General features: G+C 38.4%; 14 protein-coding genes across 14 annotated transcripts; 4 read left to right on the forward strand and 10 right to left on the reverse strand.

Moving 5' to 3' along the window:
* Positions 1-6721: 6721 nt before the first annotated feature.
* LOC135781065 (histone H2B-like) lies at positions 6722-7096 on the reverse strand. Its single transcript, XM_065291379.1, has one exon. The coding sequence runs from the start codon at positions 7094-7096 to the stop codon at positions 6722-6724; it is 375 nt and encodes a 124-aa protein (XP_065147451.1).
* Positions 7097-7977: 881 nt separating this feature from the next.
* On the reverse strand, positions 7978-8289 carry LOC135780802 (histone H4). Its single transcript, XM_065291083.1, has one exon. The coding sequence runs from the start codon at positions 8287-8289 to the stop codon at positions 7978-7980; it is 312 nt and encodes a 103-aa protein (XP_065147155.1).
* A 710-nt stretch (positions 8290-8999) lies between these two features.
* LOC135781042 (histone H3) lies at positions 9000-9442 on the reverse strand. Its single transcript, XM_065291356.2, has one exon. The coding sequence runs from the start codon at positions 9440-9442 to the stop codon at positions 9032-9034; it is 411 nt and encodes a 136-aa protein (XP_065147428.1). The 3' UTR covers positions 9000-9031.
* An 874-nt stretch (positions 9443-10316) lies between these two features.
* LOC135781017 (uncharacterized) lies at positions 10317-40357 on the reverse strand. The gene is made up of 4 exons (XM_065291328.2): positions 40162-40357; positions 35218-35425; positions 13423-13429; positions 10317-10766 (listed from the first exon to the last, which is right to left on the reverse strand). The coding sequence occupies exons 1-4, from the start codon at positions 40334-40336 to the stop codon at positions 10368-10370; spliced, it is 789 nt and encodes a 262-aa protein (XP_065147400.1). The 5' UTR covers positions 40337-40357; the 3' UTR covers positions 10317-10367.
* LOC135781027 (histone H1-like) lies at positions 11492-12136 on the reverse strand. The gene has a single exon (XM_065291338.2). The coding sequence runs from the start codon at positions 12107-12109 to the stop codon at positions 11492-11494; it is 618 nt and encodes a 205-aa protein (XP_065147410.1). The 5' UTR covers positions 12110-12136.
* LOC135781050 (histone H2A-like) lies at positions 19643-20186 on the forward strand. The gene has a single exon (XM_073813323.1). The coding sequence runs from the start codon at positions 19795-19797 to the stop codon at positions 20179-20181; it is 387 nt and encodes a 128-aa protein (XP_073669424.1). The 5' UTR covers positions 19643-19794; the 3' UTR covers positions 20182-20186.
* LOC135781039 (histone H3) lies at positions 21255-22187 on the forward strand. Its single transcript, XM_065291352.2, has one exon. It carries the CDS (start codon positions 21358-21360, stop codon positions 21847-21849), a length of 492 nt encoding a protein of 163 aa, XP_065147424.2. The 5' UTR covers positions 21255-21357; the 3' UTR covers positions 21850-22187.
* LOC141281469 (histone H4) lies at positions 22586-22943 on the forward strand. The gene has a single exon (XM_073813230.1). It carries the CDS (start codon positions 22586-22588, stop codon positions 22895-22897), a length of 312 nt encoding a protein of 103 aa, XP_073669331.1. The 3' UTR covers positions 22898-22943.
* On the forward strand, positions 23653-24336 carry LOC135781063 (histone H2B-like). Its single transcript, XM_065291378.2, has one exon. The coding sequence runs from the start codon at positions 23901-23903 to the stop codon at positions 24273-24275; it is 375 nt and encodes a 124-aa protein (XP_065147450.1). The 5' UTR covers positions 23653-23900; the 3' UTR covers positions 24276-24336.
* Positions 31010-32071, reverse strand: LOC135787972 (histone H2B-like). The gene has a single exon (XM_065297886.2). The coding sequence runs from the start codon at positions 32069-32071 to the stop codon at positions 31697-31699; it is 375 nt and encodes a 124-aa protein (XP_065153958.2). The 3' UTR covers positions 31010-31696.
* LOC135781077 (histone H4) lies at positions 33020-33377 on the reverse strand. Its single transcript, XM_065291392.2, has one exon. It carries the CDS (start codon positions 33375-33377, stop codon positions 33066-33068), a length of 312 nt encoding a protein of 103 aa, XP_065147464.1. The 3' UTR covers positions 33020-33065.
* Positions 34043-34578, reverse strand: LOC135788104 (histone H3). Its single transcript, XM_073813334.1, has one exon. It carries the CDS (start codon positions 34457-34459, stop codon positions 34049-34051), a length of 411 nt encoding a protein of 136 aa, XP_073669435.1. The 5' UTR covers positions 34460-34578; the 3' UTR covers positions 34043-34048.
* Positions 40358-41036: 679 nt separating the features above from the next.
* Positions 41037-41660, reverse strand: LOC135781025 (histone H1.4-like). Its single transcript, XM_065291336.1, has one exon. It carries the CDS (start codon positions 41658-41660, stop codon positions 41037-41039), a length of 624 nt encoding a protein of 207 aa, XP_065147408.1.
* A 4861-nt stretch (positions 41661-46521) lies between these two features.
* On the reverse strand, positions 46522-58134 carry LOC135787939 (uncharacterized). Its single transcript, XM_065297855.2, has 5 exons — positions 56835-58134; positions 55874-56050; positions 48263-48484; positions 47749-47962; positions 46522-47516 (listed from the first exon to the last, which is right to left on the reverse strand). The coding sequence occupies exons 1-5, from the start codon at positions 57315-57317 to the stop codon at positions 47338-47340; spliced, it is 1275 nt and encodes a 424-aa protein (XP_065153927.1). The 5' UTR covers positions 57318-58134; the 3' UTR covers positions 46522-47337.
* Between the last annotated feature and the right edge of the window lie 6538 nt (positions 58135-64672).

Consider the following 64672-nt stretch of genomic DNA (forward strand, 5'->3'; position numbering starts at 1 on the left):
AAAATCCATTCAGTTGATCTCCGGGTCTGGCGGTAACACTTTTAGCTTAGCTTAGCGTAATCCATTGTATCTGATTAGACGATTCATCTGGCTCAAAAATAATAAAGAGTTTTGTTATTTTTCCTATATAAAATTGCACTCTTCTGTAGTTACATCGTGTACTAAGGCAGACAGAAAATTTAAATTCTGCCTAGATTTTCTAGGCAGATATGGCTAGGAACTATACTCTCATTCTGGTGTAACAATCAAGGACTTTGCTGATGATATTACGCAGCGCCCGAAAATAGTCCATTGCTATTGAAAGTCCAAGGGGACTATTTTCAGGTGCTGCTGCCTATTATCATCAATAAATTATGCGTAAAAATCAATGTATTGTGCTAAGCTATGTTAAAAGTGGTACCACCAGACCCACAGATCAGCTGAATGGATTCCAAAACGGTAAAAATTAAATATTTAACTCTAGGGGAGCTGGAAAATGAGCATATTTTCAAAAAAAGTGAAGTGTCCCTTTAGTGTAAAATATGCAATCTAATGTTACATGTTTGAGAGAAAAAATAATAGGAACCAACTGTAGAAGAGTACACACCTTAAAACTAACACGTTTTGATTTTGAGAGCCGGTTTATACCTTGGCACATCTTGCAGAAATTTAACATTTAAAACACGCACAGGCTGACCAAAGTTATGTACAAGAATTCATAAAAAGAAAGAGATAAGAATGATAATATTTATATTAATAAAATTAAAAGATAAAAGAAAGTTAAATATACAATTTTTAGAATCCGCCGCTAGAGAGCACATGATCAAAACAATAACACTGACGTAGATTAATGACGCTCTGAAGAAGTGTGGAATGATGGGATTTGTTATCTTTAACTCAATTCCTGATGGTAATCATTAAAGGCGCTCTAAGCGAATAATGTGCGACGTCACTTCCTGTTGATGTTTGAACTGTTTTCAAACAGACAGAGCGTAGCTAACTCCTCCCCCTCCCCCTCCCTTCCGTGCTTTCATGAACGCGCCCAACCCCCACCCCCAAATCCTTCTTGTCGTTTATTGGCTGGAATACTTTGTTTTGTTTTTTGATGCTAGGTTTGGCCATTTGTTGATATTGCCGTTTGTGAAGCCTGGGCTGTCTACAGAGATCGCGTTTTTTTACAGTTTGATCAGCGGACAGGCAGCAAGCAGATAGTGAGGAGATGTTTCCGGTATGTAACAAAAAATGTTTTATGGTCTAAAACGCTTCAATTCGCTTAGAGCACCTTTAAGACGATAACGAGAAATCATGTTAAGTTATATAACTGTTGCGTTTGATGAGATTGTTTTATTTCATTATGTAAGCTTTCATGTAATGTTTACAACTAAATTGTTAGTAATAGATGTTACAGTATTAGTCCAATTCAATTGTGTGTTAACACGGCACAAGTGTTCAGTTCAACAAACTTACCATAAACGAGCGAGTGGCCCGACAGACGCTATATACACTAAACCATACTGCCACTATTGTCATGTGCTTTCTACATCAGTAACAAAGGGTAACGTCATTGACAGGCGACTACACTGCCCCGTGTCACTGTTTAGAAAGGCAATATTCTCATAATTTACAAATAGTTAAAACATTAGAGATAATCAGCTGAACAAAATATATAACACTGGCCTAGTGGTTTTTTGATATTTTACTGCAAACATCTTACAAATTGTACCTTTAAACAATAAAAGCAGTCTATAGACTTCACACAATATTAAAATCCAGAGAAAAAGTAGGATTTTAACAAGGTTTTAAAAGCAGTTGAGGATATGGAGCGATGGAGGATATGGAGCAATTCTAATGTGACAGCAAGCTGTTTATTAGCAGTGATCTGAGAATCAGAGGAAGATTTTGATCTCTAGATCTATAGCCTACGAGTACAGAAGTTCAGTTAGATATTTAAGGATTTATAGACCAAAAGCAGAATTTTGAAGTTGATACGGAAATGAACAGGAAGCCAAGAATGAACATAAGCTGGGGGTGTGTAAGAGAGAAGCTCGCGCCTACCACAGTATTGATCTGTTTATCCATTTTTAGGTTACTATCAAGAAACCAGAGCGACCACAGAGACTGTGACTCTGTACTGTACATAGACCTGAAGCCAGATAAAACATTTTCATGAATACAATTATCAAGATAGGTCTGAAGTTGGTTAAAACAACTGTCTCTATCAACATAGACATAAAAGGTCAAGAGCACACCGGTCCCAAGTATGGATTTTAGGATACATTTACATTTACATTTAGTCATTTAGCAGACGCTTTTGTCCAGTGAGGTAAACAATAGAAGCAATTATGGCAACACAACGAGGGACAAACGAGCATGCAGCCTGTGGACTGTGATGTGTAGCCAATCATAAAGCGAGGTGACGAGGAAACGAGGATGTACCGGTGTCATGTAAACAAAATCACGGGTCACAACAACTCACATCCATATCATGATGTAGCAAGTATAGTCCATGCTCCCGTTGTCTTGTCTCCGATTCTTTGACCATCGCCTTTTCTTTTGAGAACGTTTTTTGACGGTTAAAAACAAACTGCAAACTATTGCCACTGCATCCTCTTCGTCCGCCATGATTGTTTACTCTGAAATCACGTTTGATCTCGAGAGATTTTGCGAGATTTCCCGTCTGACCTGGGACTGCTCGGGAGTCAAATCGGTTCGTGTGTGATGTGTTGATTTTGCCATGTGGTGGCGCACCACTAACTGTACAACCAAAACTGTTAGACCCGCGATGTTTTATCGCCGTGTGTGGGGTCTCTCAGGGTTGGAAAATCGGCTGAATTTTTTTAATTCGTACCGTCTGAACCAGCCTTAAGCGCAAAGTAACGCATAAAAGTCTCCGCTCGACTAAAGCAGTTGGCAGAGAAACTGTGAAAATAGAAGCTCATGTTACATTTACAGGTTCTGAAGACCTGAGAAGAGATACAACTGTACAGCTTAAGACAGATATGCCTTTGGCTTTTTGATCGACTACTATGTACTATAGGCGGTGACGTCACTGCCTGCGAGAAAACTGATAATTCTCCAAGTCCCATGTAAACGCAGTTGTCTGCATAGCCGGTTTATTGATTTGCATGTAAACGCATGAAAACAGTTTTCTGTAATAAGCAGATTTTTGATAGTTATCCGCTTATTCTGTGCATGTAAATGTACTCAGTGTCAGCAGAGTGTTTTGTGCAACCCAAAGTTTTTGTGCAAAGTTTATGGAGTCACACAGATGTGTATCCACAAGACAGTTGCTGATATGCAGAAGTGTCTGGCGATCATAAATCAGGAGAAATGAGCAGTTTGAGGGGCTGTCCACACGGAGACGCAAATTTTTTACATTTTTTATCGTATTGGCGTTTTGTCCACACGGATCCGGCGTTTTGGGAGACTGGAACCGCTATTTTTTGAAACCGGGTCCTAAAGTGGATAAATCTGAAATCGACACCCTTGCGGTTTCGTGTGTACAGCCAATCTGTATATTTTGTGAAGCGAAAACGTCATCACATCACGTGTCGGCAGCATCACACGTAACAGCAACAACAATAATGGCGGACTACATGATTGTGTTCGTGCTACAGAAACTACTAAGCCTACTAGCTTTATTACAGCAAAATCTATTGTTTCTATGCAATTGTGGTGAGCAACAAGCGATAATGGACAACACCATACGCCACATCCTCTTAGATCCACCACGGAACCAGGAGAAAGACTCCGCTTTTGCTCTTGAAGTTGTTGCGTTTGCCATCACTTCTTCTTCTTGGTTCGTATACAGCGCGCAAGGTTATGCGCAATGCTCAAAGTCTTCTTCTCCGTGTATAGTGTATATCTGTGGCAGAATTACAGCGCCCCATAATGGTCTGGCATATATACTACACCGCTTTCAGTCGGTTTCAGTGATTTCGTGTGTGCGCAGATATTTCTTGAGACGACGCCGTGTTTACGGATTATTTTTTTAGAACGAGGAAAAAAAATATCAGATAGGGAATGCACCGGCTTCGTGTGGACAAAGCCTAAGACAAATAGAAACATAAAAAGTGCGAAAAGCACGCAGAGCGACAGACGGCACACCACATAAACCAACATCATCTTTAAATTAAATGACAGAAGACTACACTGTTGTTGGTTTTTTTTTATATATAACAATTTTGAGGTCATACATGTGCATGGACCTTTTTTTACCACACAGATTTTCCAGGATTTCGGCTGTGCTCATGAATCTTTATCTGAAGCCATTGTTGTTGTTAATTTTGATGTGTGCTTCTCTATATTTTTTGTAGATGAATGACGTAGTAAGAGTAAGTTTCTAATGTGTTATTACATATTTATTGTAAATATCTTATAATCCTGAAATAATCTTGACAAATTGTTCGAAAAAAATGTTGTTTTCGTAATTCCAGGCCATCTGATGATTTAAATTGTATAATGACAGTCATTTTGTTAAGTGTCACTCACCCCATAGGAATACATATTAATTTTAATATATTCATAATGGTAATCTTCTTCAAATGAATCTATGAATCTTCAAGAACCTTGACAACATAAATATCATTAGTATATTATTAATAATAAAGTAGTGACAGTATTTTATTGATTTATTTAAGATTATGCAGCTAACCATTGACACCTAGTGGCCTTTGTTTGTGAAACCACATAAAGTGTGACAGTATATATATATATATATGATAAACTGATTCTGGGGATATTTTAGCAGTCTACCTTTGATTATCTCCTCCACTTAGTATAACGCTGGAGTAATTTTTTGAGAATTACTACACCACCACTAGGTGAGTTGTTGTGGGTCAGAATGGACGTCCCATCCCACTCTCTTGCCCAATCAGCATAAGTCACTTTGCGTTTCTTGTATCACTTTTCCTTTGCTTTACCAACTCAAATATTTCATGTTTTTTTTGTGTTTACTTTTCCCCATTATAATATTTATGGTTGCAATGTTGACCTCACACACAGAAAGAGAAAAAGAAAATAAATAACAAAAAGAAACCACATATAAACATCACATCAGAAATCAGTCCGTTAGTCTTCTTCATTTCCAACATTAGCATTGTCATTAGCATTACCAATTTCCTGACTATCTTCTTCAACCGGTATACTTCTTTGTTGTTAATCAACCCTTCCGACAAAAACATCATAGTTTTGTCCATGAACTGTTTAATATTAGAAAAAAATTTTCAACTTGCACCCCTCTCTTGACGTCCCGGCCTGCTCTCCTTCATCAGTATTGCCCCCATCTGCCACATTGTTTTTTCTTGGACAGGCACACATTAAATGACCCACTTCTTCACAATTGAAACATTTTATTTTTCCGTTGTAGCATAAATTACATAATCAAATTCGATCACTTTCAAGTGCAACGATAACTCCAGTTCTTCCTCTTCTTTCAGAATCATATAAAAAAATCGTCTAAATGAAATGACGTGTAAGAATTACAGACGGACTCTAAACAGATTCCACTCCAACTTAAAACAAGCTCATCATAAAAGCCTCGATTATTATAGAAGTAATCTCAGTTCAAGCAATACAACCTTAAGTGATATTTTATTAATTATAGTATTGGAGCAAAAGTGAGACTTCATGTCAAGGGGGGTCTATGATAATTAAAGACCTCTGTTTACACATCATTTTAATCATTGGGTGAGCACTGGAGCCTAATCAGATCCATTCGACCATTTGATTAAGTACTCCTTTGGTGACTGTAAGGCATTGAGCCATTTACATCTTTATTCATATGTTATAGGGGTACAGCATTAGCATTTGGAAATGAGCACAAAGAGTGAGAGTGGCCATTTACATTATTATTCTTGATTTACATCTCAAAGGGTACAGCATTAGCATTAAGGGTGGGAGAACATTTCTGAAGCGAACCCACTTCTGCAGTTAGGTCGTTTGATTTTTTTGCATATTTTACATTAAATGTGTAAAAGTTCTGAAATCATTCATCATTGTTTTATTATTTTACCATAAAAACCTGCCTTCATTACAAACGAAGAAGTCCAAGATTCTGTGTGTATTGCTTTAATAAATTCTTCACCATGCAAATAAGATAAATGAATATATGTTTTTGTTTCACAGCATCACAAATAAATGCCAACAATGTCTTTAACAATGCAAATATCCTCTAACAAATAAAAGGCTCTGGTAAAGCTCATGCCAGAAAGATATCTCACTATTACTCATACAAATAGTTTACACTTAGTATAACATTTTGAGGTTGTAAACAATGTTGCAGTTTTAAGGTTAAAGCAACCAGTTTTAATTAAGTGTTTGTATGATGAAGCCTATATCTGAATACCAACAGCATCTTTCCATTGGGTTTTACTGTATTACATAAGTGACCTGGTAAAACTTTCATTATATGGCAAAGAATAATTACTATAGTATTGTGTAGTATTAACTATGGTAAATTAATTAACTAGTAGACAGCAGCAGGAGTGTTTCATGCTTAAAATGTGCATGTTTGTTGTGGACCGGACAAAATTGAAACTTTGTCATTGCTCGGTTTTCAAAGTGCATTAACATTGCAAAATCATTGCACAACTCAAACTAAAGTCTATATATCAAAACTTCAGCCTTTTCATTTAAAAGATATCTGAACACCACTAGATGCTTTATAAACATGGAAACTCTTCAAATGAAAAAGTGGGTGGCTCTTAAAAGAGCCTTTGGGGTGTTGAAAGCTTCAACAGATTTATTTGGAGCTGGTGTACTTAGTGACAGCCTTTGTCCCCTCAGACACGGCGTGTTTGGCGAGTTCACCGGGCAGCAGCAGACGCACGGCGGTCTGGATCTCTCTCGATGTGATGGTGGAGCGCTTGTTGTAGTGAGCGAGACGAGAGGACTCACCGGCGATACGCTCGAAAATATCATTGACGAAAGAGTTCATGATGCCCATGGCCTTAGAGGAAATCCCGGTGTCAGGATGAACCTGCTTCAGGACCTTGTAGACGTAGATAGCATAGCTCTCCTTCCTGGACCTCTTGCGCTTCTTGCCGCCCTTTACAGCGGTTTTAGTAACGGCCTTCTTGGATCCCTTCTTAGGAGCGGGCTTTGCTGGCTCAGGCATGTTTACTATGTCAAATTAACACAATGAGTGAAGATTTGAGTGTGTGAAGAAGCATATATACACTGGCCATGCAAATTTTTTAGAGACTGTAGCCGTATCTTCTGATTGCGGTATGTGATTGGACAAAGAACACGAATGGATGTCATTGGAGTAGCTGTAAACCAAGTAAGCCAATCAGTGTCTTCGAAGCTTAAGTCCCGCCTACCGCCTCATGTTTGAATCGCCATATGCGTTTGAGGGTTGTTTTACTTTCCCGCTCAATTTTGTACACAATGCTATTGCTTATTATACTATAAAGTTTTTGGTTACAATTCACTTGAAGGCGTGTTCATAAGACTGACATGACACCTGCTATGAGCATGAAGGAGATTTTATGCACAATTCTATTCCAAGATTTATTTACTCGAAGAAAACAAAATTAATCCACCACTTTTAGTCGAAAAACATGTAATGAAGTTTGTATGCTAATCTTGTCCTGTCCTTCATTTTACATTTGTGTAATAAACTGATAGCATGTAAAGCTTATGTGACAAAGTTAGACTATGATATTTAGCGTCTGTAAGCAAGATCTATAATGTATGTATGTATCATTACTACGAAGAAAACTTTAGAACTGGATTGTTATTTCAGTTGTAAAATTCTGTAAGCGGTTTTACGTGTCATAATGCTTGGCTTACACATCATTTCTAATGTCCAAAATTAACTAAAAAGTATCACGACCAAAACGGTCCAAATAGATACACAATACCAAGAAAGATCGTGATGAGAAAGCTTAATCTTAAAGAACAAACTGATTTATACTAAAACGGACACGTTAACTCTTTATTTGAGAAAATGGGTGGCTCTTAAAAGAGCCGTTTGGGTTTGCGTGATTTAATCATTTAACCTCCGAAACCGTACAGAGTGCGACCCTGACGCTTCAGAGCATAGACGACATCCATGGCGGTGACGGTCTTTCTCTTGGCGTGTTCAGTGTAGGTGACGGCGTCACGAATAACGTTCTCCAAAAACACCTTCAACACACCGCGGGTCTCCTCATAGATCAGACCGGAGATTCGCTTGACTCCACCACGGCGAGCGAGACGACGGATGGCGGGTTTGGTGATTCCCTGGATGTTATCACGCAGAACCTTGCGATGACGCTTAGCGCCTCCCTTACCGAGTCCTTTACCACCTTTGCCTCTTCCAGACATGACTTCAGTTTCTCGTATTAAAACTGCACAACGGAGTGCTGTGATACAAGACTTTACAGTTGCTTACAGGACCTGATGGAAACACTTAAATGAAGGCGGAGCCAGCAACGTACTTCTAGTTCGACCCACCTTCTCAATCATTTATTGCCACAAAGACATCACATTTGATTTTTTTACGTTTACCAAATTATGATTTTCGCACCTACACAACACAACATGCAGCCACGCTTGTTTACAGTAAATGTGTTGTTTTACAGATGCAGCAATGTTAACCCAAATGTAAAGAACTTAATTTTTTGGTGGTTTATCCGATATTTAATAGTCACTTACGTATGGTAGTGTTTACAGATGCAATTGTCTAGAAACTAATATTTAACCATTTTATACTCAAGCGAAAACCGTGAATCCTTAACTTTTACATTTTTAGTTCGTAAACCCGGAGCACGAGAACAATTTCTTATTTTCTTGCTGTGCTTAGACGTCACTAACCCTCAAGTTAGTGGTTATATAGTCAGTAGATTGTAGTGCTTACATTACTAAAAATGAATTAGATTAAACCAAGGGAACTCAACTTTGAATTCACAAACTAATACTTCCGTTCAGTTACTTTTAACAACAGTTTTAAAGTTAATAAACTTCTCTTAAAAATATCCATAAGAGTTTAAGTTCTGAAATTCTCTCGTTCGGTGGAATTGTGGTGGCTCTTAAAAGAGCCTTTGTGTTGATGCGGATGACGTTGAATTTAAGCGCGTTCACCACGAATGCGGCGGGCCAGCTGGATGTCTTTGGGCATGATTGTGACCCTCTTGGCGTGGATAGCGCACAGGTTGGTGTCCTCAAACAGACCGACCAAATAAGCTTCGCTGGACTCCTGCAGGGCCATGACGGCGGAGCTCTGGAAGCGCAGATCAGTCTTGAAGTCCTGGGCGATTTCTCTCACCAGACGCTGGAAAGGCAGCTTACGGATCAGCAGCTCAGTAGACTTCTGATAGCGGCGGATTTCTCGCAGCGCTACGGTACCGGGCCTGTAACGATGAGGCTTCTTCACACCGCCGGTAGCTGGGGCGCTCTTGCGGGCAGCTTTAGTAGCGAGCTGCTTCCTGGGTGCTTTGCCTCCAGTGGATTTACGAGCGGTCTGCTTTGTTCTTGCCATGACTGAAGTCAAATCTCTTCTTCGTAGAAAAGTGAATACAGAACCACGCTCAGAAAGCTGCTTTTAAAGACTAGAAGATCACGAGCTCAGAGGGCGGAGACAGTAAACTGGCGTGTGATTGGCCAATTTGTGACGTCTACTGGCCATTGGCTCTTTTTAAACGAGCAGAAGCGGTTTGTTCCCGCTCGATATCCTTTATTTAGTTTAACGCCACATTTAAGTTTAAAGTCATGTGTAATTACTAATTTGGAGTGTTCTGATAAAAAAAATGTGTTACATAAAAAGTAAAAGACATCACCAGTATGAAAGCGACCCTGACACACAAATAATATAATCGCGATGTGATCTCGGACATTCTTTAACAGCATATAATGTTCAGTGTGTATTTTTGAGCCTTCAGTGATTTTAGTCCAGGGCTTTTCGAACTATGGTGCCAAGAATCACCAAATATGGTTAAGGTTTATGTGAGGAACCCGCTTTTATGTAAAAAGAAACACAAGGAGTCTAATCTATAAAAACACTGTTTGAATTTAAATAGCACTTAACGCTGGACGTATGGTTTATATCTGCATGAAGAGACATTTTCAATTCAATTCTATTGCAGAAATTCGGTTTCACGGCAGCTTTACAGAGAATATAACATTACATCACGAAGATAAAGAGCAAAGTAGAAAACACTAGAAATTAACAATTTTTGAAAGTAGGCTTGTACTAAAAAAACAGGACAACCCCTGACCAGTTTGAAAAAATACAGCTTAAACCAATTTCACCATAATATTGATATTTCTTAAACCATTTTTGTGTTGCATATTGAATGAAACACTTATAAATGATTTATACAAAAAACCTCAAAAAAGTTCGCTCTCTTAAAGGTCAAGTGGGTGGCTCTTAAAAGAGCCTTTTTTTATTTGTGGAGAAACCGCATTTACTTTGCCTTGGCGGGCTTTTCGGTCTTCTTTGGCAGCAAAACAGCCTGAATGTTGGGCAACACACCGCCCTGAGCGATGGTCACGCGACCCAAGAGTTTGTTCAACTCCTCGTCGTTACGCACCGCCAGCTGTAAATGGCGGGGAATGATGCGAGTCTTCTTGTTGTCACGAGCGGCGTTTCCAGCCAACTCCAGGATCTCAGCAGTAAGATACTCGAGCACAGCGGCGAGATAAACTGGAGCTCCAGCACCGACGCGCTCTCCATAGTTACCCTTGCGAAGAAGTCTGTGAACGCGGCCTACAGGAAACTGAAGTCCGGCCCTGGATGAACGAGTCTTAGCCTTTGCTCTGGCCTTTCCACCGGTTTTGCCTCTGCCGCTCATTTTCGATTTATTCTTGTAACCACAAAAATATGTGATTCAATGATGTTGTTTCCAGTATTTAAGAGCTGCTTTATTTGCCTATTGGTTGAAGTCTGTGAAAAGTTCAAACCAATCACTGAACTTCCCTCCAAACGCTAAAGCCCGCCCCTTCTATCTTTCTGCCTGCCTTTGTTTTACAATTTTCGCTTATATTCACGTTTATAGATTTGGCAGATTCTTTCATCCAACTTACAGTTCATTATAATGTATACATTTATATGTGTTTATCTGTATGTGTTACATGAGGACAGATGTTTAAACTGGCAGAAACTGAAATAAAGAAACTGAACAAACATAAACAAGCCAAGGTGGAACGTAGTAAAGAATTTTTACTTTTCTAGTGAACAAAATACAAGCATCTGTACTGTATCAGTGTTATTATGCTGCAATAACTTTTACTTACAGCTTTACTCTATTGCACGTCATAAATACGAAACTTCTTTAACTTTAATACTCAAGTTAATTAAAAATCTAATGCTTTCTAATGGCAAAGACGCTGCAAAATCTATGTGGCACTACAGTAAAAAATATCAGAGACTTCTTAGTAGAAGCACTATTTTATTTAGTATTGATTGTTTTAATAAATCAAATTCAGAAAATTAACTGCAAAAAACATTACACATATTGAAACATTGCTCTTTAAAGGGCTGGTGGGTGGCTCTTAAAAGAGCCTTTGAGTGTAAAAAAAAGTATTGACTTTATTTCTTTTTGGGCGCTGCCTTTTTAGGCTTAGCTGCTTTGGGCTTTGCCGTCTTGGGTTTAGCAGCCTTCGCTTTCTTGGGGCTCTTCGCTGCTTTCTTAGGAGCCGCTGGCTTCTTTGCTTTCTTGGGGCTCTTTGTTGCCTTTTTAGCGGTGGTGGCGGCTGGTTTCTTCACTTTCTTGGGTGATTTCTTAGCGGCAGTCTTCTTTGTCGCTGCAGTCTTGGGCTTCTTGGCAGCGACGGGTTTCTTGGCTGCGGGCTTCTTTGCTTTAGGAGCGGCTTTCTTCGCTGGTTTTGCCTTGGTCTCTGCCTGCTTTTTGTTCAGTTTGAAAGACCCGGAAGCGCCGGTGCCTTTGGTCTGGACCAGAGTGCCTTTAGTCACCAGATTCTTGATGGCGATCTTGACGCGGGCGTTTTTCTTCTCCACGTCGTAGCCACCGGCGGCGAGCGCTTTCTTCAGGGCGGCGAGAGAGACACCGCTCCTCTCCTTGGAAGCCGAGACAGCTTTGACGATGAGGTCACCCACGCTTGGTCCGGTTTTCTTTGCTTTTGCAGCGGATTTCTTTTTAGGCGCTTTGGCCGGCGCTGCGGCAACAGCTGGGACGGTTTCTGCCATTTCTTTACGCGTATGTAGGATCACACAGTAAACAAAATATCAGTAATGAGGAGTAGTAGAGCTCGCGGCGTTTTTACACAGCACATGAGAACCATATAGACTCAACCGGTACAGCTCAGTGTCTATGCGCCTCCACGAGCCGCTGGCGTGTGTTTTCTCCTCTAACATTTACAATAAAACTGGAGTATTTAAACACATTGGCGCGATGAGAACAATGTAATTACAGAGCAGAGGCTCACAGCTATATATTGAAACTTAAACACGTGTGAACAAAGGGTTATTTTGGCATCATCATATAAAATTCAAGATAATCATCAGCCGCTGGATGAAGCTGCTTATGGTTTTCATGAGTTTTTCTCGTTTAATGTTTATTGACAGGTCGAGCGCGTCTTTTGTGTTTTAAACAGACACTTTGTTAAATCGCTTGAATTAAATGAACATCACTGAAGGACTTGTGAAATGTTATATAAAGTAGTTGTTTTGATCATCTTGAAGCACACGCGCCATCCAGAGGCTACCTGTTACTTTGTCTATGATAAGTTGATATAATTTTCTTTGTGTATGTGTTTGTCAATCAAATTGTCCCATGATCTCTCCATTCAGCAAATGAGTGTCTCCCATGTAGGTTTGTCATTGCCCCAATATGCTGCAGGATTTCATGCATCAGAATCAATGAAAAGCTAAAAGTGATTCAGTGGCATAGTGTGTAGGCCATGGGATCAAATCTCTGGCTGCTGGGACATAGGGGAGTGTCTCAGTGTTTGTGGGAGACCTAAATATATACAGCAGGGTCTTATTGCACATCATAAGTGTTGTTGCATAATACAAAGTAATGTACTGCATAAACATTTAACCCAATATTACAAGTTTTTACAGTGGAATTCAAGTGTTAAACTGTATATAGATGTGTTATACAGTAAGGTACGGCGGGAATATTCACACAATGTGCAGAATGTTAGGGTGGAGGAGAAATAATCTAACCATTTGGGGGCGGTTGGTCAGGAAGATCCATTGGCAGAAAGATGAGGAGAGACCTTAGTATAGCCGATTGGCTAGTAGTCTGTCAGGGATGACTGCATTGAATGCAGAGCTGTGGTCAGTACAGAGCATCCTCACATGAACCTCATTCACACAGCAAATACCCATAAAAGTGTCTAAAGCTAAGATCATTTAGCAGCATAAAAATAGCACGTCACACGCTCCTTTATAGTCTTATCATAAACAAAAATGCACGCAAGTGGTTTCTGGAGAGAGAAATAACGGATAATAAGCAAACTTCAGATGCTGCAGAAAAAACCTACCAAGTGCAGGACTTTAACCCTTGTATTGTGTTCGATTTTCGTGACGATTTTGATGGAGCGGGTCACATTGACCCGCATTGGATTCAATGCAATTCCTTACATATCAAATTATGAAAAACAAGAAGGAATTTGGTATGAACAGGACCATTATAGCATCAGTATTTCTCACACATTACAAACACTTAAAATTAAAAAGTATGATTTAAAAAAATGCATTTAACCACAATTTTTAACAAAAACTGTTGCAACATTTTAATTTTTTAATTTTTCAACATGTTTTTTTTACATACCTATGTTTAAAACATCCTACATAAACAATTTAATATTGCTGTGAAATTAAATTAAGCTTTTATTTTTCTAAATATGCTCATCTTTTTTTCTTGAGGCTCATTGTACAAATTCAAGAAATCCCTGTTTATATGATGTGCACACATCAAGCATGTGCTTTCTGACTTCTTGCATTTTACACAAATGGTGCTTATTTTGTGGGGCACAGCTGGCATCACCTGTGTTCACCTCTGGATTTTTTGTGGGTCTGAATTCATCTGCTTTACATAGTATTTCATATACATTTAAACAGAAATGATAGTTCACATTTACTTTTCTGTGTCTGAGGAAGTTTTTGTAGTACTGAAAATAGTAAGAAACAGCTCACTTTTCCCTTTCCAGAGTAGTAAAACACCAACATAAACGCAATAAATGTTTTTAATTTGTGTCTATACAGTTGCCTTGGAACAAACAAATATGGGTCAAATTGACCCGCAAACATCAAAATTGTAAAAAAAATGCATTATTTAAAAAAAAACACTTCTAAACACATCAGTGTATCCTAACTTTGCATGCATGTTCATGACCCTAAATGAGAAAAAAGTGACAAAATGTCTGGAAGAAACCGGTAACTTAAGTAGTATTTCATATACATTGTGAATAGAAATGATAGCTCACTTTTACCAACTGTGTCTGTAAAAGTCTTTTTCAGTACTATAAAAGTGAGAAGAAGCATTTTTACCCCCATTTCAGGATAGTAAAACACCAATATAGCAACAAACACTAAAAATATATATTTCATTTAGGTCTATACAGTTGCTTTTGAACAAAACAAAACCTCAAAATCGTTACAAAATTATTTTGGTACTTCAAAACATATCAGCATGTCCAAACTTTGCATGCATGTTCATGGCGGTAAATGAGAAAAAGTCACAAAATTTCAAGAAAAAAAATCACAGGTTAACTGGTTTATCCGACAGCTTAAAAATCAAAAAGGGTCAAATTGACCCAGAACATAAGGGTTAAATACGTGAGGTGTCTTTACAGGATCTTTACGGTGTGAACGCACAAACAGATTCTGAAAAATCATTGACAGTGTGAATGAACCCAAAATCAATCAATCCCGGACAAATCCTGGATGCATTTTCCATGTTGGGTGTGGGTGTGGTGTGACGGTCTCTGACGATTTTACCTCGAATCAAACAAAGAGCAGTTGAGTTCTTCTGCTAGAGAGGCATTGGCATCAAAGGTCTTGTGAGTGTTGCTTTTGTAGTTTATGAGGTGCTGAATTCCCTTGCCAGAGTCGTTGTGGGTCATTGTTTATTAAGTGGTCCTCCATCTCTCTTTTGTACTCTGCTTTTGCATCTCTGATGGTCTGCACAGATTTGTAAAGGTCTTTGTCTCTGGCAGCATTGGGAGCCTTTAAAGGCTCGTACAGACTACATGACTTTTAAGTGTGGGCCCCAACTATTCCCCAGCTGTTCACACTACATGACTGTAGAAGTTGTGTTGAAGTTCTTGAGCTGTTCACACCACATGACACAATGTGATTGACCCACAACAGGAGGTCACACAGTACACAGGTTAAGCACAACGATTTTATTTTGTTTCCAAACCATGGTTAAGGTAATAAGAGAAATTAAAGTCGCCATGAAACGGAAGTAGCGATTGCCTTATTTTCCCCGTGGTGACGTATATCCGAATGAAACGGCTTTTGAGATGAAATAAGGCAGGGCTGGATTTGAATTTGTCCATCGAGATCTGATTGGATCGTTTGAAGTTGGGTCGTGTCGCTAATTGCTAATCACTGCGATCTTCTCCCGGACCCCGCCCACCTGCCATACTTTTGACCGGAAGTGAAGAGAGATCGTTTTGAGGAGGGGAGGAGATTTGCATTTTTGATTAAAGATTATGAGCACACACAAATTTTTAAAAAATAATGAAGCTCACAGATAAGTCATTTGTTAATAATACCACAATATTAAAAAAAATATATATAGTTTTTCATTTCAATTTCATTGCGACTTTAAACTAACCGTCAAATCCCATTTGATAACAACTCTCTCTTAGATTTTTGTAGTCCATGTCGCGTTTGTCATAAAGTTCCTTGTTTTTATAACAATATATATTTATATTTTTATAAGCAATGTATTTATATAAAACAATAAGACATCAGCTCCTCATCTTGCCTCGATGCATCTTCTTGGTCTGTGTTTACCTCTTTAACATGATTTGCTCTGCAAGACCATTTTGTGCTTAAGCGCCACCAAGTCATGTTTTATTGTAGCTTCAGCAGCTTCAGGCACGTGAACAAAAGTGCCAATTTTATTGGTCGGCCAGCTTTTAATGCGCGCGTCAAACAAACAAACAAACAAACAAACAAAACCGTGTAATATTGACCTCATGGATATCGTGGCATGGCCCTCAGTGTGAAAGATTTTTTCTGATGAAAAGTAAATTTATCTTTACAGTGTTTACAGCAATATTTCCTGCTAAAAATGATGGGAGCAAAAGTGTGCAGGCCCCAGCACGCAAGTCTTCACGATCATCCAGCACCAGCCGTGATAACGTCCAATCTAAACAAACGAAAACAGTCCGAGACGAACCTCTGGAGACGTACCTCTTATCAAAAGATGCCAAGGGAAAAATGAGAAAAAGAAGCGCAAAAGAGAGAAAGAGGAGCACAGAAGGAACGCTCTGCCAGTTTTTGGTCAGACCTACAGATGTTTATTTTATACTATTTTATTTCTGTATTTTTAGTGTTTATACATTCAAGAAATATAGTTGAACATGTACATTTCATACATATGTTTATTTGCACTACCGTTCACTTAAACTGTCAGTGTGACTTATTGGCTTTACAGTTTCTGACTACCATCTAATATCATGAATATGTCATTTTATCTGTATTTTTATCTGTTTTCCTTAAAGACGGTGGTCCGAGGGTCCTTATCTGCTTTACTTTTGAAATGGATGATCCCCATGGAGGGAGAACCTTCTGTTTAATTCTCAACAATATGAAAAGTGTTGCCACTCCCATTTATTGCACTTTTCCCCCCGAAATGACACAATTTCCCTGTAACTATGCAGGCAAACATTGCCTACTTAAAAAAAAAAAAAAACGTGTTTGCCTACTAAATCAGTCAAACCAATATGACGGCAAGATACTGACATATGATTATTATTAACCAATCAGATGTAGGTTATTTAGAACAGCTGTTACATGGATTCATACACGAGCTGCAGTGGAAGCACATTGACCATCTTTGTGTGATTGTAAGGATTCATTTAATTAGAAAATTATATCTATATAAAATGTTTGTTGTGTACACTGTTTTGTTCAAACGTTTATGTGTCTCATTAGTGTCGTTTTACGTAGGTTAACGTAGACTAACCATGTTCCGTACAACAACGATGTTCCGTACAGATTCACTTTTACCGCCGATCGCTGAATAAATACAAAATATGTATCGGTGTCGTCTTCATTTCTCACTCATCCATCCATCTCTGTTTAAGAGAGACACACCCCCAGCCGGTTGTTCCGGTGATATTTCAGAAAGTTTGCGCTTGAAAATGACCGATGGGCAAGCTACACTTGAGTACACTACAGCTGCTTGGGTGGGTATAACTAGAGCAGCGAACATTTACATTTCAATTTAATTTATGCTTTTCACAGTATTACAAACTTTATAAGCTGCAATCTTTACTCCCTCTGTTTCTTACACAGTTTTTTTGAAAAACAAAATTGACAGTCGAAGTACAGTTTCACACTGTGTTTATTTTTCTTTAACACTTTTCCTGCTGTGTTTCTGAATCTTATCTTATGTTTGCAGATAATGCATTGTACTGAAAGCAGGTGTGGGCCCCACAACAATGGCGGCGCTTTTAATAAACACAGATTCCTACTTTGTACTTCGTGATCAACAAACAAACAAAAACAAAATAATACTTTGATGGCATTGATAAACCTGTGGTGGTTTTCTGTGAGGGGAAATAAATGTAAGCCATCTAAATTAAATAATTTACGCGAGAGGCACTTTTGGAGACGGACAAATGTTGGCTGTTGCTTGTTCTCACACGACAGCATCAAGCTTCAGTCATGCTAACACATTGAGAGGATCTTATGAAAAACTTTCCATTATTTTACACAAAGTCAATAAAAATTGATCAGGACCAAAACAAGGGTACATTTTTGTAGGTTGTTTTAATTATATTACTGTTAATACATTGTATCTATATTTGTACTCTCATACTTTTACTTCACTGCACATGTGTGAATATTTATACATATATGCCACTCAACAGCGATTTTTTTGTGTATAATAATCTTAAACCATTTGTTTATGATGCATTTTTGCTCTGCTATTAAAAGGCTACTGCTAAAACACTGCATATTTAATTGATATTACTGTAAACATACTACTCTCTTTACTGTATACTACTGTCTCCATTGCATGTCTATACAATATCCTTCCTCTGCAGTTTCTTCAATAAAAACTTCCTCTCTCCTTTTGTGCATTTTATCTTTGTGATTGGCTGTAGCACTCTATGTGGTAACCAGTGTTAGCTGGTTTGACTAACTGGTTTGTAGGTTCCTGTCTTTGTAACTAGTATGTCTGAAGTGCCTCTTCTGCTATAATGATTTCTCTGCATTCAAGGTCTTTCCACAGAAACACAGATTTAATGAATTTCTCCCAACTTGTGTCTGTGAAGGGAATGGTGGGTCCACTACCCTCAAATACATGCATGCAGCACTTCATGTTTTGACATTTGATGTTGTTCACAAATGAGAAGTTCAAGTCTCAATTTCCTGCGTCTGTAAGTAAAGCTTAGGGAGTTAACGTGTTGCCTAACATGAAGGCAGCCCCAGGAAACGCATTCGGACAGCCTTTATATGCAACGTAATGGAATTCTGTTTGAAATATAAACAGAGAGCAGCTTTGTGATAACTAATCGAATATTTAAAAACTACAATACTAATTTCTTGCTGGAAAAGTTAAAATATACATTTATTTTACGTAAAACTGTGCTCCAGCCGCTATCTTGGCTGCTGATTTATTTTCTGGAAACTCGACCATGCTTAACCAATCACATTCCCACTGCACACCACGCTGGCTTCAAAAATCTAATTGATAAAAGTATCTCAGGAGACAGGAAGTAAAGCAGCATTTTAGCAGCATTTTAGAGCTTTCCCAGGGGTGAATTTGATCAGTAAATCAAACTAATTATATTTTTCCTAACAGCCCAGATGATTGGCTCATGCTATTTAAGTTATCTTTAATTAAAACAAAGCGTAAAGATAACAGCAATTATTAACAACAAACAATCTGCATGTGTATAAATACACTTAAGACAGCATGTTTAAGTGTCATGATAAAGTATATGTAGTGAAACCACAGTAGCCACAAATGTATTGTCTTTTACTTCAGTTACTAGCCAAGATGTTTGTAGTAAAACCATATAATTAAATACAATTTGTAATGCACTGTAAGTTGTCTTGGACAAACTGTGTCTGCCACATATATTTGACTTCATGAAATGGTGCTTTATTGGGATGAGCGTGTACATAAAACAACAAAATAACACAATGACAAACACTTAAGTGGAATTAAACAAGGTGCTGGGTGATGGATAAAGCACTAAATATAATATGTTACTTAAATTATAAAATTTACTTTGAAATATGAACATTTCAAGTATATAAATTTACATTTTACACAAAGACACATGCAAGTTTGAATAAACGCAGTGTACAGAGCAGACCTGCTGTTTGTTTCTGAAGGTGTTTAACTGATCAAACATCAACTGATTTGTATCTGTCTAACATCTGCATCTGATCTGCTTCTGAAGGGCTGTGAAACTGTGGCATAAGCTTTGAGATTTTGTCGTTTATTTGTCATTATAAATATATCTGTAATACAAACAACATCAGAGAGAGAAGGAGAAGGGAGGGTAGGCGTTGTCTTTTGGAGGGAAGTTCAGTGATTGGTTTAAACTTTCTACACAATCTAACCAATCGGCGAGTGGCAAGCATTCTTAAATACTGAAAACAGCAGAGCATCGAGTTACATTAATTTTTGTATTTCTACAAGAAAGCACCAAATCCTTCAACTGAAAATGAGCGGCAGAGGCAAAACCGGAGGTAAAACCAGAGCGAAGGCCAAGACTCGTTCATCCAGAGCCGGGCTTCAGTTTCCCGTCGGCCGTGTTCACAGACTTCTTCGCAAGGGTAACTATGCACAACGCGTTGGTGCCGGAGCTCCAGTTTATCTCGCCGCTGTGCTCGAGTATCTTACTGCTGAGATCCTGGAGTTGGCTGGAAACGCCGCTCGTGACAATAAGAAGACTCGCATCATTCCCCGCCATTTACAGCTGGCAGTGCGTAACGACGAGGAGCTGAACAAACTCTTGGGTCGCGTGACCATCGCTCAGGGCGGTGTGTTGCCCAACATTCAGGCTGTGTTGCTGCCAAAAAAGACCGAGAAGCCCGCTAAAGCAAAGTAAACTACTCCGTTCTCCAAAATTAAACAAAAGGCTCTTTTAAGAGCCACCCACTTGAGCTATAAAAGAGTGAAATTTGTTTTAGTTATTTTATGCTGGTCTGAATTTAAAGGCAGCATCTATTGGAGGCATACTGCCCTGCATATTTTGTATATCTCTTTAACACATCTGATTAAAACAATCAGTTCAGTAGAGATTTATGTACTGAACGGAGTCGGACAGATAAGGGAGACGAAAAAAAAGTGTAGAGTAGTGGGCCTCAAGGAAAAGAGAATCACTGATCATACTAACGTTTCATTTAAGTTGTTGATTTCATTTTAATGTAGTCTTTAAAAAATTATTGTAAGGCCATGTTAATGTTCTTTACAGTGTGTAGGATGATATCCTGTAAGAAAACAAAACAAAAAACAATCCCCCGAATGTGCAATGCCGTGTTTGAGTTACCCACAACATTAATTGTAGCTTTTAAAGTTCACATGCAGTGCTGGCACATGATAATATAACGTATGCCTATATTAAAACAAATAAAATCGTCTTGTGAATGCGGTCATACTAGTAAGTTTGTCTAATGCATTTTTATATTGTTTCAACTTAATCTCTCTAGAACAGTAAGGTATTTAATATTGAACCATTATAATAAATCGTTGATGCATTAAAACAGCTTGAACCGCTGCTTGTAAGTGAACAAAGGATTTCGAGCGGGAAACGCCGCTTGTTTGAAAACAGGAGAAGCACAGTCGTCTTCAGTGATTTTTTTTTTTTGGCAGTTTACAATCTTGTGCATTATCGCCATCTATTGGATTGAGGTGTGGTCACATTGGGAAGTCAAAAATAAATGTGTATAAAAAGTAACATGAATAAATACATAATAATTAAATTGAGCTAAAGTCTTCTTGCTAGTTGTGTTTCTTTTAGATACTCTATCACTGCTTTGCTTATAGACTGTGTTCCAGATAAACTCAACAGGTTGCTCAAAGTTACAGAGCTCTTTGTTACCCTCTTCAATTTTCTCTCTCTTCAGAGTACTGCCTAACATATCAGAAGTACATACTACACGGTTTCTATTTCCGTACAATATGGGCACATTCCTGGAGACGCACAGTCATTGGCCAGCTGTATACTTTGACGTCACCTATTAGCCAATCATATGCCAGTACACTGTCGCCACCCTCTGAGCTCATGGCAGACTTGTCTTTAAAAACAGCCTGCAGAGAGACGCTGTGCATTTCTGCGTCGAAAGGCAAAGTTTTCCTTCTGATCATGGCAAGAACAAAGCAAACCGCTCGTAAATCCACCGGAGGCAAAGCGCCCAGGAAGCAGCTCGCTACTAAAGCTGCCCGTAAGAGCGCCCCAGCCACCGGCGGTGTGAAGAAGCCTCATCGTTACAGGCCCGGTACCGTAGCGCTGAGAGAAATCCGCCGCTACCAGAAGTCCACTGAGCTGCTGATCCGTAAGCTGCCTTTCCAGCGTCTGGTGAGAGAAATCGCACAGGACTTCAAGACTGATCTGCGCTTCCAGAGCTCCGCCGTCATGGCCCTGCAGGAGTCCAGCGAAGCTTATCTGGTCGGCCTGTTTGAGGACACCAACCTGTGCGCCATCCACGCCAAGAGGGTCACAATCATGCCCAAAGACATCCAGCTGGCCCGCCGCATTCGTGGAGAACGTGCATAAACTCAAAAATTGCATCACACACATACTAAAGGCTCTTTTAAGAGCCACCACAATTCCACTGAATGAGAAATTTTCCATTGTTTTTTAATTACAAAGGTTTTCTGTGTTTTTAAGTATGTGTTCTTTATAAAATTGTTAATGAAATCGTATTTTCTCTATGAAAGCATGTTAGGGAGGGAATTGTGTACGATTTCAAGTAGTATTTTTCTGAACGTAACACGGACTTTTTATTTGTATAGGTAGCATGGGCATATTGTTTAACATCAATTTACTTTTCTCCAAGGAAATGTAGTGTGAAGTTTTGAATATCTTGACCGGTACATGGTAGCAGAAGCGTCGTAAACGTCACAATTGTTGTTTAAAATTAAACATTCTGTGACTCAAAAAATAAAATAAAAAAATTGCCGACAAAATGACAATCTGATATTTGAATAACATCTTCATTATAAGCACGTTTATCAGAAGCATGCACCCCACCTATTTAAAATCACTCAGCAAGCACAGATGATTTCATATACTTTTCTACAATAAACAATAATGTTTCTTTTTAAAGATGTCTGTTTAGATCAGTTAATAATCGAAAGCTAAAATTCAGTATGTAGCTCTTGGCTTTTACTGTGAGACGTCACAAGGCACCGCCTTCATTTTAGCCTGTTTCCACTAGGTCCTGTAGACAACTGTAAACTCATGTTTCACTACCCTATTTTTCACATTTACTGATCACCAAGCTGAAATCATGTCAGGAAGAGGCAAAGGCGGTAAAGGACTCGGTAAAGGAGGCGCTAAGCGTCATCGCAAGGTTTTGCGTGATAACATCCAGGGAATCACCAAACCCGCCATCCGTCGTCTCGCTCGTCGTGGTGGTGTCAAGCGTATCTCCGGTCTGATCTATGAGGAGACTCGCGGTGTGCTGAAGGTGTTTTTGGAGAACGTTATCCGTGACGCCGTCACCTACACTGAACACGCCAAGAGAAAGACCGTCACCGCCATGGATGTCGTCTATGCTCTGAAGCGTCAGGGTCGCACTCTGTACGGTTTCGGAGGTTAAATGTCTGAAGTTCTACGCAAACCCAAACGGCTCTTTTAAGAGCCACCCATATTTTCACAATAAGAGATGAGAATTCTAATGTTTTATGCGTGCTGAACCTTAAGTTGAATTATTTAGCTGGTGACCCGATCAAACGTCATTCTCAGTTTCAACTCCCCTGTCCAGTTATGTGTCGATTCATTATTATATCCTTGTCAGACTTATTTATTGTGAGTGTTGATCACGAATTTGCCCAGACGTTTCCACTTAGAGCTCCAAACTACAAAACATATTCTTAGGCAAGATTATAATTTTAATCTAACAGTCATCTATTGTAGGTGCCTTAATTTGGCCATCTCATTGCGCTGGGTTTTCAATATTTGTTTCTAAACTTGTAAACTCGCTGCTTGAAAATGTATATTATGTTTTTTTTGTTTTTTTTTGTCGTCTTCATTGACTCGCCAAATACAAGTTTTTAATTTTGCTAAATGGACAGTTAACATAAGCAAAAACAAACACCATCTCTTTAACGATAACATTTATCTGAAAACGTTGCTTTTAAGACTTTACGTAACAAATTCTTGCTAGACATCTCTTATTTTCTTAGATTAATGTTTTCTGTGAATTGTCCCTGATTAAGTATATAAAATAAACTCATTCATTCAATCAATACACGTTTTTCTGCAAAATAAATAACTAAACAGTGCCTTAAATTTGCGAATTCTATTATTATATTTCAGAGAAATTGTTTTAAAAAAAGAGCGGGAACGTAAAACCACACTACGTTACATGGGTGCATTAAATTCAAACATGAGGCTATGGGTGGGGCTGCCGTTTTAGCCACTTTGATTGGCTCGCTCACGTCTTAGCCATACCAATGAGATCCATTCATGGTGTTTGTCCAATGAAGACAACCAATCAGCACCGTGAGCCTGTAGTCTTTGAAAATTAGCATGAACCGAGAATAAATACTTCTTCCCCAGACTAGATCGGCACACACTCTATCGTTTTGTCTTGAGACATCATGCCTGAGCCAGCGAAGTCCGCACCTAAGAAGGGGTCCAAGAAGGCCGTTACTAAAACCGCTGTAAAGGGAGGTAAGAAGCGCAAGAGGTCCAGGAAGGAGAGCTATGCTATCTACGTCTACAAGGTCCTGAAGCAGGTTCATCCTGACACCGGGATTTCCTCTAAGGCCATGGGGATCATGAACTCTTTCGTCAATGATATTTTCGAGCGTATCGCCGGTGAGTCCTCTCGTCTCGCTCACTACAACAAGCGCTCCACCATCACATCGAGAGAGATCCAGACCGCCGTGCGTCTGCTGCTGCCCGGTGAACTCGCCAAACACGCCGTGTCTGAGGGAACAAAGGCCGTCACCAAGTACACCAGCTCCAAATAAATCTGTTGAAGCTTTCAACACCCCAAAGGCTCTTTTAAGAGCCACCCACTTTATCAGATAAATGAGCATCTAGTTTAACTGTCGAGTAAGATTAGAAGTTAAGCTAAAAGCGTTTTTGTTTTATAAATATGATTTTATAAATCAAGATTGAAGTCTTGTAACTTTAACAAGTTTCCTATTATGTGCTTCAAGCATTAAGATGGGTCTTCCATGAAGTTGAATTCTGTCAGAGCCACATATAGGTGTACTAAAGCAAGATTTGTTTTCAATTGGTAATACATAAAAACACTTATTCCAATTAAATTGAGTAAATGGGTATTACATTTGTTATTATATGATATATTTATGTAAGAGACTGACTGAAATAATTTGAGAGATTAATGATAACGGGGGTTTGTGATTAATGCTTGATTTTGTATTTTCAGTGTATCGCTGTTCTTTTTTCCCCCCATAAATATTGTCAGAGACCTTGCCACAACAAATTTACACTGTAACCAAAGCAAAAATATTAGAGAGAGATACTTTGTTTCCGTTTCATGTAAAGCTGCTCTGGTACGATTAACAATAAGCGCTATATAAAGTTGAATTGAATTAAATAATTACTGAAGTGTGCTACTCCAGTATTTTGTTGTATATGTTTGGTCAGAAATATGAAATTGTCTCTGTCATAACTAAATGGCATTCAATTCAAAATTTTATGATCTCATAATAGCAAAGTAAACAAAAACGACAATACACAATATTTATTTATTCTTTTATTTAATTTTGTAAGTGGTGTCCTCTGTTAACCACTATTAAGCTCAGGATACATTGCACAATCTTTGCACTTCTATCATTACATTATCAAACTGTGCGACATGGATCATTTAAACTTGTGTATGACAAGCATGTAGAAGACTACAATGATTAATTTGGATGCTTTGACGGCTGTGACACACATTAGCGCAACGTCACCAGCATGCGCTAGTGGTAAACAAATACTGGTACGCAGATCCTAGCAGAAAACACACTGTGCATTGATCAATTTCTGACACTGTCAGGTAACTGTTGTTGGCCGTCTCTGGACGCAAAACCGGGAAAACGGCCGCCTTTGAACCTCTCTCACTGTACGACAGAGGACCAACGATGAAGACTGTTTCACAATGGTAATGTTTCGTCTGGGACAGCCAAAAATCATGCAGGGTATCTTGGGCTTAAGGCTGTGGTTTGTAAGGGCTGAGTGAATAGATGTGGATGAGTTGTGTTTGTCAGAGCACAACAATTATAATTCTGGAATAAATATTTTCAAATAATTCAATGGGCTTTCATCAATTATTCTGCTTAAACAACGGTTACCACACCATAAGACATTTGACAGTTCAGGCCCATGGTATAAACAACATACAGGATTAGAACAATATGAGAGTAAATGATGACAGAATTTCATTTTTGGGCAAACTGTCCCTTTAATACTGTTCTGTACACACACACAGTTCAGTAATTTACTCTGACCAGTCCAAGTGAACATTTTAATAGACATGGGTATAAAAATTCAATTCAATTTTATTTATATAGCGCTTTTCACAATTGTTAATTGTTTCAAAGCAGCTTTACATAAATAGATGTAGGAAAAGCATAGAAAAGCGAGCGTATAGTAGTAATGTAACGTATACAGTAAAGTAGTAAGTAAAGCTAAAGGTGGCGGACGCTCTAGGGGATGTAAAAAAACCCTAGGAGAAAAACCCTCCTGGATAGTCCATGGGGAAAACTCCTAGAAGGAGAAAACCCCCTGAGAGAGACACATTTATATTTTTATATATATATATATATATATATATATATATATATATATATATATATATATATATATATATATACATATATATATATATATATATATAAGTACTACCGGCGTATGTGAATGGGTAAGCGAATTAAACTGGATCCACCAGTGGTCATTGGTCAGGCATCGGCTGGGCATCACGTTGAAGGACGGTCAGTAGATCAGTGGTGTGATGACCTTCACAGCTGCAGGAACTGGGTCTGTTTGTCTCATTGTCCTCGGGATTGAGGACGAGACAGGGAGAGAGAAACCGAATCCTATTAGCGTAGGGGCTGTTCACATGTAATGCACGTGTCATACAGTATTGTGGTTTAAATCAGCTTGGTTCCAGACGGGCTAACTATTGTGGCATAAGTATATTACCCAGATGAGTTATGTGAGTGCTTTGTTCTAGACAAACTAACTATTGCAGGATAAGTACATTTACTGGACATTTTATGTGAATGCTTTGTTAAAGAAGAATGTTTTAAGTTTAGATTTAAATTGCTCGACTGTGTCTGATACTCAAACATTTTTTGGTAAATCATTCCAGAGCTTAGGGGCTAGATATGAAAAGGATCTACCACCTTTATTTTGTGATCGCAGTGTACGTGATGGATTTTATTCTGATAGTAATTCTTTAATATACGAGGGCGCTAGGCCATTTAAGGCTTTGTAGGTGATTAGTAATATTTTAAATTATATGCGATATTTAACTGGTAGCCAGTGTAGAGATTCCAGAATTGGACTAATGTGGTCATACTTTTTAGATCGAGTAAGCACTCTTGCGGCGGCGTTTTTAACCAGCTGTAACTTGTTTACCTGATTTGCATGACATCCCCCGAGTAACGAGTTACAATAGTCTATTCTAGAGGTCATAAAAGTGTGGATAAGCTTTTCTGCATCTGATGCAGACAGCATATGGCGTATTTTTGAGATATTTCTAAGATGGAAGAATGCTGTGCGGCAGACGTTGGAGATATGACTATCGAAATATAGATTGCTGTCGAACATCACGCCTAAGTTCTTAACCGTGGAAGATGGCACGACAGTGCACCGCTTGTAATCTGACATATTACGCTTGGAGCGATTCGATAATAAGTATATCAGTCTTATTGAAGTTTAGCATAAGAAAGTTATGTGCCATCCAGTCATTTATATGGCTAATACAGTTTGTTAGCTTAGAGAACTGGTGGGTTTTGCTAGGATGTGACGAGATGTAAAGCTGGGTATCAACCGCATAGCAGTGAAAACTTATGTTATATTTCCTGATAATGTCTCCTAGAGGTAACATATATAACGAGAATAGGATAGGGCCTAAAACTGATCCCTGTGGTATGCCGTATTTAACCAGGGAGCGATATGACTCTTCCTTATTTACATAAACAAAGTGATATCGATTGATCTAAACCAGGCTAACGCCTGACCACAAATCAAACTCCGTCATAAAATGTTTTATCTCCACATTATGCGCTTAATGCACATCTATCTATGGATGATTTCTTAGTAAGCTGTGCTAATAATTTATCATAATTTAAAATTTGTGCATTTGGTCAAAACGGTAAATATAGTTTTATACTCACAAACATATTGTTTTGCTACAGAAGACATATGAACCCAATGGATTATTGATTATATACAAGGTTTAGTTTCTACTGGGCTACTATATCACTGAATTTTAATGAAAATATCTTATGGCCCCCACAGTCACCAATAGAGCATCTTTGTGATGTGGTGGAACGTTAGCTTCGTGCCCTGGATGTGCATCCCACAAATCTCCATCAACTGCAAGATGCTATCCTATCAATATGGGCCAACATTTCTAAAGAAGACTTTCAGTACCACTTTTAAATCTTAAATCAATGCTATGTAGAATTAAGGCAGTTCTGAAGGCAAAAGGGGGTCGAACACAGTATTAGTATGGTGTTCCTAATAATCCTTTAGGTGAGTGTATATTAAACCCAAGACAACAAAGCCTAAAAAGGCAGTGCCCAAAAAGAAATAAAGCAACTTTACAGAGTTTATTTCATTAAAAGACTCTTTTAAGAGCCACCCACCAGTTCATAAAGGAGCAGTCTTTTAGTGTTTTTGAAATTATACTTTATTTTTCAACCAGATTATTATTAAAGATGTAATTCAAGTGCACTACGTTTATCTTATTACAAAAGTATTTTGTGACCTTCTGATTCCTTTAAGTTCCATATGAATATTGATCAAATGTACTTTCTAATGCACTGTAAGTCGTCTTGGACATAAAGCGTCTGCCAAATATATTTTAACCCTTTGATGCACAAGCTATTCAAACTCCTTCTAATGCACAACATAGGTCGAAAGTGACCCGTATTCATTTTCTATGCTATTTTATGCGTGGCTGGGTAATTGCATGCTTTATCTTTGAAAATCAGTTTACTTCTGCGCTTCAAATTCCATAATCTATGAATTTCATATTTCATGAATGTTCAAAATATCTTACTTTTAATGACCACACAAATTATTACACATTATTACAAATTTATATTTTACAATTATTACAAATTATTACACAATTTACTGACATGCCTTGGTCAAAAATGAAGCATTTATGCCCACATGATAAAACAAACGAATTAGAGCAACATTTTTCAAACAATCATTTTAAATTAGTGTCTATATCAGCATAATCATTTTAAAATGTAAGATATGTATATTTGTCACACACATTATACACATACATCACTGAAAACCAAATAACGCTGAAATTAAACTGTAGTGAATTGTGGTGAATGTGACTGAATAAATGAAAACTAAGACAAAATAAAATCACAGCACATAGGTACAGCACCATCTCAGTGTATAAATACACCACACAAATGACAACCACACGTTTGTGCTCCTTCTGTACATTCATGATAACAACAAAACTTTGTGCTTTTGTCAAATAAATAAGATAAACAAGGTGCGCTTTCAGAAAATCCAGAAAAAAACATGTTACAAAAATTAATACAGCGCCACCCAAACATGTCTAAAGAAAGCCTGAAATGTCTACTTTTAAACAAACTAACTACAATCAAAAACAAATATTATCTGTTTATGTAATCTCTTTGAAAGTAAAGAGAGGTAGCGACCGTTTCTTCTTTATGACCCTATTATCTCCAATGAGATCCCACCCACAGACAGTACAGGCTATTCATGTGAAAATAAATAACTATGCAAACGTCATTAACACGTGCAAACAATGACAAACAAAACATTTAGTATCATCAGATTTAGACTTTAATGCGTGTTTGGATGATAACATCATATACACACACATGAGGAAGATCTTCAGTTGGGTCTGGACAGTGAGGAAGACTGAGGAAGAGTTTATCTTTACCTCAGAAAAGCATTGTAACTCTGGATCCAGTAGCTTTTCAAAATGCAGCCAGTGACAAGCAAGTATTTTTTCTCAGTTACATTCGCTATCATGATGTCCTTGGTGGCAACTTTTAGTTAAGCTCCTTTTAAACGTTGTACTACAGGATATTTTAACTGTGTGCTGTAATGTGGTTCCAAGATGACATTGTACTATTGTTGACAAGCGAGTGATGAACATAAAAAACAGAAGTTAAATAATCTGTCAATGGGCATCTGATTCACTGTATACTGTACATCTAGCACTGAAAGTGTAACGGTGGTCTTTATTGCAGAAAGCAATATTCAAATCAGACCATAGAGCTCAGGAGCTTCAGTCATTAAGTCTCTTAAGTCTCATTTTAGTCCCTAAAATGCACTAAAAGCACTCAACTGTAAACAAAGCGTGTAAATTCAGTCAAGGAATCAGCCCGTTACCGGATTTGCTTCAGCCCTGATCTCATCAGCAATGTCATTCAAATGCATAGGTGCTAATCCAGTCATCAAAACTGTATCACCCATACATTCAAATGCATAGAGACAAAGGCACAATTGTGCCTTGAGCTAAGCAATCACCTTTAATTTAGCACTCTTCCCAATGGTCAAGAAGAGCATAAAGACAAAATGTTAACGTCTTAGCCACCTGGGCTGCCTGACTTGATTGTAGAATGTCATAATCTTTACCTGAAGATGTAAAACACACTGTACATCACTTTTTCAGTTTATATACTATTACATTGGAACACAGGATTTATACATTTTATACATTTGTAATCTTACACAGGTTTCGAACCCTGGTTTACTGTGTAAAAAGTCTGACACACCACCGCTGCACCACTTAAGGGCTCTCTATAGTTGTGCGTAGGTCCTACGGCGTAACCGCGATGGTGACAGTTTACATTTATACTTTTTATACAAAGAAGAAGTTTGGCAAGTTAACCCACAAACGAAGTTGAAACAGCAACTTTTTGTCTATGATTTGAGAAGACCAGCAATGATGGAAGTAAATAAACAGCGAGTTTTGTTGCAGTTTGAGTTAGAAACTATTTGTTTTTGGTTATATAGGTTGTTTATATAAGTATACAGATATGACTTCTCAAAAGTGCCTTGACCCTTATTGGTTTGGATTATATTTTTAGCTATAATTTAAATTAAACACAAATAAAACAAGTACATTTCCCTCTAACATTCCTGCATGAAAGGCTCATCATGCGGCTCATTATGCAAATCTTTGTTTCCTGAGGTGTCAATCACAGATTATTCAGGAGCTTTCACACCTCCTCGCAAATGGCCTTTCTCAGCAAATAGTGTCTTAGAAATTGTAAATCAAAATATTGTTTTATGTGAATGAATAGGAAGAATGATTTTCACGTCATTTTGAAGAAAAAACTCTAGACTACTAGATCCTGTTTTAAAAAGTCTTGGGAGAATATTTTTAATATGGGTTTTGTAGACTTTAAAACCATGCATAAACATTTTTCTCTCATAAATGCAAACATCTGCATACATGCTGCTCATATAATATTGTATCTCAGTTTGTGCTGAACAGTGTTATGAGACTTTTGCCATCATTAGGTTTTTAAGCAACTGATCAAAGCACAAGGTCAAAACTTCTCAAGGGGGCCATTAAACTTCAAGACCCCAGAGGGTCAAATTTATGTGTATAAAAATCTACATTTGATACTTGTTTAGATTATATTGTACACTAATTTATCATTAACATTTGTCTTTAAGTCTCATCAAATTCATTATTTTAGCACAACATTCCTCATTGAGGCATTATGGGTTGAGGTCTTTATCTCCTCATGTGTGACTGACATTAATATTCATGACCATTGACACCCCCTCTACATGTTGCTTTTACACAAAAACAACGATAAAAAAATCACACTTCAATAAAACAGCAGCAATACATCAAAAATGTAAGAAAGCATTAATCACAATTACCCAATATCATTCTCAACTTATTTTGGTCAGCCCAGTAATGAGATTAACTTTTTACATTAGTAAAAAAAATTATGAAAGATCCATTATATTATTGAAGCACATAACGGAAACGTTAACCAACTAGAGTCTAACGATTTATGCTGTAGGTGAATTAAACAACCTAATAATCAAACCTATTGTTCAATTCTGAGTTAAAAACAGAAAAGCCTTTTTTTAATTATTTTAACCAAAATTGATGCTCGTTTATCTGATAAAGTGGGTGGCTCTTAAAAGAGCCTTTGTGTTGTTGAAAGCTTCAACAGATTTATTTGGAGCTGGTGTACTTGGTGACGGCCTTTGTTCCCTCAGACACGGCGTGTTTGGCGAGTTCACCGGGCAGCAGCAGACGCACGGCGGTCTGGATCTCTCTCGATGTGATGGTGGAGCGCTTGTTGTAGTGAGCGAGACGAGAGGACTCACCGGCGATACGCTCGAAAATATCATTGACGAAAGAGTTCATGATGCCCATGGCCTTAGAGGAAATCCCGGTGTCAGGATGAACCTGCTTCAGGACCTTGTAGACGTAGATAGCATAGCTCTCCTTCCTGGACCTCTTGCGCTTCTTGCCGCCCTTTCCTGCGGCTTTAGTAACGGCCTTCTTGGACCCCTTCTTAGGTGCGGACTTCGCTGGCTCAGGCATGATGACTCAAGACAGAACAACAGTGTGTAACGAACTGCTCTGGTGAAAAAGTATTTATTCTCTGTTCATGCTAATTTTGAAAGACTACATGCTCACGGTGCTGATTGGGTGTCTTCATTGGACAAACACCATGAATGGATTTCATTGGTGTGGTTAAGACGTGAGCGAGCCAATTAAAAGTGGCTAAAACGGCAGCCCCACCCATAGCCTCATGTTTGAATTTAATACACCCATGTAACGTAGTGTGGTTTTACGTTCCCGCTCTTTTTTAAAACAATTTCTCTGAAATATAATAATAGAATTCGCAAATTTAAGGCACTGTTTAGTTATATATTTTGCAGAAAAACGTTTATTGATTGAATGAATGAGTTTATTTTATATACTTAATCAGGGACAATTCACAGAAAACATTAACCTAAGAAAGTAAGAGATGTCAAGCAAGATCTTGTTACGTAAAGGCTTAAAAGCAACGTTTTCAGATAAATGTTATCGTTAAAGAGATGGTGTTTGTTTTTGCTTATGTTAACTGTCCATTTAGCAAAATTAAAAACTTGTATTTGGCGAGTCAATGAAGACGACAAAAAATCATAATATACATTTTCATGCAGCGAGTTATACAAGTTTAGAAACAAATATTGAAAACCCAGCGCAATGAGACGGCCAAATTAAGGCACCTACAATAGATGACTGTTAGATTAAAATTATAATCTTGCCTAAGAATATGTTTTGTAGTTTGGAGCTCTGAGTGGAAACGTCTGGGCAAATTCGTGATCAACACTCACAATAAATAAGTCTGACACGGATATAATAATTAATCGACATATATAACTGGACAGGGGAGTTGAAACTGAGAACAAAGACGTTTGATGGGGTCACCAGCTAAATAATTCAACTTAAGGTTAAGCACGCATAAAACATTAGATTTCATCTCTTATTGTGAAAATATGGGTGGCTCTTAAAAGAGCCGTTTGGGTTTGCGTAGAACTTCAGACATTTAACCTCCGAAACCGTACAGAGTGCGACCCTGACGCTTCAGAGCATAGACGACATCCATGGCGGTGACGGTCTTTCTCTTGGCGTGTTCAGTGTAGGTGACGGCGTCACGAATAACGTTCTCCAAAAACACCTTCAGCACACCGCGAGTCTCCTCATAGATCAGACCGGAGATACGCTTGACTCCACCACGACGAGCGAGACGACGGATGGCGGGTTTGGTGATTCCCTGGATGTTATCACGCAAAACCTTGCGATGACGCTTAGCGCCACCTTTACCGAGTCCTTTACCGCCTTTGCCTCTTCCTGACATGATTTCAGTCTGCAAAACAGAGAGTAACACTAGTGGAGAAGTGAAACAGGTCTTCAAGCTGCCTACAGGACCTAGTGGAAACACGCAGAAATGAAGGCGGCGCTTTTTGCGTTGTCACAGTTAAGCCCCCCCCCCCCGATCCTTTTAGAATTTTACTCCATTATTGCCTGTTCTGATCAGACAACTTTTAAACGTTTATTTTAGAAAAGTGTATAACAATTATATAAAGCTGTGCGTGTGGAGTGATTTTTAATTGAAATGAGTGATGTGCATGCTTTCCATAAACCTGGTTCATATAACAGTGATGTTATTAAAATGTCCCATGTTCTATCATTTACCTTTAAAACATCAAATAAACATTTCTAAGGCAATTAAAGTAGTTAGCTTATAAATGTATTTGTCTTGAGATGATCAGTAAACTACATTTTGGGGAAAGTAGATCTTGGGAAAAATCTGGGAAGTCAAATTTAGATTCAAAATTCAATGTCCACTACCACCTTAACAAGTGGATGCGTCTTCACGTTGAAAGAAATTATATTTATTAAAGAACATACAATTAAAAAAAGAAACAGTAACGTGTAATGTGACTAAATAATCTGAGAAATCTCTCGTTCAGTGGAATTGTGGTGGCTCTTAAAAGAGCCTTTGTGTTGATGCGGATAACGTTGAGTTTAGGCGCGTTCACCACGAATGCGGCGGGCCAGCTGGATGTCTTTGGGCATGATGGTGACCCTCTTGGCGTGAATGGCGCACAGGTTGGTGTCCTCAAAAAGGCCGACCAAATAAGCTTCGCTGGACTCCTGCAGGGCCATGACGGCGGAGCTCTGGAAGCGCAGATCAGTCTTGAAGTCCTGAGCGATTTCTCTCACCAGACGCTGGAAAGGCAGCTTACGGATCAGCAGCTCAGTGGACTTCTGATAGCGGCGGATTTCTCTCAGCGCTACGGTACCGGGCCTGTAACGATGAGGCTTCTTCACACCGCCGGTAGCTGGGGCGCTCTTACGGGCAGCTTTAGTAGCGAGCTGCTTCCTGGGCGCTTTGCCTCCGGTGGATTTACGAGCGGTCTGCTTTGTTCTTGCCATGACTAAAGTTAAACTCTTCTCCTTGCAACACGATATCCAGAACTGCTCTCTGCAGGCTACTTTTAAAGACTGGTCGACCGTGAGCTCAGAGGGCGGCGACTATGTACTGGCATGTGATTGGCTAATGTGTGACATCGTCAAAGACATCTGGCCAATGGCTGTGCGTCTTTTGTTTTCAAACAAGAAAGCGGTTTTGGTTTCCCGCTCGACGTCCTTTGTCTTGTTTATCCTCACATAAAAGCAGTGCTACAAGATGTATTTTCATGTGTTCTGTTTAATATATCAGATTAATAATAATAGTTAAGAATTAAATAAATACAAGGTTGTTCTATAATTTAATTTGAAAAGACACTAACCAACAGTTTATTTTAAGAAGATCATATTCTATTAATGCACTACCACTGTATGTAAACACTGGTCACTGGATGTTAAATGTTGTGGGCAACTCAAACTTTGATTATTTTGGTGACAAAGGGTTTGGTTCTCCCATAAAATCGTTTTGCAGAATATAACATTGAATATTGTCTGATTATGCACATGCCAGAGATTAGTTAAGTAATACATATAAACTGAATTTTTATGCATTCAATCTCAGATATAATAGTAAGTGGCTTATTTCAGACTTCGTTTTCTTTAGTGTACATTTTTACTTGTAACTATATAAATGGAACAAACGAGGAAGAGATTTCACTCCTTTATAGCTGAAGTGGGTGGCTCTTAAAAGAGCCTTCTTTAGTTTTGGTGAAACTGTGGTTTACTTTGCCTTAGCGGGTTTCTCGGTCTTCTTTGGCAACAACACAGCCTGAATGTTGGGCAAAACACCGCCCTGAGCGATGGTCACGCGACCCAAGAGTTTGTTCAGCTCCTCGTCGTTACGCACTGCCAGCTGTAAATGGCGGGGAATGATGCGAGTCTTCTTGTTGTCACGAGCGGCGTTTCCGGCCAACTCCAGGATCTCAGCAGTAAAGCCCGGTATACACTGTGCGATTTTAAATAGTCCTTTAAGATTGTTGCTTGCCACACTGTGCGATCAAGATCGTAGTTAAGTCCATGTCACACTGTATGATCTCAGTTTCCATCAATGTCAGACTGTAGGAGTTTAAAGACTTTTAAAAATCGGACGCACGCAAACAAACGCGCCCAAAGTTTTACGTCATCGATCAGCGACGGCTGGGCGAACACACGCTGTTGAGCGAAATGGTGGCTAGCAGCAAACAAAAACAACAACTAGCGTTTATTTTAATTATGACTTGCATGGAGAAGAAAAAGAAGAAAAAACGAAGGAGACGAGTGTGGAGCAGGTCGTGGCTTGGCCAAAGAGGTCGTTATGGACTACCGATTCTACAGAGTGAACTTGAGGTAAGTTAATTGTGTTGACATATAGATAAGCCGTTTGAAATCATTTTTGCTTTTTGTTATTCATTTTAAACACCCCCACATTTACGTCAACTTATGTGGTTTAACAAACAAATGGCACCCTAAGTGCTCCCATTGATGATTAATGTTTTTGTGTTATATTGATTATTAATTAGTTGTTTTTAGAGGCAAATTTGGTTGAATAACGTAAAATGACCCACTCGCTCTCAAGGCAAGATCAGTATTCATTATTTTTCTTTTCCTCTTTAATAGAGTGAAGATGCGAATGGTTTTAGAGGTCTTCTCCGCATAAATGTGCAGGAATTTGAGCATTTGCTGGAATTGGTCTCTCCCCACATAAACAGGACACACACACACCTCAGAAGAGCAATCACTGCTCGGGAGAGACTCTCTGTGACGCTTAGATTTTTGGCCACAGGTAAGAACAAAAAAACAAAACAAAAGATGATTAAAAAAATACATACTGTTAGAAAAGTGAAATGTAACATGATGTGTTTTTTGGGATCACCAGGGGAATCATTTGCCTCCCTTAGCTTTCAGTACAGAATTGGAAGAAGCACCGTCTCAGGTATTATTCAAGAGACATGTGAGGCACTGTACCTTGTGCTTAAAGACATTTACATGAAGGTAAGACTTGTGGACATTTCATACACTCTTAATAATGCTAGGTTATTATCAGCCCATCAATGGGTCTAAAAGGGATCAGCCCAGCCTATAGGGTTCCAATTTTCACCTTTGCTGGGTTGTTTTAAACTGTTTTTTGGGACATATATTTTAACATTTTCTGGGTTAAAGCTCCACTGTGTATGATCTACTCCCATGTTATGCCAAGGTTAACATGGCCTAGTAGCTACAAAGCAAAAGCAATGAAAAAAAATTAACAATTTGCAATGCCCTTTGTCTGTGATCCGTCAAAGCACACAGATTTATGTTAAACATAGAAAAAGTCTGATATTCATGATATGTCTGCTTAAAATCACATACAAAAAGCAACCATAAACGTAGCTTAGACACTCATTTTGCATCGACGCGAGGAAAAATATCTCAGAGACTGTTACACTTGGTATTAAGATGTGTTTAATTTAACTCAACAACTGAGCTTGTCCGTTTTTGACCCAATGCTGGGTTAAAAATAATCCAGCATTATTTAGAGTGTAGTTTATAGCATTTTTGCAAATAAAAACATCATGCAAGACAAAACAATACAAAAAGTACTATCATATTACAAAAAAAAATTCTGTAATGTGTAATAATGTGTGGTCTCTCTTGGCCTAAACATAATTAACTCTTTTAGGAAGACTTTAAACCTGAATTCCATACATTACAATTTAGACTTCTGCACATTTAAGCACAGCACTGTATAAACGCAAGATACATATTTATGTGCAAGATACAAAATTAAGTCTAATGTAGAGTTATTTATTACAAGCAAACAGTTTCATAGATTGCAAGAAATTATTATTCTCATGCTCCTTTTTTTTTGTCTGTACAGACTCCAGTGACAGAAGTTGAGTGGAGAGAGGTGGCTAAAGGATTCCAGGAAAGGTGGCAATTTCCACATTGTCTCGGGGCAATAGATGGCAAACATATAACAATCCTCCCCCCTGCAAACAGTGGGAGCACTTTTAGGAACTACAAATCACGCTTTTCTGTCTTGCTGATGGCTGTTGCTGATTCCAAGTACAGGTTTTTGTATGCTCATGTTGGAACTCAGGGTAGAGTTTCTGATGGGGGCCTCTTCGCCCACTCCGATCTCCGAGAGGCAATGGACAAAAACATTCTAAATATTCCTTTGGCTGAACCACTGCCAGGCACAAATATTGAGATGCCTTACATGTTTGTTGCGGATGAGGCTTATCCTCTCCGCACTGACTTGATGAAACCATACCCTTCTCGACACCTTACTCACGACCAGCGCATTTACAACTACAGGTTGTCACGAGCAAGACGTGTCATTGAAAATGCCTTTGGAATACTCGCGAACCGATGGCGAGTATTTCTCTCCACAATTCACCTGGATCCAGTGGCAATATCTAAGATTACCATGGCTTGTCTTGCCCTTCACAATTATATGCGAGCACATGCTCCAGATACATACATCCCTCAAGCACTTATTGATACAGAGGATGCAGAACATCAAATTATCCCTGGTGGGTGGCGGAATGATGCACCTCTCCCATCTAAACCTGTATCCCATGCAAGAAATAGCTCCACAACTGCTAAAGATCAGAGGGACATTTTAAAAGCTTACTTTCTTTCACCTGCAGGGTCAGTCCCATGGCAGGAACACATGTTGTGAAAAATCCACACAATTTGCACCAGCTGAAACTATTGAATATAAAGTTGCATAGTTTGAAATTTTGCCAGCAGCTTTAAATGTTTTATATCTAGATGATGACAACCACAATTCAAGTTTGTGTATAACCCTATGATTGTACTGGTACTTTGTGTCTCAATGCAGTTACTGTTGCTAAAATGAAATGACAAATAAAATGTTTTTGTGAAACAGAATCTTTATTGCACATATGTCCTGAACATCAGAATTAAACAGTAGTTTCAATTTGAAACTTTGTGCCTTATGCACACTGTGCAAACATATTGACAAATGCTTTTCAGAAGCCATATAAACAAAAATTGTAAACCATCACCGTGTGAACATAACACTGTGAGTCATCACAGTGTTAAAATAACAATATAAAACTGTAGTTAACTTTAAGTAATTTTTACTTTAATAGTGTTGTACTCATTGTTTACTCATTACTTAAATCATCTAGCTGAGTACAAGATCCACTGAGCATCTGTGTGTAGCTTGATGCAGGAGACTGTTGGTAAGGAACTTGAAAGTATGGCTGACGTGGAGCTGCACGGTCCACAAAGGGAGAATACACAGGCTGGGTAGTAGGGCCTTTAGGGTATTGTGCTTGCTCCCTATACTGTGCTGACATAAACCTATCTTGTGCTTCATATAAAACTCTCATAATTGCTCGCCTAACCTGCATTTTCTCTGCTGGATCTTTAATAACACGCATTTCATTGGCTACTTGTTTGCCAAAAATATCATCAGAATCTTCATTGTTGTTAAAGGCGCTACTAGCAACCTGCCTAAGGATGTCCAACTTCTCCCTCTCCAGCTTGTCTTCTTCTCTCAGCTTTGCCTTTTGATGGTGCTTGTGGCAGACTGTGGTGTTCCTTGGTTGTGATGGAGCATGTGAGGACGATTCAGATGCGCCTGTGTCAGATTCATCTACGTCCTCATTCTCCAGCATTTGGTCATCTCCACTGTCATACGTCTCATCCAGCTAAATGCAGAAAAAAGAGAAACAATAATATATGTAATAGAAAAATATAAAGTATTTAACATTATTAGCTCCATATTTTTAAGCATTTTAGGAAACATTTTTTACAAAAATAAGTTAATATTTTATCTACATAACATTTCTTATCAGTGCATTTTATTGTGCTAATTCTCTTTGGATTAAGGGTTACCCTTATATTTACTAAAATAAAAGCATCTTAAAACAATACGACAATTACATAATATTTTTTTAAAAATTAACTTCACTTACATTCAGTGTACTGACACCCTGTCGAGGCTGCACGTGAGTCCTGAGAAAATCTAAATTCCTGAGAATCCAATTCTGTCTAGACGTGAGCTCTTTTGTCCCACTTCCACTCGGTTTGGGGTGCAACAATTTTGAGAACTGGGTGCGCAGCGACGATGCACGTGTTTGAACTTCCAAGGCTACAATATAACGTACATTTTTATGCTCATTATTCATTACACTAAAGAATATAAACCTGAAAGTCAAGAAATGCTACTGAACTATCACTCACTGTTGTTTACCTGGCATTTGTAATTCCACCGCAATTTCTCTCCAGGCTGCTTCCTTTTTTATTCTGTCATGGTACAGTGGCGATGAGACGTTGTACAAGCACTCTTTTTCCCTCCACAACTCCACAAGTTTCTCCTCCTGCTGTACTGTCCACCTGGCTCTTTTCGACATTTTGTCCGCGTGCGTTTGGTTTGTTGTTGTCGCGTTAATTGCGTCATCGGGTTCTGTGCTTCTATTGGTTCTTGATGTGCCGGTTGTCGTAAGGAGATGTCACACAGCAGGATTGTGTCTCAAAATTTCTGACACTGCCAGAATTTTGTCGGAGGATAATTTTGATCGCAACGGCCATTAATCGGCTGTCTGTGAACATGTCAAACTAGCGATCAAAGACGGCAGATTTTAGCCTAGGATTTCAAGAATCTTTTAGGATTTCAAAATTTGTCCCAGACAGCCAAATCGTGGCTGAAATCTCACAGTGTGCACCAGGCTTAAGATACTCGAGCACAGCGGCGAGATAAACTGGAGCTCCAGCACCAACGCGCTCTGCGTAGTTACCCTTGCGAAGAAGTCTGTGAACACGGCCGACGGGAAACTGAAGCCCGGCTCTGGATGAACGAGTCTTAGCCTTTGCTCTGGTCTTACCACCGGTTTTGCCTCTGCCGCTCATTTTTGGTTGAAGATTTTGATGCTTACTTGAAGAAAGATACGAATGAATCAGTGCTCTGCTGTTTCAGTATTTAGGCATGCTTGCCACTCGCCGATTGGTTAGAGTCTGTAGAAAGTTTAAACCAATCACTGAACTTCCCTCCAAAAAAACAACGCCCACCCCTTTTTCTCTGCCTTGTTTTACAATTTCTATTTTAGATTATTTTAATGTGACATCTATATTCTATATCTATATATGTATGTCTTATTTATGTGGATGTATTTATCAGACGACTTTTTGGTCCAAAGTGATTTGCAGTGCATTACAAAGTATAACGTGGTATGTCTTGGGACACTTTAACTTACAGGAACGGATAAGGTTTAATAGTATAACGATTGTTAAAAAAAATAAGCTGCACGTTCCGCTTGAATCGGTTATCTATGGTGAGCTGGCGTTTCCAATTTAGAAACTTTAGACATTTAAAGCGAGAATTTTATTCTGAAGCGACTGAGTGTGATGTATAAAATATAGATAGCGACTAAACAGGTTTGTTTTGCTACGTTTCTATTGAATACAACACTGTACAGTCGTACAACACTGGTCAAATTTATATTCTAGCTATAATCAATTACAGGTAACATTGAAATACATTGCTCTTTAAAGGACTGGTGGGTGGCTCTTAAAAGAGCCTTTGGTTGTATAAAAAAAATAAAGAGTTGCTTTATTTCTTTTTGGGCGCTGCCTTTTTAGGCTTGGCTGCTTTGGGCTTTGCCGTCTTGGGTTTAGCAGCCTTCGCTTTCTTGGGGCTCTTCGCTGCTTTCTTAGGAGCCGCTGGCTTCTTTGCTTTCTTGGGGCTCTTTGTTGCCTTTTTAGCGGCGGTGGCGGCTGGCTTCTTCGCTGCTTTCTTGGGTGATTTCTTAGCGGCGGTCTTCTTTGTCGCTGCAGTCTTGGGCTTCTTGGCAGCGGCGGGTTTCTTGGCAGCTGCGGGCTTCTTTGCTTTAGGAGCGGCTTTCTTCGCTGGTTTTGCCTTGGTCTCTGCCTGCTTTTTGTTGAGTTTAAAAGAGCCGGAAGCGCCGGTGCCTTTGGTCTGGACCAGAGTGCCTTTAGTCACCAGATTCTTGATGGCGATCTTGACGCGGGCGTTTTTCTTCTCCACGTCGTAGCCACCGGCGGCGAGCGCTTTCTTTAGTGCAGCGAGAGAGACGCCGTTCCTCTCCTTGGAAGCCGAAACAGCCTTTACGATGAGATCACCCACGCTTGGTCCCGTTTTCTTGGCTTTGGAAGCGGATTTCTTCTTGGTTGCTTTGGCCGGTGCGGCGGCAGCAGCTGGAGCGGTTTCAGCCATGTCTCTGAGCGGATTCGTCACGCAGTCAACACGAGAATCAGTAATGCAGAGCTTTAGCGCGAGGCGGATTTACACAGCATATGAGAACCATATAGACTCAACCTGTCCAGCTTAGTGTCTGTGCGCTTCCACGAGCCGCTGGCGTGTGTTTTCTTCTGTAACATTTACAATAAAAACTGTAGTATTAAAACACACTGGCGCAAAAAGGACAATGTAAACACAGAGCAGAGGTCCAGAGCTATATATTAAAACTAAAACATGCGTAAACGAAACGTTTATTTTGGCATATTTAGATCAAATACAAGACCAACGTCAGTCACTTGATAAAGCTACTTATGGTTTTCATGAGTTTTTATCGTTTACTATTTATTGAAAAGTCGAGCGCGTCTTCTGTGTTTTGAACAGACACTTTGTTAAATCGCTTGAATTAAATGAACATTACTGAAGGACTTGTGAAGTGTTATATAAACTAGTTGTTTTGATCATCTTGAAGCACACGCGCCATCCAGAGGCTTCCTGTTTCTTTGTGTCAGCATTTACGTTCAAAAGTTGACAAAATAGTACAATAGCCTATTCTATTTTCCGAATTTATGGAGGTCTTGCTTTGGTGTATTGTTTTTTTTTATTACATTCCTACTGTTTTTACGGTAAACAGGGCAATGCCGATTTATTAAAATATGGTCAGCATAGAGCGGCAAAGACGAACAGGGGAACTGAACCACAACTGGACATCTTATAATTTAAGAAATATAGTTGCAGACAGTGTGTATTGAACACATGCATTACCTGTGGCCTTTATCGTGAAGATTGTTAAACAAACACAGGGCTACAGGATTAGTTTAGAGTTCATAAAACCTAATCAATGCGATCGCCCCAGCCAACATTGATATGTGGGCCCCGCGTGGGTCCCATCTAGGCAGCATGGGTTACATGTGGGCATGGGCTTCACATGGGCAATATATGTGGGTCCCATGTGGGTTTCCCTATGTGGGTCCCATATGGGTTTGCCCATGTGGGATAATAATGTGGGCCCCACATGGCACCTATGTGGGCAAAACATTTTTATGCTTAAAATACATTTACAATCTTAAAATAATAACTGTTGGTTGATTGTCACTTTTAAACAAATAGTAAATAATATAACAGATATGATTTGATCAGTATAAAACATTTTAAATAAAAATGCATTATTTTTTACATTTAATTAACATTGATATGTGGGTCCCATATGGGCAACATGGGTTTCATGTGGCCATGGGCTTAATATGGGCAATATATATGGGTCCCATGTGGGTTGGCTATGTGGGCAAAATAATTTCATGCTTAAAATACATTTTATATACATTTAAACTCTTAAAATTATTACTTTTGGTTGATAGTCACTTTTATACAAAGAGCAAATAATATCACAGATAGGATTTGATCAGTATAAAACATTTTAAATAAAAATGCATGTTAACATTTAATTGTGTTATTTTTAATGTTAACCTGCCAATTATTAATTTTAATTTGCACAGCTGAGCATGAGTGAAAATAAGAAATGTCAGAAAGTTCATCAGTTTGATAAGTTTGTTAAATAAAGAAATGTTTCAAACATTCTGAAAGAAGTCTGATTAGTGGAGTCAGGTGATTCATATAAGATGACCTCATTACGATCTGCTCACTGCTACGACACATTACGCTAGACAAAGTAGTCCTGCTTCAAATGATTTAAATTGTGATTTTTTTCACACAATATAATATCATATTTTAAATAATCTTTGCTAAAATAGGCAGACTTTTTAAATTACAACTATAAAGATGATAAACATTTAAACTAAGAATTTCTGCTCAGGCGCAAGGATACAGTTTCTACCGGAGCAGCAGGAGTCTCTCACAACTCTTACACTTGTAATTTATCCTGAGCTATGTTTTTAGAAAATGTAATACTATGGTACAAGTTCACGGACTGCACAGGGATGAATCAAAGCAAACGTGCAAGGACATTTAATGAGTTTGGCTGTGGATGCTTTGGAAGTTTTTCATAAAACGTTTGAGCAAAGATTAATTGATGATCAGAATTAAGACCATCTACAGAACAGTGAGCAATGTTGTTTTTGAGTTCAAAGTATTTTAAGAGTTTGACTTCTTTCAATGCTTATTTTAAGTGTTATGTTAAATTGTTAGTCATTACCTGCCTTAGCAGTTTTGAAATGTTCATGATTATTTTAGCATTGTATTGTTATAAATTGACAATAAAGTATTTTGATATATTGAACCTTTACAGTTTTTTAATTTGATTTTTCATATTGCACCTCCTTCATGTTTTGTGATGTTACAGATGAATAAACTTTTGAATATTTATGCTGAAAATTGATATTTACCGAACTTAAATTATTTTGCTTTTATCAGTTTTCAATTTAAAACAAATATATTATTTAAGTAAATTACAATTAAGCATTAAAAGTGTAATTATTACATAATAAGGGACCAGCCCAGTACCCATTAAAAACCCATACTGGGCCCTGGTAAATAATGTGGGCTTCATTAGGTGGGGCCAATATGGGCCCCATGTGTGTTGCCCAGCTGGGCCCCACATAAGCCCCACTCAGTTTCTATATGAAATTCATGTGGGCAACCCACGTGGGGCCATAGTGGAACCCATGGACAAACCCATATAGGGCCCACATATGGGGCCCACATGGGCCCCACCTTGCAATGTTGGCTGGGGCTGCACATAAATAAGTGATGGCACCGAACAACCAATCACATTCAATGCGATTTCTGTAATTATTATTATTTATTTATTTCAAATATCATGCGCAAATAACAAACATAATATAGTTCTGTTTCTGAGAGCTGTTGGATTAAATTTGCTGATTTGTTACAGTAAAAGCGTTACAAATAAGCCTTAAGTATACATTTTAATACCATTAAAGCTATGGTCTACGATTTCAAAGATTGTTCATTATTAATAAACTCGTTTAGATGCTGGTTATGGTTCTACAGTAAAATCCTAACAATATGAAGAGAAAAAAGAATTTTAAAAATCCATTCAGTCTATTGGGTGTACGGCGGCAGATAAATTGACCAATGTAAACTGTCCGGCCGGACAGCTTACATTGGTTAACTGCTCTCATCAAATCCCCGTACACTTGAAAATCCACCTCGCGATCGCGTCTACACCCCATCGCACACCACCCCGCCCCTCTCGTGCCTGCGACATGAAATTTGTGTCAGTGTATGTTAGCTAGCGAAGCAGCAACATCTCATTAATGGAAAAAAACTAACCGACAGCAGCAAGCTTCTTGTCCCTACAGTAAAGGTTAGAAGAAAAGGGAAGTCTGTAGAGGAAAGAGCAGAGGTAAAAAAAGTGTGAAAAACGCCAGACTCTAAGTAGAATCAATAAAGGGTCCGCAATTGACTGTTGGAGGAAGCTTCAGGGAGATTTGGGGCTGAAAACCGACGCCGACACGGCGGACTTTTTGTTGAACAGGTACGCATCTATTTATACTTTTATTGTGTGAGGTTACATAAATATATTTTTATGAGTCTGACAACATGCTGCCGGTCGGCATTGGAATGTTAGCCGTTTAGCATCGCGTATCACGGGTCAAAGTAATTATATTTACAAAGTCATTTCTTGAAGCTCAGGAGGGGAAACGTATGCCAAACGTTGTTGTGAATGTAAATAACATCAATTGCAATCATAATTGTAATGGTTCATTCCTTCAAGGCTTTATGTGTTTACCACTCGGTAAATCTCTGTTCTGATGTTTACTACCGGTGATCACAGCTTGAATGAGTGACGTTGTTCAGTTCGTTTCCCGGTGGGAGGGATCAGGTAGCACAGAGGGGCGGGATGAGTTTTTTAAAACCTACTAACCGTCTCAGGCTTTCTCAACCGATTTTCAACATCGTAGACTACAGCTTTAATCACAATGATAACTCTAAATACAAAATCAAGGGGAATCACTGACAATTGTGATTTTTTTTATTCTGTGGCCCTTTCAAAAATATCTATCCATTGCTGCATAACAGAATGGTGGTTAGATGAAGAATCGTAGATGTGTGGATCTATTTATTATAAACAGATGTACAAACGTAAGTGTTTATTTGTAGCAGAGATGTGTTTTGCTTGTGTAAAAATATGAGCAATCTAAATCAATTATTGTTTGAATGATTGAGTAAAAACCAAAATGTTTTAGATTTTCCCTACTTTAGGCTTTTTTTATACTTCAGTAGCCTTGCAGAGGAAGTGCAGATAATGAATATTTAGTGAAAGTTTCAGATTTACAAGCACATTTTCTGAACTTTGTTATAGCTGGACTATTGTTTATTATTTAAAGTGGCTAAATATTCCTGCTATTCTTTAGCCAGTATATTTGGACCAGCACATAGTTTTATTTACACTGATCCCAATACAGTAGGCCTACATCAGATCTTGGGCCAGACAGCAGCTTTGGCCATAATCGTTGTCGGTTTTGGTTTGAGGTCGGCTTTAGTTTGAAAGATCCTGTTTTTCAGTTAAAAAAAAATGTCTTGTGAAATTATGAAAGATAATGACAACTGCAATTGTTAAATCATGTAAGAGTCAATTATTTGTAAAATACACTATTACACTATTTTTAAATAAATTATTCACAATTTACGTCATAAATGTCTTAATAAAGAAACTGTAAAGTTGTAAATTATAGAGATAACTAAGCACATGAACTTTAGATATAGTTATATAAGCAAACATCTCCACCAGAGGGCATCATTTTTTAAAGTTTGATCTATTATATATAACTAAATAAAACTGAGACTTACAAAAATAAGTTGTGAGTCAGATTATTTATTTTTGTGAAAAAATATAAAGTAATCAGACATATCCATTTATTAGGTAATCAGACAATTTTAAACTAAGATTGAAATCATACACTGTAAAAACATACTTTGCTGCTTTAAATTTTTTGTTCAATTAACTTAGATTTACAAGTCATGTCAATAGAGATGAGTTGTCACAACTTATAAAATATAGTTGAGTATAGTCAACTCAACTGTAGTTATAACAACTCATCTTTAGTCAAGATAAATAATAGTAAGTTGAAATGACTTGTAAATCCGAGTTGATTCAACAAAAAAAAATTTAAGGCAGCAAAGTATTTTTTACAGTGTATGGGTGCTTATATTTTCACCAGACACATATTTATTTATTTATCTTTGTTTATTGTGATGCAGTCTGTATTTGTGACATGGTTGTCTTTCATTTTGTTACAGCAAAGGTTTATTGAAAGATTATATTTGGTGTCACAATAAGCATTATAAAAAATAAACAGCAATAATGTCCAAAAACACTGACTTTTTCAGACATGATTAAAGTGAACAAAATTGATCAGACATACTAAGTTGACACAGGCAACTATTATAAAAAAAAATGCCATTTTAGATTCAAGGCTAAAAATTATATGTGTCATCCAGTTAAACATCTATTTTATGAGTTTGTCTTTAGGGCCACAAAATAGCAACAGGTTCAACAATTTTCCCATTCTTAATTTGTCAGAAAGTTAATCCATCACATTACACTAATAAAGCATTTTAATGCTAATACTGATACTTTGGTCCTTGGGAATTGCATTTAACACAAACAGATGAGCATTATAAGTACAATATTATGAACTTCAAGCATGTCACACTAATACACACACACACACTGTCATTCAAACATTGCAGAATTGAGTCCAGTTTGCCTGAATGTTTCTGCTACGAGTCGTGAGTGTTGTATTTTGGCTAAAAGTGCCTCAAACACATCGTTCTGGTCCAGTGCTGTAGCAGTTCTGTAGATGAACATTCCCAGTGATTCCAGTCCTCTCATTCCCAGATTCACTCCGCAACCTTACACGTTATCAACAAAAACAAATACTGATATTGTAAACACTGGTTGAAATTCATTTCATTTTATTTGGTATGTCTAAAACATACATTTATTTTTTTAATTATGTATAACCATCTTGCATTATATAGTAAACAAGTTGCATGGCGATTTTAAATTATGAAATCTATATATGCATGGATTTACATATATTTAAGTCAAACAAATTAGATTTTTAATAAGAATAAAACTCACCGGTGTCAAAGTTGAGCACCCTTGCAGCTTCTCCTTCCACAGTGACTGCAACATGATCTCCTTCAATGTAAGCAGCACTTACACGTCTGTATGATAACATGATCTCAAACAACATACGACTACACTGCATGTGGTGCAGGGTGACATCACTCAGACGAGGCTCGATGTCTGTTTTATATGCATTGAAGGACTGAAGGAAGATGTTCTTCATTATCTGAGTGAAGAAAACTGAAAGTAAACGACATGTAGAAAAACATCACATTAAGGTAAAGGGGGTGGTTGCCCAGGCAAGGATTAGCTTAAACCAGGATAAGACCTTAGTTTAATTAGGAAATTTGTTAAACATGCCTTACTAAAAACATTACTTGTGTGCGAACTGAAGGTATATGTCAGTGCAAATTTATTTTACATTTATTTTATGCTAGGAAGTCTAATCCCTGTCCGAGAAACCGTCCCTAGATGTTTCCATAAGCAAATGAAGGTACAAATGTATGCTGGGATTGAGATGTCTTACAGATGAGTTAGCTGTGTGACGTAAGAAATGCATCATTTTGGAGTCTGCATCTGATGTACAGGCCAGAGCCATGTATCGGTTCCTGAATGTACCGTAGATTTTTAAGTGGAACCCAGGTTTCACCGCAGACTGTGAGGAGTTGTGTGGATCTTTCACAGTGTTGATACCATAAGCTGATAGATCAAAGTATAAACTGTGTGCACGAATCTCTGGTGTGGGAACCTGTAAAACAGAAACAAATTCAGTTAACATTTATTTATTCTTTATTTTATAATGAATAAATGACCATTTTAAAACAATACGGTTGTATTTGTTAAACATGAACTAACAATGAACAATACTTCTACAGCATTTCTATGTTAATTGTTGTTTATGTTAATTTCAGCATTTATTAATACATTAAAGGGATAGTTCGGCCAAAAATGATATTAAACCCATGATTTACTCACCCCCAAGCTGTCCGAGTTGCATATGTCCATCGTTTTTCAGACAAACACATTTTCGGATATTTTAGAAAATGTTTTAGATCTTTCAGTTGATCAAATGTAATGTTACGGCGTCCACGACGTTCAAGTCCAAAAAAAGTGCGTCCATTCTTCACAAATTAAAGAGTAACTAAACCCCAAACCAACTTTTTTTAGTTAATGATCTGTAAGAATGATGCTTTATTAGTGCTGTTCATTGATTTTAGTAAGTTTTTTGACATTTGGATATAAAGTGTTTCAATACTACAATATATGGTGTAAAAACGTCTGAGTGCTGCCCTCTTGAGGTTGAACGGTGGCTACTGCAGTTGAATTTTCCTATTGGATGTTGGGTCCAAGAAATGACTCGTGACGTAAGCAGGTTCAAGCTCACCACGCCCTTGTTACGATCTCACCACACACTTGATACGAGCTTAGTTCGTCCCCTCTATCTCCGTTGGGATCTGCCCACTTTTCTTGCATTTTTCAAATATTGCGGTGGGTGGAGTCAGGCTCTGACCAGGGGTTTAGTTACGCTTTAAATCCAAACGGCTCCAGGATGATAAACAAAGGTCTTCTGAGGGTAATCCACGTGGTGTTGTTGTAGAAATATCCATATTTAAAACTTTATTAACGAAAATAACTACCTTCCGGTAGCGCCGCCATCTTAGACTCTCTGTATTCAGGAGAGAGTATTAGCGTAGTGTACGCACTTTTCTTAGTGACGTATGACAAATTCGGAGGGCGGGGGCACAGAGCAGCAGCAGAGTAACCTCCGTAGGCTGCGTAAGCTCTCATCCTGAATGCGGACGCGACTAAGATGGCGGCGCTACCGGAAGGTAGTTATTTTCGTTAATAAAGTTTTAAATATGGATATTTCTACAACAACACCGCGCAGATTACCCTCAGAAGACCTTTGTTTATCATCCTGGAGCTGTTTGGATTTAATTTGTGAAGGATGGACGCACTTTATTTTGACTTGAAGGTCGTGGACCCCGTAACATTACATTTAATCAACTGAAAGATCTAAAACATTTTCTAAAATATCCGAAAATGTGTTTGTCTGAAAAACGATGGATATATGCAACTCGGACAGCTTGGGGGTGAGTAAATCATGGGTTTAATATCATTTTTGGCCAAACTGTCCCATAAAATTTGTAATAAGTTAATGCACAATGAACTGACATGAACAATATGATTTACATAAATTAATGTTAAAGGTATAGTTTACCTAAAAAATGAAAAATTCTGTCATCATTATTAAAGGTTTTATTACCAGGTTATAAGAGTAGATTCACATTTCTTAAATTGGATTTTTCTTATAAAGTGCAGTCTATGAATTTTTTATTGTTTTCCTACTGTAAAATTTAATAGCGCCACATGCTTGGTAACAAACATTTTACAAAATATCTTTCTTTGTGTTCAGCAGAACAAAGAAATGCGTACAAGTTTGTAACAAAATGAGGACAACATGAAAGTCATATATATATATATATATATATATATATATATATATATATATATATATATATATATAATGTATACTTTAAATTTAAGAAATGTGAATTTACTCTTATAACCTGGTAATCAATCCTTTAATAATCACACACATAAACAGTAGATAAAGATTAAATAAGCATGTGTCCGTTCCCTGCCCAAATTGGCAATCTGTTACTTAAATTAAATAAAGACAGGATATTTGATTGTGGTTATTAAATTCACAACGGGGGCAAACATCCAACTCATGATATTTTCAGAAACAATTAAATAATAAGATCAGAAGCATCAAAACAAAACCAAGAGAGATCAGTGGTCATGATATGCGTATACTGTCCAATAAACATTGTTTGTATTTTCTTTGCGCAACATCTAATTAGAAATCAACATGTTGGTGTTGAATATTCATGTCTTAAAAATGAACAACATTCCACTCATAGTAATGCCATCAGACTTTAAGCCTGGCTGTAATTCGGATAAGCACAAAGCCGCAAGCTAAAAATGAAGCAAGCTGTGTGCATTGCCACTCTGTGAGACCAATCATATTCTCACATAATCTCTGACGAAAAAGCATAATCACTTGCACACTCAATCTTTGGTTATATTTAGGTTTTGAAGTTTCACTGCCAATTAAATATTTGCTAATCTTCCTGTTACAGCATCAGGTCAAACATGTGTAATGAATTGTTGATCTGTTAAAATTAATACACAAATATCAGATGTGAAAAACAAACGTCACTCACACAACCCAGTGTTAAAGGAAAACAGCACAGTTTTTCAATATTTTACTATGTTTTTACCTCAACTTAGACAAATGAATAAATCCCTATCTTTTTTTAATGTGTGCACTTCATCTTTGTACAGCGCGTCGTGAATGTGTTAGCATTTAGCCTAGCCCCATTCATTCCTTAGGATCCAAATAGGGAGGAATTTATAAGCCACGTAACGCTTCCATGTTTTCCCTATTTAAAGACTGTTACACGAGTAGTTACACGAGTAAGTATGGTGGCATATATTAAAACATGCGATTTTTTAAGCAGATAAAACTATATTGATGACCTCATGACCACAGACTCCTCACAATAACACTCGATTTGTATTCAAGAACACAAAACAGACATTTCTGAGAAAAAAAATAATGACAAAACAAATGCTAAATTAACATTTGATCAATTCACAAATATTATTTAATAGGCCTAAATTTATCTGACTTCATTTAGCTCAGTGTTTAAAACTGTGTAAGATCGGGAGGATATAGAGTTCTTTAAGGTGAATGAATGTTGTCTGTTGTCACGATTATACCATACACAGGAGAAGGGAAGTACAATGTTTTAGTCGTTTTAATAATGTTTAGCAGGTTAAACACAGGCATACACAAACGAGAACGGACAAATGATAAAGATCGTGTATGGCTGTGTCCGAAAGCTTTCTGGACAGGAAGGCATCAAGACACATTGAAATCGAACGTTAGGTTTACTTCATGTCAATCTGAGATACCTTCATCGCCTTGTGATTCGTCGAGCCTGGTTGAGTTAGAAAAAATAAAATGGCGGTCAAGGAAGTGGCTGGAGCACAAATTTAGTGTAAATAAAGTTTCACGTTTTACACCATTGCATTTTAGCGAGAAATTAGTATTGTAGTTTTCAAATATGGGATTAGTTATCAAAAAGGCATTCAAGCAGAATTTTATAACGCTGCCTATAAAGTCTGTCCGAATGTGTTTCCCGGAGCTGCCTTCATGCCTCCGAAGTTATTGCCTCTTAAGGCAGCAAGTAATTTACATTATAAGTGACTTTGTCGCTGCGTGTCGCTCGTCTCATTCAAAAGAGGCGTTTCTAAATCTGGTTGTCATAAACAAATGAGTACCGTCCACTCCAGTAACTGACGAGAGACAGATAACGTGAACTCCACCGATTTGTTCTCATTGGTAGTCACTCCCAAAAGTCGCTCATAATTTGCATAAAGTTAAACATTTCTCAACTTTGTTGCGCGACTGGACACGCCCCATCCAGTCGCCAACAGTCACTGTCGCTCATGTTGCCGGAAGTCGCCAAGCTTCGATTGAAATCAATGAGATCCCGTCGCTCTGCTACTGCTAGTCACTGATAGTATGAATGCAGCTTAAGCTTTCTGAGGCAGCCAATATAGTCTGAATAATAGTGAACAGGTTTTAATAAAAAAAATGATGAGGACGTAGAAAATCTTGATGAAGACGTTTATTGTGGTATCAGTGACAAAGCACATGTACTTTGGGTTCAGTGATAAGGATTGAACCTCGAACAAAGTCACACTTTATACAGTTACCCACCCCTAATGCTAATGCGTTATCCCTTTGAAATGTAAGCCAAAAATATCAGTAGAAGTGAACACTCTTTGTTCTCATGCCTCATAAGGTGTACTTAATCAAATGGTCAGATTGATCTGATCAGGTTACAGTGATCAGATGATGTTTAAACAGATGTCTTTTATTATCACCATTATCTATGTTGATTCCAGAAGTTTCTCTGCGCTTCCCAATAATAAAGAATGAAATTGCACTTAGGCGTCATGCCCATATGGCTGAGACCGTGGTAGGATTGTCTCTATAATAATAAGACCTTTTTTTGGGAAATGACCTTTGTTCTATATCTCGCAGGAAGTGGAGTTGGCTTTGAGGCAGACTGCGATTTCTCACAAGCTGATGACGATGATGAATGATGGATGACGTGAGCAAAGGATTATGGGAGGACTGGAAAGTGAGAGGGATCGTGACATCAGTATTCTCCTGTCATAGTTTAAAGAGCACCTATTTTGTTTTTAAAAAAACAGTGGGTTTTTTTGTGTATTTGATATAATACAATGTGTTCGCATGGTTTATGGTTAAAAAACACATTATTCTGTACAAAACTCATCGATCTGAAAAAAACGCTTACCAGTAAATTGTTATTGGCCTGAATACCTCTGACGTTAGCCGGAAATGTGACGCTCCTTACCATGTTTGAAAGATTTGATTACAGTGCAATACTGACTGGAGCTAATATAGTCTTTACTACCTTATAAATAAGAGCTGAATGTGATCCAGAAAATGCAGATGACCAAATTGATCGACTTTGCCAGTGCGGCTTGAGCAGGACGTAACAGATTGGTAAGGTAAGGATATTAAAGGTGCAGTGAGTAAATTTTAGCAGCATCTAGTGGTGAGGTTGCGAATTGCAACCAACGGCTCAGTCCACAGCTCACTCCTTGCTTTTGGAACGCATAGAGAAGCTACGGTAGCTGCCACCGGAAAAACATGTCATCGTCGGAGACAACTTAGTAAAAAAGTTTGTCTGTTAAGGGCTTCTGTAGAAACATGGCGTCACAAAATGGCCACTTCCACATAAGGGGACCCTCTGTTTATGTAGATAAAAACGTCTCATTCTAAAGTAATAAAAACATAACGGTTCATTATAAAAAGGTCTTTATACACCCCTGATAATATCATTTTGTATATTACAGTTTTTTTCGATTGCTAAACGACAGTGGGCACAACTGGAGCTACATGTGCAAAACACTAACTACAGTCTGCACTACCAAAAGTCACCTGAGCACAACTCTTAACATATGGCTCAAAACAGCTCCGTGCAGCCAAACACTAAACACAACCCTCACTGAGATAACACACACTGTCACTCACAACACACTGAGAGGAAAAACACTAACATCAAACACCAATACACAAAATACTAACTTTATATCTTTACAGTTTTAACAATTTCAGTGATGTCACACCAAGTAATGTTTTCTTTAAAGAATGATTTATTTATTGATTTATCACAATATTTTTTTTAGAACATCATAATTTTTTAGGGTAAATGAAAATTAGCAGTTTGCTTCAGTTGTCTGTAGTAATTTACGGAATTACAGTAATGAGAAAAAAGGTAGAAACTTAAAGTACATGAAAGGTAATATTATATATAAATGAAATATATAAATGAAATTGGAATTTATATTTATATGAAATTGCAATCAGCAGTGTTTGAAAGGCACAAGGCTGAAATCAATTGTGTTTTGAATGTGTGATTCACAGTTTTGACAGCAGTGTGTTAGCATTTGAACAAAGTGCTGTAAATCCACAGTGTTGTGCAGGTTGTGGTTAAAGTCATGGAATAAGTGTGTAAAGTTTTGAAAACTGTGTTCAAACAATGAAAAACGAACTAGAGTTTGGTACACATGAACTGCTGCTGTGCAGACTGTAGTTAGAGTTTTGCACATGTGACTCCAGTTGTGCCCACTGGCGTTTAGCAATCGAAAAAAACTGTATTTTGCATTTCTGTCAAGAGATCCATCTAAAAGTTACACACTGCACCTTTAAAACATTAAACCTGCATTTGTGATTATAGAAATAACAAACAAAAGCTAACAAAACTTGCGTTCCAATCATGATTTAGTCAGTAGCATTGGCGGCCGGTGACTTCTGTTCTCGAGGGCGCTCGATGCGAAGTTCGTCACAACATGTATGTAGCACGTCATATGTGTGGTTCGTAATTTCAAAATATGTGTTTGGCGCGTTGAGAGATCCTATGTGCATCACGTGTCTTGTCAAAATAAGTGCCTGCTGCAGACGCGTCTAAAGGGTTTATGATAAAAGAGACGCTCGCGTTTGCCAGATACTCACATAATCTCATGCGTAATCAAACTTTACTGTTAAGGGAGTCTTGCAAGTATTTTGTGAACGTGAGCGTCTCTTTATCCACACCCGTCGCTATGGGCGGGCCATAGGGGGCCGGGCCCGCCTTCAAAGACGCCTGTGCCCTTCCCCCCAGTATTTAAAAAATACTGTAATTTTAAATGATCATAGTTGCTAATTTTGTGTTGCATCAATGTTGTATTCTTTATAATTAAAACATTAAAAATATTAAAAACAATAGTGTGATTTTGTTTGATTGATGGGAATCTAGCTACACTGCAACAGCCTATCACGAGGCTACGCACGACATGTACGTGACGTAGCCTACGTCAGTGTAGCCGCTCAACAGTTACCGCACTTTTTTAAACTGGATGAGTTTAGCTATACTGCTTTAAGATGGATATTATCCGCAAATGGTTAAAAAAGGAACAAGGACCTCACTCACAAGTTTAATTCCGAGTGGACACTTTATTAATGAGGAGGTTCTGCTCGGAGAAACGCCGCCTGCCGCTGTACTGACAGGAGGGAAGGGAGAGACAGCGCTGCCTCCACTCAAGTACAGTAGGTTCAAAGTCTGCGTGTGTGCGTGCGTGCGTGCGTGCGTGCGTGTGTGTGTGTGTGTTTGTGTGTGTGTGAATGTGTCATATTTTGAATTTGCACCCCTCGGGTAAACAGTCACGAGTCAGTTGTAATTCTTTAAATATAAAAACATCGACTACTTACAAGCTGTATTTCAAAAGCGGGTGTAATTATGAAAACAACCACCGTGTCCACGTCAACCGGTCCAGGAAGTAAACTGTTGCCTACAACTCGTGTGTTTGTTGTAGTACAAGACAAGAGATTTACGTTGGAAACGATTACTCGTGTCATCGTTTTTTTTTTTTTTTTTTTTTTTGCTTATGGTTAAAATGTACTAACACACAATGTAAACTAAAATCAGCAATTGGACCATGGTTGATCTTTAAAAAATAACATATAGTCACGTTTCCCAGTAAGACTCACCTGTCTCTGATCGAGTCTTTCTATAGTAGCATTGGCCCCATAAGCCCGACAGGATTCAACGATGTAATCTGAACTGATGCCCAGTACGGAGCAAGAGTCACCGTATGATCCATCAGCGACTATGATCACCCGCGGGCGTTCACCTCTGGGTATCTTCCTCAGGTACTCTTCATTAAACTACCGGATTACAGCAACAGAAAGAAATAGTCAGCATGTTATGACTTTGGTTTGGGGTTTAGAGTTATCCTAAAGACCCTCATGTTTATATAATTTGCAGTGTCTGTAAGTATCGCCATCAAGTTCTTTCTTTCTGTTGTGGCTAAGGTGTATTTTGCATGTTGCTATAATGTTGGACATTAAGTATGTTGATGGGTTTCCTTATATGTTTTATTAAACCAGACTGACATCGGGGATAACACTAAATCTGAACTGAAGGTTTATTGTGATGGATGCGAGTTTATAGTCTCCGTGTGTGTTGTGTACTTTAGAGATGAGCCTTAAATACACAGAACTGAGTGTACAAGGCCATTCATGTGACAGCACATCACTTAATCACATTATAGATTAACTTAAGTGAAGGACATAATAACAATGTTTTCTGCAAATGGACAATGGGTTTTTTGAGCTTTCTTATTTTTGACTCAGCTTTAATAACTTTGTAGTCATCAGTCTTTATATTGTGCTATATGAGCAAGCAAATGTTTTAAAAGCAGCATTGCATTTATTTATTTATTTACTTATCTTAATGTTATTAAACCGTACTATAAAACATGTTTTGTCACATAACCTAAAATATGCATAAATTTACTCGTGGTTTGATAATGCTTTCGATCATATAAAATGTGACGTAAAATTTCACCTCATTGTCTAACAATTGCATAGAAAAACAACAACAAATAACAACACGTGGCTCCGACTAATTTACATAAAGACATGCAGAGAAACCATAACGCGCACGAACCTTTGTACCCAAATGAACTTTCACATCAACCCTTTGTTTCTTTTGCTCCAGTATGCTCAGCAAATACTCCTGAAACACTCCGATTTTGGTGAAGAAGTGCTCGTTGTGCCAGCAGCCCTCCATGTTGTCAAAATCCACCCCCAGATCGAGAAGGAAGCGGACGCTGCGGGGATCGAGCGCGATCTGCTGGGGTCTGCAGAGCAGCGCGCTCCTGTAGCGCTCATCCAGTACCGTCAGTTTCAGCACCTTGCCGGAGCGAACAGCGACCAGAGCCGCAGTGAGTCCGATCGGACCGGAACCCACCACCAAAACCGAGATCCGAGCCCTCCACTGACGGATCCCGTCCAGACTCACCTTCAGGATCACATAGAGCAGCACCGCGAGTAAAGTACTGAGTGCGGTGTCGTACATCAGGGTCCCGTACTGATCATTCACACTGCTGTTAAATCCATTCACGCGCCTCTCCACGTTCACCGGCTCCATGTCGTGGTTACTGAAGCGAGTGATGAACACGCTTCACGAGCTTTGAACATGTCGAGATGCCACGTTGCATGTGGAGAAGCGAAGTGAGCAGTAAACACGAGCGCAACTCATCTAAACACGGCAAAGAACCTCGCGATCCTTGAGGCTTTATGAAGAAATCTGAATGTAAAGAATTAGATGCGTCATTTTGTGCAAAATGGACTTTGAACTGCGCTCTCTCTCTCTCTCTCTCTCTCTCTCTCTCTCTCTCTCTCTCTCTCTCTCTCTCTCTCTCTCAATAAGACATGACTGATAATCCTTATTTATAATGCTTATCAAGGGCAGGGCCAGCTTATCACTCTGTATCTCACGGGTATGGTGGTAATATTTTGTTTAGATACACTCTTAAATAAAAGGTGCTTCACAATGCCAAACAAGGTCATTAAGGATTTAAATAACCTTTCTGTTTCACAAAAGGTTAGAAAATATGAAAGAAATAGTTACTTTTGTCTCCATCATCCATCGCATGCCAAAAAAAGACTGTTACCGTTGCTTTCATCTGTGTGCATCCAGTGGCGGATTTAGCAAATTGGGGGCCCAAGGCAAAGGTATGGGGGCCCCCATCCGATCTTTAAAAGAGAACGAAATATTTTTTTACTCCAAACTGAAGTTGGAAAGCAGTGAACACACAAAGCGTAGCACTACACAAACTAATAGTCACAATGGAAGACAATAGAGAATAAGTCAATGGGGCAAAAACAGCCGTGGACAGTAAATGAGGGAGAAGATTTTTAAATCTGATGCTGTAAAAAAAACTAACAATGCATCAAAGCCAATGTTTTTCCCCAAATCAGTTTTGAGTGAGTTTTTGGAAAAATCTTTGGAAATTAAAGAGTTAAAATCCTGGATTATTTTCTTAAACATTTAGAAGTTTTAATCAGAACTGAGGTTGATTAACAGATTTATGCAAAAAAGTTTGAACCAAACATAACGAAAGGTTTGTGAATTTGCCCACAGTGTATTGTTGAGTTAAGAAAAAAATTAAAAGCATTTTCCCAAATATGTGTCAAAATCAGATTTTTTTCACCAAAAATCATTCCATTTGCTGAAACACACAGAAAATTGTTGCCAAATTAAGATTCAACAGCACCCCATAGTGGGCGAAAACATCCCCAACATAAAATAAGGGTTAAATTTGTTATTCTGTAGTAACGTTATTTACTTCACCACAAAATAATTTTTATCAGTGTAGGGCTAGGGCTATTTCTAGCAGAATTAGCCGGTTGACTCACCAAAGAGATCGTAAGATCGTTTCGTTTTTGCGTTTATATTTGTCTTGATTCATCTCCATTCGTGTACTTTCCCAGTCCTCCTGTCACTCTGTTTTTATCTTTCGTGACGCGCAGTGTGCACCGTTATGGACTTGTTCATTGCATTGTGAAAGAAGGGGGTGTATGTGTGTGTAGTGACAGATAAACATGAACTGGACATTCAAAGTTTCAGCGTATTTCTTAAGAATATTAATACAATTGGCCATGCATTTGAAGTGTTAATAATGATAAAGGTTTACTTATTTATTTATTTTTTAGGTTGGTTGGGAGCACCCTACTATGACGCTGGTAGGGGGCCCCAAGCATAGACACTAGGGCTGCGTCGGAAAACTCAAGGCAGTGACTCGTTGTCTCGCTGCCTCATGAGGAAATGACTTCGGAGGCATGAAGGCAGCTCAGAGAAAAGCTTTCGGACACACTTTAAAGGCAGCGTGTTTGAAATATAAACAGAGAGCGCCTTTGAGATAACTAATCACATATTTGAAAACTACAATACTAATTTCTCGCTAGAAATGCAATTAAAAGGTGTAAAAAGTGAAAATCTACCTTTATTTACACTAAATTTGTGCTCCAGTCGCTTCCTTGGCCGACATTTTTTTTTTTGCTCGACCAGGCTCGACTAATCACATTCTTATTGTACGCCCATGCATAGGTATCTCAGGAGACAGGAAGTAAACCTAACATTGAATTCGAACATGCCTTGATGCCTTCCTGCCTTGGAAAGCTGCCACCAAATTGCAGCAATTTAGAGTTTTCGGACGCAGCCTAGATGTCGCCTTGGCTACGGCAGTTCATTGGACCGAATGCGTCAAACAGAGCCGCCATCTTGAAACATGAGAACTCCGCATCAGCATCATTGTAGGCAATGTTGTAACAAAAATAAAATCACCATAAATCGTCATGAATGCGATTTTCTTGATTTTTTTTTGGTTCGTTTCAACAGTCAGACATGTATTTAGCATTGAGTACAGAAAAAAAGGTTTTGATATTATGAAAATCTACTTTTTCTTACTATAATGCATAGTGCTAGTACTGTAGGCCTCACATCCATACGCAGCAAAAAAGTCCTAGCTTTACCTAGCTACTTCCTATGGCAAGACCCCTGTTCTAAGATGGCAGCGGTTTTGACGTATGCTTAGAACCCCAAGGTGACATCTAGTGTATATATCTATGGGCCCCAAGCAGCCGCCTACCTATGCCTCTATGTTACGACCGCCTCTGTGTGCATCTGACCAACAATTAAACCACACATATAACTTGTTGCGCTAAAACAGCTACTGCGCATGCACACAGGTTGGCAAAAGCATCTCACAGAGCAGCCCCCCACACACATTGAATCGTCAGTCTTCAGTTTCAGCACCTTGCCGGAGCGAACAGCGACCAGAGCCGCAGTGATTGGTTCTTTTAACTAAAATGTGGGACTTGAGTTGCTAGAGCGGCCATATTAAGCATTGTCCCCTATTCATAGTAATAGGAAAGCTCAATCTTGTTTTATCCAACATCTTTGGTTCCACCTGAAGGTTTTATTTCCTCTTAGTTACTGTTGCTACGGGTTCAGGGTTAAGTGTTTCTGTGAGCTGCATTGAGTCAGCAAGCAGTGAAAAATCTTTCTGAATGAATTGAACAGTGGAGAGAGGCCACAGCACTTTTTTTTGACTGAGAAATATACAACAGTATTTTTACTGATAAGTAACAGATACAAAGAGACTATTGAAATGCATGAATGTCATTATTCTGACTGCCGATCAGTGATCACACTGCTGAGCACATCATATACTAATCCAATACCAATACAGAAACACAAATGCATTGATGCATAACTGAAATCTATATAAAATCAAACTTTGAATTTCCTAATCCCATCATTAGATTAAGAGACTTTGATTTCACAGACAGGGTCACATGTGTGCAATAGTATTTTTGTAATTGTCAATGTTAGCTATCTAAACTAGCAATAATTAAATGCCAGCTACAATGATTATAACTTCTTCATGGGCACCTGGCAACCACAGAGAATGAATCATTCATAGTCAATCCAGGTGTTCATTTAGTGCAGTCGAGCAGAAGGAGGCTGATAACGGGAAGCAGGATGATGAGGAGACGACCAGATGACATTTGCCATGTCTCTTAGCAACACCGTATTACTTCTGTTATATGTCTGTGAGTTACTCACGCAGTGACAAGTGTGCATAAACATAAAAAATAATCAAGCTTGTTGCTATTATAAAGAAAAATGATTGGTTAGTATTTTTCTAGTTAGCAATTGATGCCTGTTCTCTTATTGGGAGTATTTAATAATCATTTTTAATATACATGTTTGTATTTGTAATCTTTCATCAGAAAAATCTTTCATCAGAAAATTGAATTATTGATTCAATAAGGTGCTGAAAGCATTCTTTAGAAATGTTGGCCCATATTGATAGGATAGCATCTTGCAGTTGATGGAGATTTGTGGGATGCACATCCAGGGCACGAAGCTCCCGTTCCACCACATCCCAAAGATGCTCTATTGGGTTGAGATCTGGTGATTGTGGGGGCCATTTTAGTACAGTGAACTCATTGTCATGTTCAAGAAACCAATTTGAAATGATTCAAGGGCATAAAGGGATGGAAATGGTGAGAAACAATGCTCAGATAGGCCGTGGCATTTAAACGATGCACAATTGACACTAAGGGGCCTAAAGTGTGCCAAGAAAACATCCCCCACACCATTACACCACCACCACCAGCCTGCACAGTGGCTTGAGCCAAATTCTGACTCTACCATCTGAATGTCTCAACAGAAATCGAGACTCATCAGACCAGGCAACATTTTTCCAGTCTTCAACTGTCCAATTGTTGTGAGCTTGTGCAAATTGTAGCCTCTTTTTCCTGTAGTGGAGATGAGTGGTACCCGGTGGGGTCTTCTGCTGTTGTAGCCCATCCGCCTCAAGGTTGTGCGTGTTGTGGCTTCACAAATGCTTTGCTGCATACCTCGGTTGTAACGAGTGCTTATTTCAGTCAAAGTTGCTCTTCTATCAGCTTGAATCAGTCGGCCCATTCGCCTCTGACCTCTAGCATCAACAAGGCATTTTGCCCACAGGACTGCCACATACTGGATGTTTTTCCCTTTTCACATCATTCTTTGTAAACCCTAGAAATGGTTGTGTATGAAAATCCCAGTAACTGAGCAGAATGTGAAATACTCAGACCGGCCCGTCTGGCCCCAACAACCATGCCACGCTCAAAATTGCTTAAAGTGCCCATCTTATGACTGCTTTTCCACAAGTTATATAGGAGTATGAGTTCCATCAAGCATGTTTCAAAAGTTGTTTGCTCGAAATAGCTTGTAGGAAAGGATTGTTACCCATCTCTAGTAGCCTCTGTTTCAGGGCAGTTCAGATTGTGCCGTTTTGAGCTAGTCTTACATATTTATGAGCTACTGCTCCTTTGATCACGCCCCACTACTAACGTCATGTGATCGTGCGCATGCTCAGTGGTCTCGTGAGCAGTACAGACCATACTGTGTTATTATTTTATATATTATTATTATTATTAACGGTTTATGTTGCCAACAGACAATTCATGCAGAAAAGTATCACTAATAAGTACACTACAGGAGAAGAAACTCATGACACACAATGATTCCTGAGTAAATTGTGATGTTACGTTAGCAGTCACAACAACAAACTCGTTTTCCCTGAACAATGCGAACATATTCCCATTATAAAACATTTTCAAACACATTATTTTCGCAAATTACATAAATTAAGACCCGGCGGGGGATGTATACTGCTTGTGGACCGCGTGCTAATTGCTAGAAGCTAGCGGGAGGTCCGGACCGTAAAGTTATAAGGCTCGGGGGTTAGCATCGTCAGAAAAGCCGGGGCTGTAAGGCCCGGTCTCGGTGTGTCAAACTCATCATGACACACAAAGATTCCAGCGTAAATTGTGATGTAGCAGTCTGAACAATACACTCGTTTTCCCTGGACAATACTAACATATTCCCGTTATAAACATTTTCAAACGCATTATTTTCGCAAATTACAGATATTAAGACCCGGCGGGGGATGTATACTGCTTGTGGACCGCATGCTAATTGCTAGAAGCTAGCGGGAGATCCGGACCGTGTATATATCTATGCGGACCATAAAGTTATTAGAGGCTCACCTCGTCAGAAAAGCCGGGGCGTAACAGTTACGGTCTCGGTTAGTTTGGCAAAAAGCTTTTAGCTCTAGCATCATAAATGTAGTATTTTGTGACAGAAGATGACAACATGCAAAATATAACGTGACTTCTTACCTTTAACGATGAAACAACGCGATCGCGAATCGAATCCAGTCTGTTTCAGATGTGTGAATGATCCATGAAAGTCCAATAAAATACATCCAATGACCATTTGTCCACAAATGCTTATAATCCGTGAAATATAGATACATAGTCTGTTGTTTACATCAGATTTCGCATGAAGGTCTTATCGCCTACAATCTGAGGACTGTTTGCGTCGTAACACACTGTATATAAGATACTCCGGGTTCCAATAACCACGCGTTAAAACTTTGTTTTTAAAAGTAGGTGGAAGTATAATCCATAATATCCAAATAGCGCTGTTATTTCCGTGAGACATGATAACAGCACAGAGGGTCTCATTCAAGTGACTGCTCTATGCTCTCTAGCTACCTGGTGGGTGGAGACCTGCGAGTGGGGTGGTGGGCGGGAAAATTCAAACTGAATGTGACGAAACTTTTTGTTACGTCACAACGGAGCTGAGTTTTAACTCGCGCAATCTGAGACTCAAGGCAGAGGACATTCAGAAACCTGTATCTCACTCAAAACAGCATGGATGGATTTTTTTCCAAGTTTGTATGCGTGTGGGAGCATCAGAGACACAAAATAACACCCCAAAACCCAGAAAAAGTGAGTTTTTCATAATACGGGCACTTTAAATCACCTTTCTTTCCAATTCTGACATTCAGTTTGGAGTTCAGGAGATTGTCTTGACCAGGACCAACCTTAAATGCATTGAAGCAACTGCCATGTGATTGGTTGATTAGATAATTGCATTAATGAGAAATTGAACATGTGTTCCTAATAATCCTTTAGATGAAACACACAAAACTGATATATCTAGCATAACCACAGTTATGGGTGTTCAGCATCATGCTGTGGAGATGCTTTTTATCTGCCTGTGTTGATTAGAGATTTAGTTTTTCATGTACGTTTATTAAAGGTTCACAGTGGTACGCAGATGTTCTCATTCAGCTCTTTCATGTTAAGCATTTTGACTCAGCATCACCTTGTTAGTCATGACTGCAGGTCACATCTAATGGTTTCTATTTTATCCACACCATTGTGGCAAGGTCTCAATGAAGAATAAGACATAGTGTACCAACGCAAGTCTATTGAACATAACAAAATATCATAAAAAAAAGGACCATACGGCACACTTTGTATATATGTCAGGTACCCTTTCTAAGAACTGAGCTCGGTTGCAAATTCTAGTGAGGTGTCTTTTAATTGTTTTTCTATGGCAGACAAGACAGATATCTCTGATGCCATTCTGCAAAGAGTGGATGCTGTTTAGTGTCTCATAAATGTTTTGACACTGTTCATCCAAAAATGAAAATTCTGTCATCATTACTCACTCTCATGTTGATACAAAACTGTATAAATTTCTTTATATAATATTTTAAGGAATGTTCATGAACCGTTCACGAGAACCATTCACTTCCATAGTATTTTTTTTTCCTATACTATGGAGGTAAATGGGGCTCATGATCGGTTTATGTAATGATGAACTCAAGTGCATTTATATGAGTGAATTCAAGAAACAGAAGTCACCCTCTGGTGGTTAGTAGAGGAGTACCGGTTAAACATACAAGGCTTTATCTCCGGGTTTCCCAAACTTGGGTGTGGAACTGGTGGTTCTCAAAGGAATTGCAGGGGCTTTGTGAATTGATGGAAAAAAATAATCCATTACATTTAAATCATAAATGAAAATAAATCATTTTTAAATAATACTCTAAATAAAACACTAATTAACAATACATATTTTACATATTTATT

The sequence above is a fragment of the Paramisgurnus dabryanus genome, chromosome 23, assembly GCF_030506205.2.
Source record: "Paramisgurnus dabryanus chromosome 23, PD_genome_1.1, whole genome shotgun sequence".
NCBI lineage: Eukaryota > Metazoa > Chordata > Actinopteri > Cypriniformes > Cobitidae > Paramisgurnus > Paramisgurnus dabryanus.

Bases quoted from the DNA above. Each gene is read 5' to 3' on its own strand.
- LOC135781065 (XM_065291379.1), bottom strand. From the start codon at position 7,096: ATGCCTGAGCCAGCAAAGCCCGCTCCTAAGAAGGGATCCAAGAAGGCC.
- LOC135780802 (XM_065291083.1), bottom strand. From the start codon at position 8,289: ATGTCTGGAAGAGGCAAAGGTGGTAAAGGACTCGGTAAGGGAGGCGCT.
- LOC135781042 (XM_065291356.2), bottom strand. From the start codon at position 9,442: ATGGCAAGAACAAAGCAGACCGCTCGTAAATCCACTGGAGGCAAAGCA.
- LOC135781027 (XM_065291338.2), bottom strand. From the start codon at position 12,109: ATGGCAGAAACCGTCCCAGCTGTTGCCGCAGCGCCGGCCAAAGCGCCT.
- LOC135781050 (XM_073813323.1), top strand. From the start codon at position 19,795: ATGAGCGGCAGAGGCAAAACCGGAGGTAAAACCAGAGCGAAGGCCAAG.
- LOC135781039 (XM_065291352.2), top strand. From the start codon at position 21,358: ATGGCAGACTTGTCTTTAAAAACAGCCTGCAGAGAGACGCTGTGCATT.
- LOC141281469 (XM_073813230.1), top strand. From the start codon at position 22,586: ATGTCAGGAAGAGGCAAAGGCGGTAAAGGACTCGGTAAAGGAGGCGCT.
- LOC135781063 (XM_065291378.2), top strand. From the start codon at position 23,901: ATGCCTGAGCCAGCGAAGTCCGCACCTAAGAAGGGGTCCAAGAAGGCC.
- LOC135787972 (XM_065297886.2), bottom strand. From the start codon at position 32,071: ATGCCTGAGCCAGCGAAGTCCGCACCTAAGAAGGGGTCCAAGAAGGCC.
- LOC135781077 (XM_065291392.2), bottom strand. From the start codon at position 33,377: ATGTCAGGAAGAGGCAAAGGCGGTAAAGGACTCGGTAAAGGTGGCGCT.
- LOC135788104 (XM_073813334.1), bottom strand. From the start codon at position 34,459: ATGGCAAGAACAAAGCAGACCGCTCGTAAATCCACCGGAGGCAAAGCG.
- LOC135781017 (XM_065291328.2), bottom strand. From the start codon at position 40,336: ATGAGCGGCAGAGGCAAAACCGGTGGTAAGACCAGAGCAAAGGCTAAG. The intron at 35,426-40,161 runs TTAAGCCTGGTG...GTATACCGGGCT, and splicing joins CGCCGCTGTGCTCGAGTATC to TTACTGCTGAGATCCTGGAG.
- LOC135781025 (XM_065291336.1), bottom strand. From the start codon at position 41,660: ATGGCTGAAACCGCTCCAGCTGCTGCCGCCGCACCGGCCAAAGCAACC.
- LOC135787939 (XM_065297855.2), bottom strand. From the start codon at position 57,317: ATGGAGCCGGTGAACGTGGAGAGGCGCGTGAATGGATTTAACAGCAGT. The intron at 56,051-56,834 runs GTTCGTGCGCGT...GTAATCCGGTAG, and splicing joins AAGTTCATTTGGGTACAAAG to TTTAATGAAGAGTACCTGAG. The intron at 47,963-48,262 runs GTAAGACATCTC...TTCTTCACTCAG, and splicing joins GTCACACAGCTAACTCATCT to ATAATGAAGAACATCTTCCT.